Raw genomic sequence first — 67,949 nt, 5'->3', positions numbered from 1 at the left:
TTGTAAGGTTTGTGGCCTGGTAGACGGTAGCAAAGGCTCCCTGACCCAGCACAGAGTCCACGCGCACACAATCCTCAGCTGCGGAACAAGAGAGAGGACTTCACATACTCACACACACACACAGAGTAATCGTCCGACACAGTTAAAGGTTATGATCAGTACCCATGTTCACAGTCATCATCGGTGTGATGGTAGGGACATCGAGGGAGCAGACACTCAGGCTGGGGGAAGACGACAGAGGAGTCAGGAGACCAGACAGCAGAGACGCAATCAGGTCCTCGTCCCATGGGTCAGGCACCAGCCCTGTGTGTGTACACAGTGGGGGATTAAAAGGAAAGAAAAAAAAAAAAATGGAACATGAAAGGCTGTTGAAAATCAATTCTAAAACAACAGTGCATCAGGAGCTGAAATAAAGACATCACACACGCACACGCACCTCTCTTCATGGTTTGATGTTTCAAATTTAACTTCTATATTTTTATTGCCTCAATGACTTTTTACGCTCTCCTTTATCTAGAGACCATGTGGAACTGCCTTGTATATGGATGAGTTTGCCTCGTCTGGGTCGTTCTGATGTTAAACTTGTTATCATTTCGACAGAAGGGTGTTGAGGCGTGTGAAGTGCCCTACGTGTGGGAGCTGCCGTGGACGCAGACTGCCGCGTGGGACTCAGGGGGACGTCCACGTCACATCGCTGCTGAGGGGCAGGAGGCGTTGAAACGTCCATCGCCACAGGCGAGCGCCGTGGCGTCATCAGCACGTCCAGGTCGGGTTCATCCGTGCGGGGCGGGCTGTCCGTGTGGAGCCAGCTGAGGCCCAGGGCTGGTCCTGGGCTCATGGGAACATCCTGGACAAGAGTCAATGCTGGCTTCGGACTCGCCAAAAGAGACTTCTGAGTACCGCCTACAACTTCCAAGACTCTTTTCTCTGACATCTGCCTGTTGAAGGATCTCTTGGAGAGAAGGTTTCTGGGATCTGGGAGTGAGTGGTCATCCGATTCCTCCAGTGGGTCGCAGCTGGAGAGAGGGACGTGGTGGGGGTTAAGCAGACGCCCTGGGCTCTGGTACACGGCCCCACTGGGTTTAGAGCTCACCAGCAGTGGTCCAGGAGCTGCTCTGGGTGTCTGAGTGGACCTGCCCAGGACACACAGGTCCAATTCTGTCATACGAGCTGGACTCTCCACCGGAAGCCAGCCAAACCCTGGAGCTGGGTCCAGGCTCATGGGAACATCCACGCAGGACACCTGCTTCTGTGGTCTGTGCCTGTGGAAGGACGTCTCAGGTAGAGGGACATCGACGTCCTCCTGGCCCAAGCACAGCGTCGAGCCGGGAAGCTCCAGCTGGAGCTCTCTGACAGACGGCTGTGGAGCCTGTGCGCTGATCTCTCCCGCTCTGCCCGCGTGGCTGGATCTCTCTGGGCTCTGATAGACGCTCCAGCTGGGCTTGGCACCGGTGCCTCTGTCAGCTTCACCGGGGGCGGGCACAACCATGGGCTCTGGAAAGGACAGAGCTGCCAGTGGCTGTCTGCTGGTGTTGCAGCCGGTCTGGTTGTGTTGGCTGAGGGAGAGGGCGTGGCCATGCTGTAGAAGACACACCCCCTCCCCTACGATTGTGCCCTGCCCCCTCATAGTGCTCTCAGCACCCTCAGACAGCTTCTCCTCAGACGGACTCTGCTCCAGGATAGGGCTGGAACAGCACAGACAGACAAACAACCAACCAATCAGAGGACAGCATGATGTCATCATGACAAGAGTCAGTAGCTGGGTTTCCATCCAAACTTTTCGCAAATGTTATACACATTGTTTGGCAGAACAAAATGCGAATTAAGTTGTTTCCATCCACTAAGATAGACGACATAGCTACCGATATAGATATTTAACTCATCTGGAATATCTTAAAGATATCTCATCCCAGTCTCGACCCGTCTTGTCCTAGTGTAAAAATCTTTTTTTGCAATATTGGTACGTTTTTCCAAGTTTTGGACTTTTTCCATTCTTTTTTTTTGCGTGCAATTCCAAATTAGCAAAAGCTTGGTGGATGAAAAACCCCCTAGTCTTCAACCCCCTCCAGTGTTCCTCAGGTCCAGAACTGGCCATGTTCTGCTCACCTGCCGCTGGTCTGAACCACATAACTAAGGTCATGACCTTCATATGCTACTAAGCCATAGGACTAAAAGCTATATACTACGAAGTCCTAAAGCTCTGTGTTTGGCGTACGTTTGTGTGCAGGCCTCCGTTGGGCGGGGGACGGCCGTACCTGAGCTTGGTGGGCTGACGCATGTATGGGTTTTCCTCCACACCACTGAACCCTCTGGGACCATTTTCTACCACACCCACACACACACACACACACACACACGGCTTTAATATTAAGGGTAAAGTGTTTTGAATATCAACATGAAATGACGAAGCCCAGATGGAGATCATGCAGTGTTTACAGAGCTCATCCACAGTGTAGTCAAACCAAACACACACAAACCTCCTCTTTAACGTTTGCCCTGCAGTGTGTGTTTGTGTATGTGTACGTACCCAGGCTGGTGTACTGGAGTGGAGTGGACACCAGGTGTGTGTCTAGGGTGATGTCTCGAGTGATGCTGGAGCCATAGTGTGGACCCCACACGGCACTATCCTCACCCAGGGACTCGACATCAGTGCTCAGGGCCTGGAGAGCGCGTGCACAGACACACAGACACACAGACACACAGACACACAGACACACAGACACACACACAGGTGAGACAAGCCCAAAACAGACCTCACACATACAGTCCAGCCCAAGGCCAACGCAGACCATACACACAGGGCAGCCACGCCCACCTACACACATCTGCCATCATTTGTGTGTGTGTTCCTCCTTTATATACCTTGGACATAGGGACCTCCATCAAAGGGCGTGCTGCCATTGCCTTGGCCTTCACCACCTCCGCCCTGCGGGACAGAACAGAGCCCATGAGTCCGGTGGGACACCTGCGTCTTCCTCTTTGAATGTGAGCTGTTTAACTGCATTATAACCGTAAGGAATGCACGTCTCTACCCTCTGCTCTCCTCGCCATCATCCTGGTAGATCCTGAAAGGAGCCGACGAAGGAGGTTTGACGGGTGGTGCTGAACCTACACACACACACACACAACATTAAAGTGAGAGTTGTGGTGAATTGAACAAATGTCAGTAAGACAGTGTGCATCTGCAGACCAGTATTACATGTGTGCCACACTCCTGTGGGTGATGTCTCCCCCTAGTGGACAACTGCATGTGTCATGGTTGTATTTGTAATGGGAAGGCGTTTGTTTGCAGTGTCCGGTAGGGGGCAGCACCCTTACCAGGGGCTCTGTAGCTCTTCTCAAGGCTGTGGTCATGTGCCTGGCTCGTGGTGTTGAAGAATGTGTCCTGGAGTAGAGTAGGGGCCTGGAACATGTCCATGATCACGTCTAGACAAGGACGAGAGGGACAGCCTGTTACACCCCACCCACACACCTACTGACCCCATATTAGTTAGACACTCGGTTCAAATTAGCAATCCAGGGTTATGCCGACTGATCAATCAGTTTTATTTCACCTTCACAATTTAGAAAGAATCCAATACCAACATTTAATATTATTAACTATCCCCAGAAGCCCCTGCAGTGAGGTGCGCTTACCCAAAGCCTCACGCGTGTTGACGGTGGGGGAGGGGACCACACGGGAAGGTGTGGCTGCCATCAGACCCAGAGATGTGTTAGGAGTGATATGAGAGTGGTTCAGGGCTCCGTGAGACACTGAGAGAGAGAGAGAGAGAGAGAGAGAGAGAGAGAGAGAGAGAGAGAGAGAGAGAGAGAGAGAGAGAGAGAGAGAGAGAGAGAGAGAGAGAGATGAGACCCTGGTTTCCCACAGGCAAACGGAGGTGTGCTGTGAGAGGTTCTTGTCTTACTGTCTGTGATTGAGTCTGCCTCTGCTGACGTGTCTCTGAAACAGAAGAGTGTGTCAAACTGAGGGACAGAGACGTCCTCACCGGGTAAAGGATGAGCGTGAGCAGGACTCACTGTGCTGGTGTGTCCCCCTGCTGGACACTCGCTGCTGTCGGGGCGCGGGCGAGAGGGACAGACTGGGGCAGCACGTGTGTGCTGACACTCAGACACGCCGCTCGCCAATTGGAGGGCGTCGCGGCAGCTGCGGGGTGTGTGTGTAACGCCGTGCGTGTGTCTGCCAGAAGACACCCCACCTCCCTCAGCGGGTTAGACATGCTTCTCCTCACAGAGAGAAGGGGGCGCTCTCCTGCTGGGGCCTGACTTTGCTCAGAGCCGCCCACTGGGGCTGGAGATGCAGGCCTCTGGGAGAGAGAGACAGAGCCAGGACCAGACGCGGGGGCGGGGCCAGACACAGGGGCGGGGCATGGCCCAGGTCTTTCTGAAGGACTCCCTGTATTTCTAGGTTTCACTGGTTCCTGAACATTGCATGAAACTGAAACAAACAGCTGCTGAAAAGCAAAAAACACATAATTAAAATTGCGTGTGTAAACACAAATGGCCTGTGTGTGTGTGTGTGTGTGTGTTTGTGTTCTACCTGGTCTGATTCACTCAGTTTGTTGTTAAGCTCTTCTAGCTGTTTCTTCATTCTCCTTATCTCCTCTTTCTCCTCTTCATACCTCCTCAATGATTCCTCTGAGCATGTGCAAGCACACACACACACACACACACACACACGGTTCTCACTCTAGAAATGCTAGCATCACTTGTCCAAACAAAACCTCACTGGTACCATTAACATCATCGCATCAAACACAAATGTGCTGTCCGCCACCATTACAAAGCCACAGTGAGCTCAGTAAATGGCACACAACAGTTACCCAGAGAGGGGAATGCATCGGGTTAAAGGAACCGCCTAGAAACGCCCTCACACTCCTGACTCCTGGCAGATGGGGAGGGGACAGACCAGGGTTCCTTTATTCAATATGGAGGAAGAAACAACAACAACAACAAAAAAAAAAAAAAAAAAAAAAAAAAACTTCAATGAGGCCAGAGGGGACATCAGAGTGGACACGTTGGCCCAACTCCCTCCCACTAGTATTAGGGGAGGGACGATGGTCTCACTAGTACGTGCAGAGTTATAAGCAGGCGTGCAGCGGGAGGCACTGCGGCTAAGACCAACACACACCTGATCGTGTGCTCCACCCCAACGTGGGATATTAGCAATGCACGACAGACAGGGACCTGAACCTCTTAGTCACAGTGGGGTGTGTGTGTGTACACCCTGCTGCCACAGCTCCTCCAGGGGTGGGAGAGAGAGAGAGAGAGAGAGAGAGAGAGAGAGAGAGAGAGAGAGAGAGAGAGAGAGAGAGAGAGAGAGAGAGAGAGAGAGAGAGAGAGAGAGAGAGAGAGAGAGAGAGAGAGAGAGAGAGAGAGAGAGAGATTGGATCTGGGATTAAATCAGCACGGAATCACGTCACTCTCACCCTGATGTCGGTGCTCCTCCTCATGTCTGCGCCGGCCGTGGTAGCGGCGTGCTCTCAACTCCTCAAAGCTCAGTTCAAATCCTTCACCCTGTAGCTCCTTCACACAGTACATGGACACACACTCCACCTCGCTGGTGCTGGCTTTCGGGTTGTTCTCCGAGCGAGAGATTCTGGGGACCACACACACACACACACACACACACACACACACACACACACACACACACACACCACCTCCTCACTCACTGAAGAATGGGAAACATCTCCCGCTCCATCTGCGGCAGGACGGAGGACCTGGTGTACAGCATGTGACAGGGTGACTGAGCGATACGTCCATCAGTATGAGTATGTCTGCTCTCAGGGTCATCAGCACTCTGACCTAGCCCAGCTCCAGGGGCACCGTCAGAAGGCACTGAGCCATTAGTGCCATTACAGATACCCATTCTAATACTAATTAACACAGATACCCACTCTAATGAACCGAGCACTGCTTCAGATCTTTAATGTAACTTTAAATCTCTTTATTCCGCCAGACGTAGGAGGGCTGAAAACTGCCTGTCCTCTGACTGACTCACTCAGGCGTGCATGTTGGTTTTGATTTCCAAACTCACGTTTGTTGTAGCAGTGTGTGTACAGGTCGCGTTTTCTTACATGCGAACGGTTCCGTCGGCCGGAACGTTTTCAGGCTCCTGCAAAACAGCATTTTCAACAATGTAAAGGAAAAAGCGTGATAAGACAGGGAGAACCCCGGATGAGGTCGGCATAGCCGGTGGATGGCGTACCTTACACTGAGGCAGGACCAGGTCCCTCTGCGGGGGGTTCTGGTTGACCAGCAGGGAATTCTGAAGAGGACTCCGCACGTGGTCTGTTTGACAGAGCGAAAACACACTGCATTCATCAGAAGGCTCAGGTTCGATTTAAAAGCAAAGTGTTCTGTACCATGTTCCTACCAGACGCCATCGTCTGACTTTTTGCGGTTCTGCTCTGGAACAGTCTGCAACCACAAACAAACAGACAGCAGTTCAGGACCCCACAGTCCACAACAGCCGGGCGTGCGCACACACACAGTGGTACAAACTGCCGTGAAAACCATGTCAGACAGCAGCCCCAGACAGGAGAGCCAGAGGTCTGACCCGCAGTGGTGCTGCACGATGTCCAGGGGCTCTGCCTGGTACTCCACGGCCCTCTCGTACACCTGCAGGGCCTGAGACAACTGCCCCTTCTGCTCCAAGTGCTGAGCCCAGGACACGTAGAGCGCAGCACAGCGGGCGCCCACGCCCTCCGCATGCACCGAGCTGTACACATGGGCCGCGTCCGGGTGGAAACTGGCCTGAAACAACAAGTCCAGGATTTAGCGAGGCAAACGGACTTACGATGAACCTGCGTGCCCATGCGCAGAACAGGTTTTATTGAATCCTTAAGCACCGGGCAGTCAGAGCGACAGAAAGAGCCTTAACGTATGCATCCATCACATTTCAAGGGGGAATTTTTAACCTACAATGTCACCATACTTTTGTAATTAGTCAGGTAAATTTAATCAGGCGTGTGTCCTCACTTACGCATTTAATGCAGTGGTTCACGTATCTGAGGTCGTTGTGGTAGCGTTTATCCTGCAGAAACCTCTGTACCAGGCGGTCCAACACAACAGAAATACCCCTCTTCTCTTCTGATGGCAGTCTGCACTCCAGGAACCGCACAAACCTACCAGAACACACACACAAAACCGCCCAGATCCCACACACTTTATGATCAAACTCTGCCTTCAGTGTCGGTACGTTCCAAACGGACAGCGCAGTGTTACGCTGGGTTAGCGCTAACTCGGAAACGCTACAGGCGTTAACTCACTGATCCCACGGGTCGAGGGGGTCATCCCCAGCGTAGTCCTTCACACTCGCTTCGAAGGTCCTAACAACAACAACAACAACAACAACAACAATAATAATAATAATAACAAACAACACGTTAAACACCTCAAATCTAATGTTGGATATGGTTAGATAACGCTAGCTAGCTAGCCAGCCAGTGGCTAAACTTTTATCAGAGACAGTCAAGCAGTTCGTTAAGGTTAGCTAACGCTATCTGGGCTCCGTTAATGTCCGCCGCTCGTAGCTAACGTTACCGGTCACCTCGCTAACGTTGCTTAGCTCGGCTAGCGTCCAGTCTACCACTGAGCTAACACCCCGTGTAGCAAGCTAACATGAGGCGAAAGCCAAATAATTAACATTTGTCGACCGTTTTATTTAACCACGTTTTTAATTTAACTACATTATTGATTTAATTACATTACTTACTGCAGATAAAAGTTAATATCCATGACACACGACCTTCTGACGGGATGCTAGGCTAGGCTAGGCTAGGCTAGGCTAAGCTACACACGTCTTCAGCCCGCGACACCAACGACGCAAACATTTTCAAAATCAAATCGCGCGCTCCAATCGGTCGACACTGCGACCCCGCCCACACCCACTACGTCAGTCCGGTCACATGACCCTCCTCGCCTCCTCTAGCGGTCCCACGTGGTTGTGAATGGGAGTGTCTGTATTTGAACCATGCATGTCCATGAAGGGGTAAACTTGGTCTGCAGTGATGTTTAAGTAGGTGCTGCGTGCCACCGTAACATGAAGGTTAGGACCCAGAGCACCTCACTAGTAAGAGACACACACTCTGTCCACATGATGTAAAAGAAAGCATAATTCATCGGACCAGTCTCTCTTCTACTGCTCCATGGTCCAGTTTTGATGCGCTCATGCACATCGAAGGACCCTCAGCTCTGTGTGTCCTCATTCCAGGAAGTGATATTTCAGTCACTTCCTGCTGTTGTGGAGATGGTCTGTGCCAGTACTCTAGTCTTCATTTGGTCTGTCAGTCACTCACATCCTCGCACTGGCCTGGTTTTTCTGCTTCAGGCACATCACTGAGATGTTCAACGTTTTGCACTTTTCACCTGTCTGTGGTCCTAATGTTCTGACTGATCAGCATGCACACAATCACCACAAACCACACAACGCCGGAAATGATCGGCAGTAATTGTCACTTGACATTAAATCTTGTGCAAATTTTTACATCTCAGGCAGGCATGGCCCAGCTGTGGGCCTAATTTTAAATTAAATAAACTACTATATTGAGGGAATAAATATATTTGGAACAAGCCTAATCTCACAAAAAACATCTTACCATACCTCAGTTCATTTTCACAAATAACATTTTATGTATAAATCCTGTTTGAAATTATTCCAAACCACTCGGTTTTACAGTATAAAACAATTTATTTGCAAGAATGCAAAAACATTTATGCACCAATAGTTTATTTAAAACTCATGACATCCTTTGGAGTGGGGGGAAAAACAAAAAACAACAAAAACAAAAACAAACAAAAAACACAGGGTGATGGGATCCAGGACTAATCTGGTGTCTACAACATCCAGTCAAAATCAACTACAGCTTTTTGTAACCCATAACAAAACCAGTTTATTTGTAGTATCCCCTCAAACCTGCAAAGCCTGCGTTGTGTGCGTGAGCTCACAAAGCTACTGCTGACGTGCTCCACAGGTCGGAGCACGTCACACACGCAGGGACACCAGAGAATACCAAAGGTGTCTTTCCTACGAACCATCCGAGCGCCTGGTTACAGACCTTACGGCAGCAGCCTTGGGCGCAGCGTTCAGGCACCCCACGCCAACGCCCTCAGACTTTAGACCGGTCATGTTCCACTCCGTCCTCAGGATCCGCCACGCAGTTCTCATTTTGGCTCCTGTACCAGGTGTTCATTGCTCGTTGGCGTCGGAGCCAAAATGGTGGCTAGAAGCTGACTTGGTTTCCAAACGCCTGCAGGGTCCATCATTAGAGTGGAAATATTGAGTTTCCTCTATAGCAGCTGGACCACGTGCTCCGGCCCACTAAACTCGATGGACAGACAGACGAGAAGGGAGTGTGAGCAGGTCTGGTGGGGCTTTCGGGGTTCCTGTGTGGATTCATTCACAGCTCTTCTCCGATCTGACTCACGTGTAACGAACAAGGAAAGTGCACTACGAATGATGAGTTTAAGATGATCTCACCATGACGAAGCTTCTCTGAAGCTTAGTAAACCGAGGCCTGGCACAACTTGTAAGAAACTTTAGTACTGAGCTGACATAGCCTCTGTGCAGCGCTGTCGCCCCCTAGGGGCAAGGACGGGGTAACAAGCCTAACAGGGTGCCCTCTGAGTCCGCCTGCCCCGCACAAGGTCGGCAGCCACGGCCAGAGAGGCTGGCCGTCTGTAACCAGGTTAGCTCCTCTGGCCATCCCGTGGCTGAACTTTGACCCTTTCAGAGGGCGCCTAATGTAGACCCTGGTAAACAAACAAACAAACAAATGATCATTTTCTAAACAATTAATTTTACAGCCAAAAAAGGCTTTTTTTTTGTTTGTTTTTAAAGAAAAAAACAAAAAGACTGATTCACTGGAGAGGGAAAAAAAAAAATGCTAAAACCTTTTGAAAAAGTACTTTTATCCTTTATGTTCAAAGCTTTACAAAAGAAAAAAAAAATCTCCTAAACTATAATACAACCAGTAACTACACACTCTGAGAGGGCGCCGAGAGGAGACCAAGGCCAGGTTTGTTTAGACTCATTATCTGAGTGTCATTCTCTCTCTCGCACACGCACACGCACACGCACGCACACACACAGTTTGACTGCTCGCAGCATCTCCAGAGCAGTGTTATAAAACAGCTATAATACACTAGGGTACACTGGGCTGTGCGGGCGCCCGTCTGCATAAAGTGGAGTAAAAAAGCCCTGCGTTTATGGTTAGAGTCTCCGTCCAGACGTCACAGAGAGGGTAGTCTCCCGCCTCCACACTGAGGTAGTGAACAGACCCTTCAAACAAACAAAAACAAAACAAAGCAAATACAGAAGGTTCTTAAATGAACCATTTTCCTGGAATGCCTGACCAATCAGGCCAGGTGGTTTACACCTAAGAAACCTGCTAAACATTATTTAAAAAACAGACACAAAAAAAAAACAAAAAACTAGACAACAACAGCTTCAAGACCCTCCGATCCACCTCAAACACACAAAGTGCAAAACACATTTGAATTCTCACGGGTAAGAATAGTGTCGTCAGAAACTCTCGGAGTGGCAGGCTATAGTCTTTGGGGCTTAAGGACACCGGGCACTGGAACATGTCATGAATTGTTAAAAAAAAAATAAATCAAAATCAAAATAAAATCAAAATATTCCAAACCAAACAGACAACAGCGTTGTACGTTACGAGCGGAGCCCAGGCTTCACTGCGGCGATCTTAGGTGGCAGTCTGGGAGTAGCTGTGTTTCCGTGGCCAGTAGGTCTGGGGCGCTGGTGCAGCTCCCACGCCGTCCCACAGGGCCGCGCTAGCGAGCCACGCCTCCCTCACTGACACTTGTCAGGCCCCGTCTCCAAGCCCTTGCCCTGCTAGTCAGGTAATAAAAGGAAAAGAGATTAGACCGACAATTACATCAAACACCACTAAACACACACACACACACACACACACACACACACACACACACACAGATCAATAAAGAGGTTAAGATCAAAATAACTAAAGTAAAAAGACAGAAGGGGATTTGATTCTCTGCTAACTCCCTGCAGTGTGGCATGCACAGAACAGGGACCCCTAGAGGACACAAGCATAAGTGCTTTTTATCTTTGGGTGACAAGCAACCAAACAGGAGGGGAGAACTAGAAGGGAAGGTCACTTGTTAAAAACATTTGAGAGAGACCCCTCCCACCAAATCATGTTTACACTAAAGCCCCCAAAGATCCGACAGACAGCAGCTCGTGCAAGGCAGTCAATTCCTACCAGTGCTCAAATTCCCGAATTTGGGAGAGATGTGAAAACCAGCATTTAAACCCAAATCCTCCAGTGACGGAGTGTCAGTCTCGCTGTCCGATAGCGTCTTGGTTGAGAGGTTACATGTGGCAGGCTGTTATCAGCCCCGCCTCCTTCTGAGAAAGGGAGCTCTCTAACCAAATGGGGAACCCCCCACCCCCCAGCCAACCGATCAGTTGATAAAAATCGAGGTGTGTCAGGAGCTTTTGGAGAACCAATCAGAATGTAGGAGCTGAATTAGTGAGCCGCCTCTCGACTGAGCGAAAGACTGGTGTGAGGAGTGTGGCGACACACCAGGACGCAGGGTGGGAGTGTGCTGCCCTACACACACACACACACACACACACACACACACACAAACAAACAAACAAACAAACAAACACACACACCCCTCACGGCCAGGCGCTGCTTCACCAAATTTGAACGCAATTTAAAGAGGGAATTTGCCGAAACATGAATTTGCAACACAATTTGAGTTTTGGTACACTGGTGCGTATGTTTATTTGAACAGACACACAGCAAGGAATACAAGCCAAACGTAAAGCCAATAAGAAAATAAACCTTACGAAAAGAAAAGGAAAAGCACCTCGGCCCTCTTTTTAGACACGCTATTTTACTAGCATTCGCTTTGCTAACATACAAAAAGCAAATTTGTTTGTTTTGTTTGTTTGGGGGGTTTTTTTTGCTTGAAAACAAAACTTTTGAGACACATTTCTGCCATCACCTACTTGAAACACGAAGACCAAACTGCTATAAACACACATGGTACTTCACAGCCAAATGCAGACAGACAGATTTAGCATAATTCACCCATTTGTTAGTTTCTCAGAGCGGATTCCACCATGGGGACAGGCGGAGTGTTGTTAAAAATATGTACAAACATCTCTCTCCACATGCCACCGATTCAGTGGGAGAGACATCGTAACAGGGCCCAATCCCATAAGACCTAAAAATACACATTTATATATATATATATATATATATATATATATTTTATATATATATATATATATATAAAAAACACAAATAAAGACACAAGCTCTACTTCCACTGTTGCCCAAAAGAATCCTGATAGAACTCTTGGTTGTCGGCTTGGTAACCATAGTTACCAGAATGGTCACCACTCTGCAGTGGTTGTTGTGCAATGGGCTGGGAGCCCCAGTTCTGATTACTGGTCTGGCGGCGTTTGGAATCTGGCTGGCTGTAGCCATCGGCTTTGCGCTTTCCGCCCCGAGCCCCACGTACCCCGCGACCCCTCGACACGGGCGCGCCCCTGGCTCCTCCTCCACGCAGGCCTCGGCTGGCTCCACCTCCACGCTGGGGAAACCCCGCCCTGCCCCGCGGAGCTCCCGCCCCTCGGCCTCGCGTGGACACGCCTCCTCCTCTGGCCCCACCCCGCGTGCCCCTGCCACGGGCCGGGGTCTGGAAGTCCTCGTAGCCGAAGTACGGGTCGTCGTATCCACCCCGGTAGTTATGGTAATCGTAACCATAGTAATCGTAGTAATCTTCATAGCCATAATAGTCAGGAGGGTAGGAGTACCCGCCCCTAGCTCCACCCCTGCCCCGCCCCCTGGTGGGGGGGGGCATGTGAGGCGGGCCGTAGTAGTAATAATCGTCATACCTGTGGGTGAAACAAGGGGGAGGGGCAAAACACTCAGGTAAACGCGCACACACACACACACACACACACACACACACACACACACACACACTCACACACCTACGCAAAAAACGCGCGCGCACACTCACACTCACACTCACACACACACTCACACTCACACACACTCACACACACACTCACACACACACTCACACACACACACTCACACACACACACACACACACTCACACACACACACTCACACACACACACTCACACACACACACCTACGCAAAAAAATGGCAGTTGTTGAGGGCTAGGGTTACAAACATCTAACTGGCCCGGATGGCGGTGTTGCTTACATCTGTGTTTTGGCCGCTTGCCTCTGAGCCTTGCGCTCCTTCCTCTTCTGGTCTGGCGGTTTGGCGAAGACAATCTCAATGTTTTCTCCTTCCAGGTCCTGACCATTCATCTCCTCCAGGGCCTGCACAACAGGGCACAGGCAGCTCAGCTCCGACCTTGCCGCGTCCCGCCCGCGTCCCGCACTCTTACCTTCAGGGCACCGTCGCGCTCGTCGAAGTGGATGAAAGCGTAGTCTTTCAACTTCTTCACTCGCTCCAGGTTCCCGAACTGGCTGAAGGTCTTCTCCAGGGTCTCCTCCGTAACGCTGTTTGCCAAGTTCCTGACAAACAGCACCTTAACCTGGAAACGCAGAGAGAGCCAGCGCTGAAACAGGACACACACGGCTCGCGGCACAGCGCTCAGGATTGATGACAACCACGGAGCGGCAGGAGCCTCGGAACATCCCCGCCAGGAAACAGGAATACTAGCGCCCAAGGGACGGAATTACCCTGCACACTAACGGGACTAACGCGGATACACAACATGACAGGAGGTTTAGAGATCAGTGCCCTTCCATTCCTCCGAGATTAGATTTGGCTCTACACAGACCCAGGACACAGACACGCACAGACCCACCCGCCCACCCCACGGGGTGATGCTGACCTTGGCCATGACCTCGGGGTCGGGGTCCTCGATAGGGTCGGCCCACTCCACCGTCACCACGTTGCCCCACACCTTCACCTTGCCGCTCATGAGTCGTCGCCGGGCCTGGGCTGCCGTTTTGTGGTCCTCGTACTCCAGGAAGCAGAAGCCTCGGTTCTTCTTCTTATCATCCGGCTGGTGGTACAGTATGACATCATTGAGGCCCTCTGAAGACAAGACAAAAATACACATTCACACAAGAGAGGGAGGGAGGGAGGGAGAGAGAGAGAGGGAGGGAGAGAGAGATACACATGGAAGTATGTTAAAATCACATTGTCAAGGGTGACTGCCCACAGACATGTCTGGACGTTTCCCACAAGCATAAGACACGTCACTACTTTACCTTGATATGCACGCACGCGCGCGCACGCACACACACACACACACACACACACACACACACACACACACACACACACACAGGCAGACTGACAGATGGCAGGCAGACAGACAGCACACTGTCTGTAATATGAGCTGAGCTGAAAGGGTGAACTTATGACCTTTTACCTCAGTCTTTGACTTCTTACAGGACTCTTAAAGAATCCTTATCAAGACCACATCAGACAACTACAGCTCTGCCACGGAAACAAACAAACAGCAGTGCTACACATGCAAATCAACAACTACAGCTCTGCCACACACCTGCTCTACATGAAGACTCAGAAACAAAAGACACAAATAGCCCACAAACTACACCACAAAACAAAGAGGCAGTACAACCGTCTGTCACGCCATGTGTTGACCTCTGACCGTGTGCTCACCTGGGACTTGTGTGTTGACCTGTGACCCATGTGATCACCCAGAACTCATGTGTTGACCTGAGACCAGTGTGCTGACCTGTGACTTTGCAGAACTCCTCTACGATCTGCTCCTTCGTCTTGCTCTTGGGAATGGAGCCCACAAACAGTCTGCTGTTGGCCACGGAGATGCAGACGCCGAGTGGTTTGCCGGGTCGGATCTCATGATTGTTACACTGAAGGGAAATAAAACAAACAATCAGGGCAATTACAGGCACGACAGCAGGACTGTAATGAGAGATCACACACACACACACACACACACACACACACACACACACACACACACACACACACACACACACACACACACACACACACACACACACACACACACACACACACACACCACGTGCGCCCGAGTCTCTCACTAGCTTGACGGCCTCTTGTGCGGACTCTTTAGTGCAGAAGGTGACGAAGGCGTAACCCCGGTTCAGTCCGCTCAGCGGGTCCATCATCAGCCTCAGGTCCCAGATCGGCCCGGCCTTCTCAAACAGTGGCACCAGCTCATCCTCAAACAGGTCCCGCGGGATCTTTCCTACGAAGATCTACACAGACACACACACACACACACACACACACAGAAAACCCTGTATTTCAGGCTGAAAATTCTAGACTTTCAGTTCTAAAATGTGTTAGTAAAGCAGACCTCCTGGATAAATATTCACAACAACAACAACAACAACAACAACAACAACAGTACTCTGGACTAAGGAGCTGCCGCACTGGGTCCAGCAGGTCTTTTCAGTTCACAAAGGGAAAACAAGTTTGGTAAGAACACGCTGGGAACATCACCAGGGTCAAGTGAGGTGAGAAATGTGAGTGCTCACGGAGTCTTAACGGTGCACTCTAACTAAGGCCTTCCAGTCAGATCTTAGCGGTGAACTGTCAGCGTAACAAACGTTACTCCAGTGCACATGAGACATCATCATTCGGAAAGCCTTCAAAACACTTAACGATTTCAGCGCCGACTCGACAGGAATCGGCGCACACACTCAGATCACTTAAAGAATCACAAGGTAAATGCACGTGTCATTTTTACCTCCAAAACGTAGCAAACAATGTTTATGAATGTGATGATTCTTGTTTTCTATAAGTGCAGATGACATGAGATGTTTTGTGGTCCTCAAATGAACCAGGTTTTGTTCCCCAAAGCAGGTCCCCCACATGGAGGCAGCCATGTTTAAAGATTTAGTACAGACACTCTCAACCATCCAAGCCACTAGGTGGCAATATAATGGAAGTTTCATAATATAACTCATAATATATGACTTTACTTGCTTTCAATCACATGAGAAATACACCCCCATATACACACGTGTGTAACACATATGAGAAACTGAGGTGAAAGAAACTCCCTCTACTTGTCTTCAAATTAACTCCGCCTCTTCAATTAGCACCTGAATCATCTCCAGTCTCTATATGACCTTTGATCAATCACTAATTCTTAACTCCGATCGATCACTAATTCTTAATTCTGATCGATCACTAATTGTTACTTATTTATATATGTGTTTTCCGTGTGTGTTCCCTCTGATGGGGTTCCAGGTTATTCCAGGTTATCCTTAGACTCAGACCTAGTGTGCAAAGCCCTACTGTAAATGTGTGTGTGTGAGGGGGACTGCTACCTCTGTGCCGACTGTGGGCTGGGGCCCTGTGTGGACGCATTCTGGGGGAGGACCACCGTACTTCCTCTGGCCTGTGGTCACATCCAGCGTGTAGCTAGTTCTCCCCAGCAGGGCCTGCATACAATAGCACAGTCAGGACAAGATAGCAAGCATCATGTCTAACACACACACACACACACACACACACACACGCATGCACGCACGCACACGCGCGCACACACACTCCAGCCCACACAACTCGAAAGGCACAGCAAGCAGTAACACGCAGGTCTCAGTTAACAGCTGCGATGTGAGTTAATGACATGTCCAGAGTTGTTTGCGCAGCCGCAACAGCACATGGCACAGAGCTAACAGGAAGTACTGAAACACAGAGCCAACAGGCAGTACTGAAACACAGAGCCAACAGGCAGTACTGAAACACAGAGCCAACAGGCAGTATTGAAACACAGAGCCAACAGGCAGTATTGAAACACAGAGCCAACAGGCAGTACTGACACACAGAGCCAACAGGCAGTACTGACACACAGAGCCAACAGGCAGTACTGAAACAGAGCTAACATGAAGCACTGAAACACAGAGCCAACAGGCAGTACTGAAACAGAGCTAACAAGCACATGAAACACAGAGCCAACAGGCAGTACTGAAGCACAGAGCCAACAGGCAGTACTGAAACAGAGCTAACAGGCACATGAAACACAGAGCCAACAGGCAGTATTGAAGCACAGAGTCAACAGGCAGTACTGAAGCACAGAGCCAACAGGCAGTACTGAAGCACAGAGCCAACAGGCAGTACTGAAGCACAGAGCCAACAGGCAGTACTGAAACACAGAGCCAACAGGCAGTATTGAAGCACAGAACCAACAGGCAGTACTGAAGCACAGAGCCAACAGGCAGTACTGAAACACAGAGCCAACAGGCAGTACTGGAACAGAGCTAACAGGCACATGAAACACAGAGCTAACAGGCAGTACTGCAGCACAGAGCTAACAGGCAATACTGCAGAACAGAGCTAACAGGCAAAACTGCAGCACAGAGCTATAGGCAGTACTGCAGCACAAAGCTAACAGGCAGTATTGCAGCACAGAGGCAACAGGCAGTATTGCAGCACAGAGGCAACAGGCAGTATTGCAGCACAGCGCTAACAGGCAGCATTGCAGCACAGAGCTAACAGGCAGCATTGCAGCACAGAGCTAACAGGCAGCATTGCAGCACAGAGCTAACAGGCAGCATTGCAGCACAGAGCTAACAGGCAGCATTGCAGCACAGAGCTAACAGGCAGCATTGCAGCACAGAGCTAACAGGCAGTACTGAAACAGAGGCAACAGGCAGTACTGAAACAGACGCAACAGGCAGTACTGAAACAGAGGCAACAGGCAGTACTGAAACAGAGGCAACAGGCAGTACTGAAACACAGAGCTACCAGGCAGTACTGAAACACAGGGCCATGCCAAACATATTTAAATGGGAAAATATGCCTTCAGTAGTAGTCACTTGGGAACTATTTTAATGTAAAAGAAGGACACACAAGTGAGTGTGTCACTATGTTACAATGGATCACTACGTCACTATGTTAGTCCGTTCCAGTGGGTCACCACGTTACTCCATTACAATGGGTCACTCCATTTACTAAGCATGCAGAGAGATACCTGCAGCTACACACATACTTTTATTTTTGCTTCATCTGGTCCTTTGCTGGAATCTGAAACTTTGGTCCCCTGCTTCTCTCTCTGCCTGTAGGTCTTCATCACTCCACAGAGAAAGGCACTTTTGTTCTGACAGAGAGACGCAGATGGACAAACCGAGAGAGAGAGAGAAAGCACGGCATTAGTCTCGCCGTGGTTTTACGCACTTGTGCTTTAACGTTTGCCATTGCACGCGAGGCACTTACTTGCACATGGGATAGATCACTGTCTTTAAACTGCTGGAGGACGTGTAACGCACCTTCCTCATTGAACTCCTTCAAAGCTTCCAGTGCCCGTTCATCGAGGTCACTGTGTGTTACAAGGCCTGGAGAAAGATGACAACAACAAACTTCAGCTCCTCCAATGAGTGGCACATGCTACCTGGTTACATATCTTTCGCCCAATCAGATGTGATCAGTGGACAGCAGTGTAACTGCAGTTACTCAGAGAGAGAGTTCATGTCATCATCATTTGGATGAAGGATTTTAAAACAGACGTGCAGACCTAATCACAGTCAAAAACGTTTTCAAACACTGGGATGTTGAGCTGAAACGATGGAGTGGTTCCATCGTGAAGCATGCCCGTGCGCTCTGTCTGATCTGAGCCCTGGCCGATTTCAGCTGCTGCTGGTTAGGTCTGGGTCTGGTGCACGTCGAGCCCGCGTCCCCTCACGCCTGCCCTGGTTAGCGGGTCGGTCCCAGTAGGGTTTAGGGACATGTTACCTATCTCCGCCCTGGACAGCTGTTCTCATTGTCCCTAACGAACGCCCAGCTGGCTCCCACCCCACCCCTGTGCCCGCATGGTCCTCCCCAGGGAGTGCATCAAGACGCGTACCTCCCCCCGGACCCACCCACCCGACCAGCACAGCAACAAAGCGCTAATCCCCAGGCCAGCTCAGACTCAGTGCACGAGCAGAGGCCCCACTCAGGCCATCAGCACCAGCCGCACTCGGGATCATTTCAGTCTGCAGCACCAGTACTCAGGACCGGTTTGTTGGGTAACCACACAAAGTTGCTGCAGTCCTCTAAAAGTCACAGGTTAGGAAGAAAGATAGCAAATACACTCTTTAACATGCACTGAACGTTAGGAACAAACTCCAGGAGTGGAAACGAGAGCAGAACAGTCCACAACGGGACTCGAGGGGTGGTTCTGTTCTGTTTCTTGGCTTACCTGCTATGTAAATTTCATCTAGCTTTTCAGCAACTTTCTGTGGTAAACCAGCCTGTTTTAAAGTCTGGAGGTGCTCGGAGTGGGTGACTGCAGCGGACGTGTCCATTGGTTCTTCCATACCATTCCCATTTACATGTTCTGTTGCCATGGCGTCAGAAATCTGTTCAAATGCAACGGAGCCAAATTACTTTCGGAGGCACATTGGACAGTAAAGATGGTCACAGTGTTTCAGCAGTGGCGCCTGCGAGGGTGGGGCCTGCATGCAAATGAAGAACGGTAAAGGCAGCGTGCAGGCCGACCTGAGACCGTGTCGATACGTTTAATGCACGCAGCATAGCTGCTTACTACACAAACTGCTGTGTGCGTTTATCAAGGAACCTGAAAACTGAAAACTGAGGCAGAACCTGAAAACTAAGGCAAAGATTTTACTGTAAACATCTGCATCTGCTTTGGAGCTGCAACCTTGGGCCACTGGGCAAAAGGAGGGGCACCACCATCAGACTACACCAAGACTGCACCAAGACTACACCGTGACTACACTGAGTCTACACCGTGACTACACTGAGTCTACACAGACTACACAGACCACACCAAGACTACACTGAGTCTACACCGAGACTACACAGACTACACCAAGATTACACCAAGTCTACACAGTCAGACTACACTGAGACTTCACTATCAGAATACAGACTACACCATCAGAATAGTCAGACTACACCAAGTCTACACCATCAAACTACAGACTACACTGAGACTACATCGTCAGAATACAGTCAGACTACACTGAGACTATACCATCAGAATACAGTCAGACTACAGAGACTATACTGTCAGACTGCACCAAGACTACACCAAGTCTACACAGACTACACCGAGACTACACAGACTACACCAAGATTACATCAAGTCTATACTGTCAGACTACACTGAGACTTCACTGCCAGACTGCACCAAGTCTACACCGTCAGACTCCAGCGACTTCACTGTCAGACTACACTACATTACACTGTCAGACACGCCACATCCAGTTATCATGGATGTAAACATACATGGACACGTATCCCTACACACCTAAGGACAGTTTACAATTTTGTCTGCTTAAGAATGTGAAAACATTAACAGTATTAGTGCTACGGATGCAACTAAACACAAGGGAGAAACACCGTGCATATTCCCCTCGGTCAGCTATGCTACCTAACCGGACACGACAGAGAGACACGGACATGCACGTGTCAGTGGAACGAGAACTGGGCTCCGAAACGGGCGTCAAACTGGGAGCGCGCGCTATTTCGTCCCATTCTGCACGTTTTCCGCGTGCTTCTCCCATGTTATTCTTCAGCATTTTTGGTGGAGGCGAAGGATGAATAAATGACACGCAGGACGCTCTTATCTGCTTATTTCTTAAGAAACAGATCTGGCAAAGAGTGTGTTTTTTCAAGTGTGCCTTAAAGACAGCCCAACAGACAGTCAGCTAAATGACGATCATCTCCGGTCACCGGCCATAAGAAGACACCGTGGACACGTTTAGCACGCGAGCTACACGTTACAACCCAAGCGCGCGTTCCGCCCCCTTACCGGACACCTGCCAAACGATCGCTGACACGAGCCGCACTGACGGCTCTGTCACCTCCAGCACACCAGCAACCCGCCTACAGCTGACACAGTGGGCACAGGGGTGACCCGCCCCGAGCCCGGCGGTGCGGGAGCTCGGGTCCTGCACGCACGCCAGCTAACCTAGCCACGCGCGATCTGCGAGCCCCGCACGGCTGCATTAAAAACGTGCGCACGACAACTTCGGCTGCATTTGCAAAATAACCGCGAGTACCGCGCGCGGTGCGCCGCCACGCGCTCAGCGTGCAGCCACGCGGCAGCACGAGCTCCCGACCGGGAGTCCATTTGCAAAAAGCCGGGTGCACCGTGCGATCCACTTTCCACATTGTTTGAAAACACCGCCGGAATGGAAAAACTACTTGATGTAACACAGCAAATAAACGACACACAGCGCGTGCATTTACCTTGTGATGACGCAGTAAGGTGCGCGAGTACGCTTATCTAAATTTGGGGGGGTAATGTTTAAAAAAGGAGAAGAGTCCACGACTCCCCGGCGGAGCTCCGGTCGCTTCTTTCACATCAAATCACGTAAAATGGCGGCTGGGTTCACGTTGGCTCTCCGCGTGTATGGGGTTTCTGAGAGGAGCGCTCACGGGCTGTACGTCCAGGGCGGAGACAGAGGCGGCACCTACTATAATAATAATAGTAATAATAATAATAATAATAATAATAATACTGCTATTACCCTCCAGTACCGTCCAAGGTGTAGAAAAAGGCACCTACTATAATAATAATAATAATAATAATAATAATAATAATAATAATAATAATAATAATAATGCTACTACTACTACTAATAATATATTATTGCTATTAATACTAAAACTACTACTACTACTAATAATAATATATTACTGCTATTAATACTAAAACTACTACTAATAATAGTGATACCACTACTACTACTAATGCTACTACAACTACTACTAATAGTAATAATAACTATTACTACTACTATTACTACTACTAACACCAGGCTAATTCGTTGTTTTAAAGGCTAAGCACCACCTAATGGACCTCCCTGAAGATTTCACATTATCATAGCTACTGCAAAAACGTATATGTGAATTCAAATGAAAATAACATTTTGATTTCTTTTAAAATGACGAATTCAAGTAAATTGACGGAAAAACCGAAGTCGCTCTGGAGATTCCAGAAAGTTGCGGAATGACGTCACTAGTGGACAACCGTGAACGACGCCGCGATCAGACACAGTATGACTAGTTAACTAGTATGATTAGTTTTAGTCTAGTATAGTTTGAGCCTCCAAGCTTAACAAGTCTGTCAGTTAGCTGCTAACCTAGCTAGTTAGCAAGGCTAGCTAATGTTAGATACTGTCAGCTATAATGGGTGAAGTAACTGCACTTACCCTGTTTACTTCCATACACACAGAGACTCTTAAAGCCTCTTTAGTTTCTTTACATGCCCATATTGTTAGAAAAGCAGCAGCTCTGAGGTCATGTCGTCATCTGAGCCTGGTTTTCCACATCCTATAGTTGTGGTAATCTTCAGGTGTGAAACGAGCACTACATATAACAGAGTAAAGTTGTCAAATGTTGTCTTTTTTTGTGTAGATATTTTAGGGTCTATAGGTTATTGGTGCATGGAGGTCTCACTGTACATTGAATTATTGCAGCCAAAGACAACACACCTTTTTGTTATTTTTAACCACCTACAGTTCAACTTCTTGAGTTGTTGTCCACCATCAACTTCACACTGATGATATTTAACAGAGTCTGAAAACAGTAGAACAATTTTTAAGCCTTATTCCTTGATTTTGTAAACCGAGATAGAAATTCAGCTTTCATTGTATTTATGTTTGACACTTTCATATTAGCTGGTGCTTAGTCTTTCAGTGGTCATGAAAGCCAAGCTTTTTAAATAAGCAATATGAACTGCATTTTGTTTGCATGAATGATCATTTTTGTTCCTATTGCATCATTAATAATACCATTAATATCCCACAGTAAATTAACCATACCAACGGCAGCAGTGCCAATGTGGTTTAAGACGCTACATAATTTACTCTGGTGTTTATTAGAACTTTTTTTCCCTTTTTTGTTATTCTGTAGAATGTGTATCTAATTACATTTAATAGACTCAGGTTAAGAGTTTGGGTTTGTGTGTGTGTGTGTGTGTGTGTGTGTGTGTGTGTGTGTGTGTGTGTGTGTGTGTGTGTGTGAGAGAGAGAGAGAAGTAGTGGGGGGGGGGGGGGGGGGGGGTAAGACTATTTATTAGTCCTACTAGATTTCAGGTAGGCTCTGCCAAGCCACCAGTGCACCATAATCTAAGCGAGAGTAGTTAAACGATAACATAATACACAGTCAGTCAGAACTGCGTGTTAAACTCTTCTAAATCAGGCACATCGCAGCAAGCAGTAGAAACTCCTCCCCGACCACTGCGAGATTTGGCCGTTTGCTGTGGACCGTCACCTTTTTAACTCCCACAAACAACACAAAAGCACCGACGAGGTATTTAAACCCAAGGTTGCCGCGGTGTTACACGGGTAATGTAGTTTCTTCATCGCTACTAATGACGCAGTGCTTCAGCTGTTAAACTACAAGTCCCTAAACACGCCAAAGCCCATGCGCAGACTGTCGTGTTTGCTGGCCGGTTGGCGATCACTCACGGAAAAACAACAGACATTCACCGCGTCAGAATCGGTAGTCAGAAGTGAATCCGATTTAATCCTCAATTTTCCAAAGTGTAAAAGCACACCAGTCAAGGTGCTGTGTAATTTTAGCGGTCCGGTTTGTCACAGGCTGCGTTTCGGGAGAAAAGGTGACCTGGAAGCTGAAAAAAAAGAACTTGATTGTTCCCGTTTCGACGGTCTCCAGAGCGCAGTAGGCAGGGGCTTCAGCCAGCATCTCTGCCCGCTTCCTTTGTGCCGTTAAAGGATTATAACGCCTATCTTCGCTCCGTATAAATCACCATGGCATGCGGGGCCACTCTTAAACGGACTATGGACTTCGATCCGCTGAGTGCGGCGTCCCCGAAGCGGCGGCGGTGCAGCCCGGTGTCTGCGGCGGCGTCCGCCGCTTCGCCTCGGAAGTACCTGCGCATGGAGCCGTCGCCGTTTGGAGCCGCGACCGCCAGACTCACCACAGGCGAGCAAAGACAGACGCGACACAAATAAGCGCCCTTTTTACGCTTTCACACGTTTATACGTCCTTAAATACTTTGTGTTAAAAGCTTTCTGCCTTTAAATAGCCTGTTAGCTTAGCCTGCTAACGGCAATCGGCTAGCTGGCTAAATCGCACATTAACGAGTCTGTTGGGTATGCTGGTTAAGAGCGAAATAAATGTAAATGATCTGAGTAAAGTTTCAGATGAAGCAGAACCCCGAATATAGTTCGAGTTAGTCCGCTAACGTTGTGTCTGAGGCGTCGAAAGCGTTTCGCTTCAGCTAGCTAACCGCTTCCTCGCAGGCAGGACTGTGAGATTTTTAAAGTCTTCTGGCTAGACTTGAGCAGGTGGTGGTGTGTGGAACAGAAATGACCTCCATAGTGTTGGCGAACCGTATCAAAAAGGCTTCATACAGCCAACATGGCTATGTGACTACCTTCCCCATTTTGTTAAGAGTTTAGAGTTCCTGTGGCGCTGATAATTGGGTTTCTGCTTAGGGTAAGGTGGGTGTCAGGAGACTGACACTACTGTCAGTGTTTTGGTGGTCTGTTGGTTTGCAGGAATGCTTCTTTGTCAGGCACGGGTGGAGTGATTGTGTTGATAACCTGGTGTCAGCGGGGGAGATCCATTTCAAATAGTCTTCCAGAGTGTTGGCTAGAGCGTGATGAACCTCCCCAGCTGCTCCAGATGCCCCACTTTGGATCGTATCTCGGCCCCTCTTGCAGTTGAGACATAACTAGGTATAATCCTAGAAAGCTCCGTAGCTACTGTGGTCTGTGCCTAAGTCAGTACATTGTGAGCTGGACGTTGAGCTTCGTCAGGAGTGGTGCGCTTTGTTTCTCCTGTATCTCCCAAGGTCTCACTTGGGTTTCGCTTAGCTCATCAGTGTTCACACGGGCAGAAATGAAATGGCTGCCACCAGTGAGCTAAATGACTAAATGAAGCACCTGGGGAGGTTGGTGCATGCCGATTGGTCCAGCCATGGTGTGGGAGGAGAAACAACATGGACAGAATTCCAGATTGTCCAGAATTTTTAAACCAGAATGGAGTTTTTCAGTGATTATCTAGCTGAGGTGTGTCTGTCCGCTTGGTGTTGAGGGGCCATACAGAAAGACAAAGCAAACTGGAGAACCATGAAATTGCATGCACACACGTCCCCTGTGACGCATCTGATGAGTGAACACACACACATCTCGTTTTCCTCCTAGTGTAACTGAAGTGAGGGATGTTTTGTCTCTCTTACAGAGCAAATCCTGAACAACATCAAGCAGGAATATAAACGTATGCAGAAGAGGCGGCACTTGGAGAGCAGCTCCCAACCAGCAGAGAGTTGCTGTTACCTCCCTGCCCATCCAGGCACCGCCCCCGCCCACCCTGGCACCGCCCCCGCCCACCCTGGCACCGCCCCGCCTGCACACGCTGCACTCACAGGTAACCTTGGTAACTGCCCACAGGTGGAAGATTAGTACTGTACTCAGTACTGCTACAGACTCACAAGGATAATGCTCACACTAATATGCAGAGCTTACACAAGAAAGTTCTAGATATGCAAATACCTTCCTGTCAAGTTTTACTACCCAGTTTAAAGGGCTGGTTTTTTTTTGTTTTTGTTTTTAATCCAGGATTTATAATCCCGTGTCTTGTTAATTCGACTGCTGTAGTTCAGTTTCTAATGAGTGAACTGTATGTGTATTGTGTGTGGCAAACCAATGAGAGTACAGTTTAAAATACTCTACAGTCCTGTACGTTACTGAAAATGCCCCACTCCCACTCCTAGGTGCATGTGCTGGTGCGTCGTCACCCTCCAGACGAGAACAGCCCCTGTTCACCCTCAGACAGGTGGGCATGATCTGTGAACGTCTCCTGAAGGAGCGTGAGGAGAAGGTTCGCGAGGAGTATGAGGACATCCTTACCACGAAACTGGCAGGTCTGCACTGCTTTTAGTTACTTTTATTTTCTCTTTTGTAACTGGACACTTTGCTTTCTTTGATAAGGGCTAAAATAATGCTGACTGTTCAGAGTTGTACGTGTGTGTGTGTGTTTGTCTCTTTAGAGCAGTATGACGCGTTTGTGAAGTTCACCCATGACCAGTTAATGCGAAGGTTCGGGGAGCAGCCTGCTAGCTGTGAGTCGGCCGTACCGCTTCCCTCGTTGCTGTAGTTGGACTTTATTGTGAAGCCTTTTGTCTTTTTTCTCTCATGCCAGCTTCTGCCTACTATCCATTCTCCTTTCCTTTTGATTTCTTTCGCTTTCTCTACACCACTGCGCACGCGCACACACACACACACACACACACACACACACACACACACAACTTCCTTTCTCTCTCGCTCTCTCTGTCTGTCGGTCTCTCTCTCTCTCACCCCCCCCCATCTGTCTGTGTGTGTGTGTCTCTCTCTCTCTCTCTCTCACACCCCATCTGTCTCTCTTTCTCTCTCTCTCGGCCTCTCACACTCACCCCCTCTCTTTTTCTCACCCCCCCCCCCCCCATATTGCAGATGTGTCGTGAGAGGTTGGGCGTGCTCCATAAGTACGAGTGTTCTGGAACTCCACTGTCACCTCGCTGGTTTCCGCTCTGCTTCACTGGCCTCTCTGCCTGTGGTAACCGTGGTAACCCGGGTGTTGCAGTGAGGGTCTCCCTGGGCTACCAGCAGTGCCACCGTCCTGGCCAGGAACAGAGAGTGTGCGTGTGCAAGCCTTCTGTCTGTGATTTTTTACGCCACCCTCTGAGCAGACGTCTGCTGTCTGAAGCACTTCCTGCCGACGGCGTCAGTACACGCATATTTTGAGAACTCTTCAGATATGCTACTGCTGGCGTTACATTTATTGGGCGTTCTTCCTCCTTGCCTTCATCCCTGATAGTTTAATCTGATGTCTGTTTTTTTTAAACCCACCCCTCTTTTACCGTAAGACATTTGCTCACATTGACCAGTTATACCATGGTTGCAGTGTGTGTGGTGCCTGGGTGCTCACAGGGACATGGACCTGCAGAACCTCTCTTTGTATAGTTGCACCTGGCTCACCTCAGTATTTGCTCCTGTACAAAGCACTCATATATTTGGATTGAAATGCCTTATCTTGTTCCCTTTATTTTTATTGTTTTATTTTTTTAATTTTCCCCCTGAGCCTTCTGGTTTTATTGCTTGTGTACTTGGAATTTTATGTTGAGAAAATATACAAATAAATAGTTTACATGTTCAACATTTGAAGGTTTGCTCTGTTTGTTACTGTAAGATTTTATCTTGAATAAATAAACATTAGTAATTATGGATCTGGGGATTAACCAGAGGAGGGTTGAGTTTTGGTTTCATGTTCCTCAGAAGTTTACTCTGACTTGGAGTATCTGGGGATGTTCTTTCATATTTCTTGGTTTCCAATGTCAGTATGTGTAGCATAGAAATTCAGCAGCCAGGCTTAAGTTCCTTAGGTGGAATGGGGTGTATATGAGCTTAACAACACAATGTCATGTTAGTGGAACAGGTGTTGCCCGGGGTGACTGGTAAGATCTGGCCCTGCTACTGTGGTAAGAGGTCTTACTGGGAAAGTGGAGACTGCATGCATGAAGCTTCCTGCAAAATTAAGAGTCTTTTGAAAAGAAAATGATTGCAACTAAATATTCCCCTCTAGACAGTTTGTATGCATTATATTGGGTTAATCTGTGTCCAGAAACGCGACCTACATTGTTTAGTAACTTGCGACGTTAAAATTTATTAACTTATTGAATTCGGCGGATAAGACGTAATGTAACGTCAATTCAGTGAAATCTTGCTGATGAATAATTTTTCCTATCGTATCTAAATCGCTAAACTATATGAAGTTTGGTTTATTTGTCACATACATAGTCAAACAGTATAACTCAGAGTGAAATGGTTTGTGTGTGTGTGTGTGTGTATATATATATATATATATATATATATGATGAGTGTATGTCTAATATGAAAGCTGTTGAAGAAGAAAAGGCGTTTGAGGCTCTTATTTTGAAACGACCAGGTTATGGCCGAACGCGTGTAGCGGCGGCTATCTTCACAATGTCACGCTGTTGGGCTGTTTTCCTCGTGTTTTCAGCTCTCTTTGATCTCGCGGATTATTAGTGCACATGGCTTGCTTTTTTAGAAGAAGTATTGCGGCGCAGGTAAAGCCCGTTTTGTTACAGTAACCGGCTTGATCTAGTTGGTCCGGTCTAGTGTGTCTGTGCATAGAGCGGAAGTCCTGGTTTCGGGGTGTTAAACTATGTATTAAACTTAACATTCAACTTTTACTCGCGCAGCTGTCAAGGATTTTTGGACAGGATGAAGCCTTTTTCCTTCCACTTGTCTGCGCCGTCCCCGTATCCAAGAGACAGTTAAGTATACGATTCCTCCACAGGGCCAGTGAGCTGCTGTGTGTCTTTACAAAGTTGGTACGGGTGCAGTAATGACACCTTCCTTTCTAATCGTGTTTTCTCCTTCAGTATTTGTCTTGGCCCCCGTGCCTCTAAAACACAACAAAGTGCCCCATAGCTGTTATGTGAACTCTGCCCCTACAGACCAACCCCTGATTTCCGTTTGACGGTCAGCTCCCTGGTGAAGAGCGGCGTGTTGCCACCTGATGGGGACCTGCCGGCTCAGACAGCGTGTCTGGCCCGACAGGTGGGCTTCTGAGCTACCCGAGTCTAGCTAACAAAACCTAGAAAAAGTCCTAGAGCTCTTTTCCAATGCACAATAATTATACAGGGCTTCAGTGTTTTGACTGTTATTTCTGTGTGTGTTGATGGTGTGTCTGGACGGCTAAAGCTGAAAGGGGACGGAGTGGTTGAGGAGGTTATTCCCACCCGAGGAGTGATAAACTTCAGGATAAACAAACTGCTCCTTGCAGAGGTGAAGAGATCTCCTTCTGTCTGCTCCTGCAGACCAACAACAGCCAGACTACTCACTACATTTAGAAAACTTTGGCATTTCTGTTATGTTGTCAAGTTTGTTCAAGTTCAAGTTTGGTTTATTTGTCACATACATAGTTCCAGTTTACAAATGTACATATTTACAGTCACATGGTGGTGGTGGTCCCCACAGTTTATCAGTTTCCCTGATTCAGGGTCCGAATGGCCTGTGGGAAGAAGCTCCTCTTCAGTCTCTCTGTCTTGGTCTTCAGGGAGCGAAAGCGCTTCCCTGACCTCAACAGAGAGAAGAGCCTATTGTTGGGAAGGGTGGGGTCCTTCACAATCCTCCTGGCCTTGGTCTGGCACCGCTTGTAGTAGATGGTCTGCAGGTCAGGAAGTTCCGTATGAGTGATGCACTCTGCTGAATGCACTACCCTTTGGAGTGCTTGTCTGTCCTGCTTGGTGCTGTTCCCAAACCAGACTGTGATGTTCCCCGTGAGGATGCTCTCGATAGTGCTGGTGTAGAAGTTCCGCAGTACCTTGGAGGGCAGTCTGAAGTCTCTTAGGCGTCTGAGATGGTAAAGACGCTGACGAGCCTTCTTTGCCAGGGAGTTGGTGTGGCAGGACCAGGACAGGTCCTGCGAGATGTGAACTCCAAGGTACCTGGAACTATCTACTCTCTCCACCGTGGTTCCACTGATCCTCACAGGTTGGTAGTGCCGCTCCTGCTTCTTGCTGCAATCCACGATCAGCTCTTTTGTCTTACTGACGTTTAGGAGGAGATTATTTTCCTGGCACCAGTTTTCCAGGTGTTTAATCTCCTCCAGGTAGGCCCGCTCATCATTGTCCGAGATCAGGCGCATGACGACAGTATTGTCAGCAAACTTGACAATGACGTTGTTGCTGGAAGTGGCTGTGCAGTCGTAGGTGTACAGTGAGTAGAGCAGGGGGCTTAGGACACAACCCTGAGGAGCTCCAGTGCTGAGGGTGAGGGTGGATGAGGCACAGTTGCCCACCCATACTGATTGTGGTCTGTCTGTTAGGAAGTTGGAGATCCAATCGCACAGGGATGTATGCAGTCCTAGATCCTCTAACTTAGTAGTGAGTAGGGAGGGGATGACAGTGTTAAATGCTGAACTGTAGTTGACAAACAGCATTTTAACATAATTTCCCCTCCCTTCGTCCAGGTGAGTCAGTGTAGTGTGGAGCAGATGTGCAATTGCATCATCAGTGGAGCAGTTGTGGCGGTATGCAAACTGCAGTGGGTCCATGGAGGCTGGCAGTGAAGATGTGATGAAGTCTCTGACTAGCTTTTCAAAGCACTTCATCACGACTGATGTGAGGGCATCAGGGTAGTCATTGCTGTTGTCATGGAGACCAGTGATACTGTTTGTAATAGAGGAGAGTCCATCTGCGATGGTAGGAGTGTAGCATGACTCCTCAGTCTGGAGGTTTTAGTGGAGATGTTCTGTGACTCCTCAGTCTGGAGGTTTTAGTGGAGGTGTTGCGTGACTCCTCAGTCTGGAGGTTTTGGTGGAGATGTAGCATGACTCCTGCCTGCTGGTCTTGCAGAAGCTGCTGACGTCTGTGCACGCGGAGCCCCAGGGCTTTGGCATGCAGAGTGAGATCCTCCAGCGACTGCGCAGAGGGAGAGTCCTGGTGGAGTACAGGTACCATGGCCTGGAGATCACCACGCTTTAAATGCCAGGTCGGGTGTGGTGGTCAGCATCGTTGCTGTTGCATTCATATATTTAATGATGATACATTTAGGAAAACCTTCATATTCTCCAAACTTTCTCAAAGAGCAGAAGGTCTCTGTGTGTTTTTATCTCACAGCTCACCAAATATCGCCAAGAAGTTCCATGCTGGACATCTGCGATCTACCATCATTGGTGAGCCCATCGTAGCCAGGGAGAGGTATAAAGTCGGTGTTCTCTGAGTTGCCAGTAGAGGGAGCCCTTTTCTCATATCTGTGTCTGCTTTAACCAGGAAACTTCATTGCCAACCTGAAGGAGGCCTTGGGTAATGATGTCATCCGGGTAAATTATCTGGGTGACTGGGGGATGCAGTTCGGTAGGTGAACGACCGGTCAGATAAACACTAGCCTTGCACTGTCACTCAATAAATGCTGTTATTGTAATACATAGAGCCCGAGAGTACACAGTCAGATGTGTTATTACTCCTTAAACTGAATAACGCTGATGGAAGTTTCTCAAGTATTGTGAAAGTACCTGCCCACTAGGACACAGGTGAGGGTCAGGGGTCTCACTGTCGTGTGTGTGTGTGTGTGTGTGTGTGTGTGTGTGTGTGTGTGTGTGTGTCTGTGTCTGTGTGTGTGTGTGTGGGGGGGGGATTCAGGCTTGCTGGGAGCTGGCTTTCAGAGGCTGGGCTCACAGGAGAAGCTGAGAGAGAATGCACTTCAGCACCTGTTTGAGGTGTGTTAGCATGCGCACACACACACACACACACACACACACACACACACACACACTGAGCGATGGAGGGGGCACCATCATGGAGTTGGTGGTCATGTGCCACACAGGTGTATGTCCAGGTGAACCGGGAGGCTGAGCAGGATGAGAGCGTCCGATTGGCTGCAGCAGAGTTCTTCCGACGGCTGGAACAGCATGACCAGCAGGCCCTGTTGCTATGGCAACAGTTCAGAGAGATTAGTGTTAAGGAGTACAGGCGTGTTTATGAGGTAAGAACTCCACCTGTAGACACAGAGTGTACATGCACTCTTACACACACTCACTATTACACACTCACTCTTAGTCTCACTATTACACGCACTCACTCTTACTCATGCTTACACACTCACTCCTACATACTCTCACATTACACTCTCACTATTACACACTCTTACTTATACTCTCTCACCCCTACACACACTCACTATTACACACTCTCACTCTTACACACTCACTCTTACATACTCTCACCCCTACACACATTCACTATTATACACTCACTATTGCACTCTCACTCTTACACACTCTTACACTCTCACTATAACACATTCACTATTATACACTATCACTCTTACACACTCACTCCTACACACTCTCACTATTACACACTGTCACGCTTACACATTCTTTCTCTGTTCCTTTCTCTCTCTCTCTCTCTCTCTCTCTCTCTCTCTCTCTCTCTCTCTCTCTCTCTCTCTCTCTCTCTCTCTCTCTCTTTCAGCGTTTGGGGATACACTTTAATCATTACTCTGGAGAATCTTTCCATCAGAGTAAAATTCAGGATGTTCTGACGAGCCTGCAGACACAAGGCCTGCTGAAGACAACAGAGTACGCCCCAATCAGCATGCACACGCATTTTGATTGGTCACTATACAGGAAGCGTTCATAGAGAAATCATTCTGATTGGTTGATTACCAGGAAAGGCACAGGTGTGGTGGATCTGTCTGAAGCAGGTGACATGTCATCTTACTGTACTGTACTGCGCAGTGATGGGACCTCACTCTATATCACCAGGTGTTACACACACACACACACACACACACACACACACACACACACACACACACACACACACACACACACACACACACACACACACACACACACAGTGTACTGCCACGACTGGCAGGAAATTTGTTTATTTGTTTATTTACAATTTTAAGGGATATTGCTGCAGCTGTGGATCGAAAAGAAATGTTCAGCTTTGATGAGATGATTTATGTGGTAAGATGCACTACATACTCTCTCTAATAGAAAGATACACTACACACTCTTTAATAGAAAGATGCACTACACACACTCTTTAATAGAAAGATGCACTACACACACTCTTTAATAGAAAGATACCCAGATTGAGTCCAGTAGATGGACAAAGTGTGTGTGTATGTGTGTTTGTGTGAGCGATGAGTTCAGTAAGGTGTTCCTCCTTTATCAGACAGATAAGAGTCAGTCTGGTCATTTCTGGCAGCTGTTTCTGATCCTGCGCATGTTGGGACATAGCTGGGCTGAGAGGTGGGTGTGAACCCCTCCTACACTCCTTAACCACGTCCACTGCTTAACCCTGCAGTGACTGTGGTGAGCTTTGCAGAGGGATGGTCTATCAAACACACTCATTTCCTCCCCTGCCAGCTCCTGTCAGGTGGTATAATTGGTCTAAATGGTGTTTGCAGACACTAGTGCACACACCCAGTAAACTCAGACCAAACGTCAGTACACCCGTCAGAACACAGGTACCCCTCGCCTGTCAGTACATCTCAAACCAGCTTACTCCACCCTGACTGACATCACACACAACTGCCCCAGAGAGCAGGAAATAGCTGACAACTGTGGTGTGTTAATGTGTGAGTGTGTGTTTGTGTGTTTTAGGTGTGTCCATGTCCCCTTCGGGCTAGTGCAGGGTATGAGCACACGCAGCGGGGACGTGGTATTCCTGGAAGACGTGCTGGACGAAGCTCGCAACAGGATGCTACAGAACATGCACCAGACCAGGAGTACGAACACACACACCCCAGTCCAGGAGTACAGACGCACACGCACGCGCGCACACGCACACACACACACACACACACAAATACACACCCAGTCCTAGAGTACAGATATACACGCACACACCTCATAGTAAGAAAAGTAAGTTTTTGTTTAATTTTGTAAAACCCATAACCCTAAACCTAACCCTCCACTGTAGTGATTTTCTGAACATAGCACATTCTGTGCGCTCTCTCTCTCTCTCTCTCTCTCTCTCTCTCGCTCTCTCTCTCTCTCTCTCTCTCGCTCTCTCTCTCTCTCTCTCTCTCTCTCTCTCTCTCTCTCGCTCTCTCTCTCTCTCTCTCTCTCTCTCTCTCTCTCTCGCTCTCTCTCTCTCTGTCTGCAGCCTCTAAGGAGCTGTCTGACCCTGCCCTCACAGCAGAGCAGATAGGTATCAGTGCTCTGATTGTACAGGTACACCCACTTTGACACATTCTCTTCACATTCGTGCCATCAGGTTCTTCTGTCTGGTTTTGTCTGCCAGCGTTTTATGTCTGCAGGATCTCAGACTCTGAACGGATGAACAAACTGAACATATGTCTGTGAGAACAGCCTAAAACATCATGTCTGTGTGAATAAGGTCTGTGTTAACATGCAGACCTTACAGCTAAATGTAAACGTTGTACTAGGTCATGTGTTTGTGTTTGCTGGCCGATGATGAACGCGATCTTTGCAAACACTTGTCCTGCTTAAACACAGAAGACCCCAGATACAGATGATGTCTCTATGGTTACCAATTCCAACCCTTTTTTCCTTTCAAGTTTGTTCTTTAGAAACCTTCAAAACCTTTGGTCTGAATGAATGCACGGACAACCAGGCTAAAGAACAGTTTCTATCTCCAGGCCATCAGATTACTGAACACTCTATAATCTTGACTCATAAGATTACTGAACACACTACAATCCTGACTCATCAGATTACTGAACACTCTACAATCCTGACTCATCAGATTACTGAACACTCCTTGTATCACCAGTACAGTTCCTATCACCTATTTCATGACTCTTATAGGTTAGTGATACTAATGTCCATGCCCTCATCATCAGCCTTTGACCCTGTGTCAACCTTTGACCCTTTGTTGACTCGGCTGCACATGTGTGTATATTGCATTCTCGTGCTGTAAGACTCACAGTAAACACATAGATGCACATCTGAACACTTTATATTGCTATATTTTTAACTTTTCTACTTGTATCTTGCACTCTACACATAGCACTGAATTTTCTTACTTCTAATGTTTGATTTTCTGCGGTAAATGTACCTCAAGTCTCACTGAGCGTTTCAGTGTGTGATGTCTGACATGCGGTGTGTATAAAAGACTTTGAATTTAGTAATGAGTTTATAGGTTAGCACATTCAGAAGGGCAAGGTCCAGATTTCAGTGCTATGAAATCTCGTTTATATGGTTACTTAAGCAAATTCATAGGTGTATATTTGGATAAAGACGACAGTGTGTTTGAAGACTCCATACTGACCCTATCAGCCTCTGACTGATTACACACAGCCAGGCAGTGTACCATGTCAGTTTTGGGCATCACTGAACACACAGTTTGAAAATGCTTTATATTCTGTATGGTTTGATAGCCTAGCATTCATCTGTGATTGTACCGGACGTGAAGGGACCTGTGTCTGTGTGTTTGTACAGGACTTTAAGGGACCTGTGTGTGTGTGTTTGTACAGGACTTTAAGGGACCTGTGTGTGTGTGTTTGTACAGGACCTTAAGGGACCTGTGTCTGTGTGTCTGTGTGTTTGTACAGGACTTTAAGGGACCACTCATCTCTGATTATAAGTTTAACTGGGACCAGGTGCTCCAGGCTCAGGGGGACACTGGAGTCTTCCTGCAGTACACTCATGCCCGCCTCTGCAGGTCAGCCACACTTTCTACTGTCTGTTCATCCTCACACACACAGCCTGCTAGGCTGAGCCATCACACACAGCCTTGAGTATGAAACAGAACTTCTCTTTGACTAACGTACCATCACCCTGATGGCCAGGGCGAAAGGCTGTGTTGTGCAGCTGTTGATGTTTGAGTGTTTTGCTTGAGTGCAGCTTGTTGAGGACGCAGGCCAGCGTGAGTCACACACACTTCGACCCCTGTCATCTTCAGGACATCAGAAGCCTTTCAACACTGCAGCACCTGTTGAGGTACGTATCTTACTTGCTCAGAGGTACCCCCTGTGGCCACAGGCCAGAATTACATGTGTTAAGATAGTGTAACAGTGTGTTGACTTTACTGGTGACTGACTATGAATGCAAGGGTACAGTTAGCGTTGTCGTCTTTGATCCTCAGTTTATTAGCAGCACTTTCATGACTTATTGGCTCACTAGCATGAATATTACCAGCGGCTCTCGGAGGCCTAACTCGTGCGTGCATCCCCAGGTATGACGAGGTGCTCCTTCAGTCTGCACTCGAGCTGCAGCCACGATACCTGGTCAACTTCCTCATCACTCTGTGGTATGAACCAATCACATCACCCACTGGAAACACATGACCCCCACCTGTCCGTCAGCCACCATCCTGTTTGACATGTACAGAATGTGGATGGTGCGTTTCTATTGTTGGCCCTCCATCAGTCACAGCGAGGGGTGCAAAACCTGACCCTGGGTTCAGTCCCTGATGGTGGAGCAGCTCCGTCAGGTTTAGGTGGGGCTAAAGTGCTCAGAGGTATACAGGCAGGCGACGTATCTACAGAAACGCAGCCCGCATAAATGAGTGTAGCGAATTGGTGGCGATGATGGGAAGATTTAACCAGCTTCATTCCTAGTTGTGTTTCTGCAGTGTGAGGGGTCGGAGTGTGTGTGTGTGTGTGTGTGTGTGTGTGTGTGTGTGTGTGTGTGTGTGTCCATTGCAGTGTGAGGAGTCTGAGTGTGTCTTTCTCTGTCCTGCAGCCACTTGGTGTCTTCAGCCCACAGGGATCTGTCCGTGAAGGGAAGCGCACTGAGTGTGGCTCAGGTAAAGCAGACAGGAGCGCTCGTCCTCTCAGACATGCTGGATTACACACCAGAGCTGACACACACGTCAGCACACTTCAGCTCTTTGGGTTTCTTAGTTTTCTTAGTCTGCGATGATGTTGAAGTCCATATAAAATATGGATGTGGCGTTTTCAGTACTAGAGAATGTGTTTTCAGTCTCGTCTCTAAGTACCCATTTTTTCCTCTGACTGACAGGCCAGGCTCCACCTTTTCTCCTGCACATGCTCAGTGTTGGCCAGTGGGATGAGGCTTCTGGGCATCACGCCAGTGCAGAAAATGTGAAATTGTCCACAGAATAAATCAACATGGAGGTCACGTGAGGTTATACATGTTCAAGCACAGCCCCTGTACACAAGATATGAGTAAACCAGTCAATAAATCAGTACTTAATAATACTACACGTGCCTTTAATTGTGTTCCAGATATTTAACAGTGTAACTGGGCTCATTCAGGTCTGTCTTATACCAGCAATATGTTGACATCATGATCACTTACTCGTACATCAGTAAAAGTCTGTATTCTGCTGATGTCAGTTACCAATAATATATTAGTCAGGATTTTTTTTTTATTTTTTTTTTTACAAACACACATATAAGTCTACAATGACTTATGTTAGGTGTTCTATAGCTCAACCAGTAATGCAGAACTAAAACTAAAAGGTTATGTTAGACATGATTCTGTTTTGGTTTTTTGTTTAATTGTAATACAAAGCTTTCAGATGAGTCATGTTTAAAGGTGCATATAAACATATTTTATATGATCTTTATTGCATCATATAAAATTGCACGAGTTCATCTGTAGAATATTTGAAGTCCTACAACTGTAACCAAGGTTTCATTCAGACAAGTATGTGAAGCTGGTCTGTCCTCCTCCATGTCCAACACTCCTCACTTCAATTATAACCAGTCGCACGCTCTCACTCACACACACACAGCCACTGTTATAACCAGTTGCGTGCTCTTGTGCTCAGTTACTGTTATAACTAGTCACAGTTATAACCAGTCGCATGCTCAGTCAGTTATAACCAGTCGCATGCTCAGTTATAACCAGTTGCACACTCAGTCACTGTTATAACCAGTCGCACGCTCTCACACACTCAGTTATAACCAGTCACACGCTCACACAGTCAGTTATAACTAGTTGCACACTCGCACACACCCAGTCACTGTTATAATCAGTCACAAGCTGCCACAGTCACGTTATAACCATGAACACCTGCCGACATACACCACCTTTAATACCAGTCATGGGCTGAAACACGCGTCACTGGTATAACAAGTCATGTGGTGCCACACACACACGGCACTGTTATAAACAGTTGCGTACTGACAGTCACCTTGTGTAACTACAGCACACCTGTGATATGTTGAAACCTGTGCATGTGACCAGCTGGAGCATTTAGTTTCACCTCACCCTCTGACTGGCATCTTATAGCCGCTGAGTGATTTGATTGATTGGTGTTCCATCACTAAAAGCATCCCATTACAAAAAACATAATAAAAAATGTAAATATTAATGAGTAAACCGTATAGTTTGTGGTAGAATGCATACATGATACTGTTCCAGTAAAGATTCCTTCTTCCATAAATACGTTTACCCAAGTAAATACACACTGGTTCAGCCCAGTAGGGTCACGATCTTCTACAGTTCTGAGTTTGGCACTGATGAGGGCGGGTTGCTTGGAAGATGGTGAATGTGAAAACACAGCTGTTAACTCTCCAGCTAGGGACAACATGATCCTGTTCTGAATTAGACATAACGACTCTTCTTTTCCTTATCGACAAATTAAACAAAAAATAAATTTAAAAAAAGTCACTGCACTAGGGAGAAGACAGCTGACTTCTCGCATGAGCGGTTTTCCCGGTTCTGGCTGTTTCGGGCACACACTCACGTCAGCGCACAGACAGGCTCCAATAGGGCCTTTCAGGAAGTTCAGTAAGAAAGCCAAAGTCTTGCATTCTGTTGGTAAAGAGGAAACAGCAGAGCATGCACGGGAGGGGCTCCCCTCTCCCCTCTCCCCAACCACGGCCCTGCTCCTCTCTCAGACGGTCCGTCACATGGGGATTATCTTCTCCCGGGTGGGCTTACTGGCATCAGGTCTTGCCAGCACGCTGGTGTCCTGCTTGGGCAAACCGTACAGGTAAATGGAGATGCAGACGAGCAGGGCTCCAGTGCCAAAAGTCACAGCTGCAAGAGAATGACAGTCATATAGTAACAGTCACACAATCATACAGTAACAGTCATACAGTAACAGTCATACAAGCATATAGTAAGAGTCGCACAATAACAGTCAAAGTAGCATAGTGGGGAGGGGTCGTGTGATGTAACTGGTGTAAACATGGCTGATTCACTCACTGATCTGGAGACCAAACAGCAGGACTGAGGCAACGGTAGACAGCACGATGGCTGCAGCGGCTGAGAAGCTCTTCATAATGTTATCAGTGTATTTCACCACCACTGAGGTGTACAGGCCTCCCACGCTCGCCAGAACTACAACAAAACACAAGCCAACATCCTCATACCTTCATCAGTGCCTGCTGTCTGGAAATGGACACAAGGTTGGATCTCCATAAAACACATTTTAAATACAAAATCTATATTTTTAAAATTCAAGACTACCTAATGGGACACTGTCCTCCACACACAGACACAGGTTGTAAGAGGTACAAGTACTCACAGACCACGAGGCACACCCAGGGGGTGTATCCATAGAAGAAGCCCTGAGCCATCACATGTGGCCCATCTGTCAGGTAGACGCCGATCCCTGTCACCAGGATGCCAGACAGGTACATCTGAATGTTTCGCACCCACAGCGATGTGTCTGAGCTCTTCAGCACCTTCTCAAAGTATACACCTGTCCCACAGGTAATGCAGCACGTTACGCAGGTTTGAACCCCACTGTTTAGAAGATTTCAGTAAAACCCAAACTACAATGGTTACAAAATGATAAAAGCTTTTCATAAAAATATTCCAACCTGCAAACCCGGAACAGAGGACGGCTATGGCAACAGCAAAAAACCCTATAAATGGGCTCTGCACCACCTGAGAAGACATTTAAAGCTACAGCGAGCATTCTCACACCCAGCATTTGAAGCTACAGTGAGCATCCTCACACCCAGTGTCATACTCCTCTTAAACACTTTAATTTGTCTTGTTCTCACACTGGATCATATATACTGTGAAGAGTCCTACAGAAACAGTGCCATCTCTGACTTATGAACATATTTCAGAATGGCCTCTCAGTCTCTATAACTAATGCTCATTCTTTGTTTATACATCACATTCCATAAGATTTCATTTCCCTGTGTGTAAAGGTATATTCCTGTTATCAGGAAGAGGTTGGATTGTTAACTTAGTGTTGTTTGTGGAACTTGCCAAGAGAAACGTGAGATTCTTCGGTTTGCTCTCAAACATTCACAGAAGCGTCTGAATCAACATCCTTCAGAACTGTAAATACATTGACTGTTCTGCGACATTTCAGCCCTTCATATCCACAATACTAATACATCACAGTTATTACTATTATTGTACTTCTAATAATATCCATGAAACTGAAATAACAAACATTATATTCACAGAGAACAAGTGAGCAGCAGAAACCTACACTATAGCTGGGTTTAATCTAGGTCTAATCCTAAAACTATAACTCTATAACTGGGTTTAATCTAGGCCGCCTAATCCTATAACTATAACACTATAACTGGGTTTAATCTATGTCTCTTAATCATAAAACACAAAATATCTGAAGCCTCCGATGAATCTCAAAAGCAGTAGCGTCCTGAACTTTACAGGTGATAGGTGATCAGGTGCAGTCTCACCTGAACTTTAGTGAGTTCTGCAGGCTTCCACTGCACAAGCGTGACGCCGACACACAGCATGAAGACAGAGAACCACTGCAGCTGGCTGAGAGAGCGATGCAACATGAGCACTGTGCACAGGGCCGTGCACGGAATCTTCAGCTGGTACGTCACCTAGCAGCGTTACAGTAACAGCACATGTTACAGGCCCAGCACAGGATGACAGCACCAGTACTGTTACAGGAACACTACACTGTCACGGTAAAGCTACAGCGTTACAGGAATGGCACAGTTTAACAGCATTAATGGAACACAGTGGTCATGGTAACGTGACAACATAACAGGGCTAGCACAGCTTAACAGTAACACTACAGCGTTGCAGGATATATACTGTTACAGGACCAGGACAGTGTCACGGTAACACTACAACATTACAGGACCAGTACAGTGTCACGGTAGTACTACAACTTTATAGGATCAGTTCAGTGGTGCAGTAAGGCATTTCTGTGGCTGGTACCTGATACACCGCTGCATCCAGGTTGCTCAGGGCGATGAAGGCCATGTTGTTCTGGATGGCGTACACTATGGACGGCACGCTCAACTTCAGCAGTTCTCTGGGACTCCTGACCACGTGGTCTACTAGTGCACTCTTCCAGCGGCTGAAACCTCCCGACTCTCTGGGTACGGGCATGAAGAAGACGCTTAATTAATCAGGCAGAAAGAGAAACAGTTTCTCGCCAAAACAGGCAACACCAAGGATAAAGGTCAGGCAACGAGGGGTAAAATTTAAAATGGACGCTGTAGACGAGCGGGTCTCTACGTCCACGGATTTCAAACAAAGAGTAATTACAGTATTGTGAGCACAGCATGTTCCCGCAGGGAACTGTGACGTGTGTTTACTTCGTGTTGTTACTCGCCAGTGTGGCACTGTGTCAACACATGCCTGCTGGGCATGTACCTGTCAGCCAATGAGACGACCATTAATCAGTTCTACACCCACCTACCGATGACAGGTGGAGACCGGTGTGTGTGTGGGTGTGTCCCCCTCACCTGGCCAGCATTCCCAAACTGAGGGCCAGTTTTATGACTTCAGCCATGCACACCGCGGTCGTGGAGAAGTACATGTCCGACGACACCGTCCTGGTGTACCGCAGGGTCACGGTGTAGGTCGCCGCCACCAGCGTCATCACCGTCAGGCAGTACACCTTGAACACCACGCTCGCGGGCTCTGCGCGAGAACACGCGCCGTCCGTTAACCAGGTTAAAACGTCTCGCGCCGGAGCGGCCAACGTTTCGGGTTACGTGTAATACACGAACGACCAACGGTTCATTCAAAACAAACGTGTCACATATAGCTGGCTAGATTACTTAGCTATCCAGTTACTTACGTTTCCCATTCATAGCAGCGCAGACGATCTCCGATTGCCAGTTAGTTAGTTAGTTAGTTAGGTGTTAGTTAAGGATTAGTTAGTTAGTTGTGTGTTAGTTAAGGATTAGTTAGTTAGTTATGTGTTAGTTAAGGATAATCGTCGATTTGATTATATATATATAAACATAACTACTAATTTTTAAGCTGGTTAAATAACTACTGGGTTAATGTTTAAACTGATTAAATAACTACTCATGTTTAAGATGGCTAAATAACTACTCATGTTTAGGATGGTTAAATAACTACTGATGTTTAAGATGGTTAAATACTGATGTTAGTTACCACCGAGATTACACGAACACAACGTAACGTTCAGATAATGTTAACTCATTACGAGCCTTCTTGTAACATCATAGCGTTAACGAGAATTTCTAATCATTTTACTTACCATTAGCCATTGCTGAATATTTTATGTAAATTGTGGTTTTTAGTTTGGTAATTAGCTATGTAATTTTAATAAAGCAACTGTCAACATGATCAGTTTGTTAGCTGGCTACGATAGCCATTTTAAAAATGATGAGAAGATGATGCAGTGAAGTCACGGTAGACGGCACGCGGCAACAGGACACTTTCAAAATAAAAGTCTGCACCTCGCCACCTAAGATATTCATACCTGGTTCACTACTCCTGACTAGACCGTCTTAGTACCCTTAATTTGATCAGTGCATATTGTTCAAACATCGGCTTTGTTCATTTCAAAATGTAATGAGCATGCTTTATGTCTAATAAATGCTAGCGAGATTTGCGCGAGTTATTGAAAGGCCTTAACGACTAACACAACCTTAAGAATTTATTTTGAGCACTATTGTACCACTAGTCCCCATTCCAGCGCGACTTTCTAGATTCTGATACCACCTACCAATTAGTTAAAAATAAACACAAACCTCCTCCAGTCTTCCTTAAATTCACATTTAACCTCTACTATTAAAAATGTGTTATCATTTATTTATCATTCTCATAGCAAACAGGAGTTGTTTAGACTTTTTGTGGTCATTTTTTAAACAGTCCCAGCTGATCTTGCCTGTTTCAGGCATGATATTGAACAATACACACTAAGAAAATATCAGAAATCCTTATATTCTGTAATTCAAGTGAGATACACAATTCACACAATAAAGTATACAATAATGTATTAAGTCACAAGTCAGCTTTGAGTTCAGATCTCTCAGTTTAATGTAGATTTCATTTGTGAAACAGAACGGAACAGTTTGTCACACTAGTTAATGAAGACAGAGCCTGTTGTGTCCTCACTAAACGTGCCTGCCGTGTGTCTGCAGAGTGTGTTTCAGCAGGTGGGTTGCAAAGGTTTACACGCTCAAACACATTTACATACTCAAACATTTACTCACTCAAACATTTACGCACTCAAATACATTTACATACTCAAATACATTCAAGGAAAAATAAAAGCAGATATAATTATATCTGAGACTTTTGGCGGTCTTTAAGGTGATCAGCTTGATAAAAACCCCACCCCCAGTCAGAGCAGGAACAAGGTTTCTCTCCTGTACGTGTCCACATGTGCTTCGTCAGATGTCTGCTGCAGCAGAAGCTTGGAGCGGAAGTATGACTTCAGCCCACTGTGTGCATGTGAATTTTCAGTTCTTCTGCGGATTTAAAACTTTTTCCACAGTTGGAGCTTTGATGCGGCTTTTCCCCAGTATGAATTTTCAGTGTTCCTGGCCATATAAAACTCTCCCTGTGCAGACCTCACTGGTGTGGTTCCCAGTGTCATTACACTGGGAACAATAATGACTCTTCCATGTCTTTATCTCCAGGGCTGCACGGTTTCAAAGTGTCTGTGTTATCAAACTCTTCACTATTCGTCTCTAAATCTCCTTTAAGAACCATGACAAGCTATCAGTTGAAAAATAACAAGAAATTGCATATTATTATTAAAGAGGATCATATCTTTTTTCCTCTGTGTTATCAAAATAGAAAATTTTACATTACATTACCTTTCCACGTTTACAGCATTTAGCAGACGCTCTCATCTAGAGCGACTTCACAGTAGGTCAGAGTTCACGATGCCATTGAACAAGAATACCGCTGAAATACAGGGATCAGTGCTGATGCCTAGAAGTGTAATACACCCACAGCAAAGGCAAAGAAAAGTAGAAGAAAGGCCAACTGCTTCTTTCCGGAGGCTGACTTCTCAATGCAGTCCAATCTTTGTCTCAAACATGTCTCCCTTTGGCTTTGAACCTGACACAAGGAATTTAATTCATTCTTTAAGTGGTAAACCAACACAAAAGCAGGTTAGCAGAAGGCAGTAGTGCAGCTGTTCTCAGTGAGACTCACCGTCCTATGAAATTCAAAGTTCTCTTCATTCAAAGAGATTTCACTCTGCAACTTTCTTGCTTCCTTTTGAATACCTTCACATCTTGTACAAAAATGTATATCGATTATGACTGTTTCATTGTTGTTTTAATATATATACAAATATATTTACATTTACGGCATTTAGCAGACACCCTTATCCAGAGCGACTTACAAAAATGTTGTCATTTCCTCATAGAATATATCCTAGGTAGGTTAGAGTCCATGATACCAATGATCTAGGATACTTTAGAAACATATTGATGCAGTTTACTGCTATACAAATATACTTGCCTTGCCTAGAGGTATCAGATATGGACCCCAAAACCCAGGGAATTGGGTCTGTGTCACCGCCAACATATTTTTGGTCTTTTGGCTAATGATTAAGTTAATTTAAAAACCATATTACTAATTTTAATAGTGATTATATATTACACAACATAAACAATTAATGTGTGCATACATATAAAGGAATAATGGTTTAGCTGAATTTTTACATTCTTATTGTTGTTCTAAAATGGCTTTGTTTTGTCTGTGTTCAGTCATGCACTTTCCATGTGCCTGCTTCAGATCTATGTGTTCTATCTGCAGAATGAACTGGCCTCTCTGACCTGCAGTTGTATTTAATGTCATAACTGAAGATTTTGGATTAGTTGAAATCACGACAACATCCCTGCCTGCACCACCACCCCTTCTCCTCTCTCTCTCTCTCTCTCTCTCTCTCTCTCTCTCTCTCTCTCTCTCTCACACACACACACACACACACACACACACACACACACACACACACACACACACACACACACACACACACACGCACATACCTCAGGCCAACAAATACCTTCCCTCTGTTGCTAATCACCTAGAGCTTCTCTGACTACAGATGTCTCTGGTCTCTCGATTAGGGGGCTGCTCTCCGAGCTTGTAGAGAGAACAGACTGGGCAGAGTGGGTGACTGGTGCACATAGATAGAACAACCATCTATAGAACCTCATACTAACTGAACAGGACTGCAGATCTGTGCAGGGAGGAACGTGACCTCCCCTGTAACACTGAGATGTGTGCAGGGAGGAAAGTGAGCCTTCCCTGCAACAAAACCCCCACCATCAGAGAGGGACGGGTAGAACAGTGTAAACACCTCAGTCAGGGCTACAGCACAGCAAAGGTCAGAAGCCAGAACATAAAACAACTGATATATTTGGTCAAGGACCGTCCAGCGTACCATAAACTCACCATAAACTCATAAGCCTGAGCTCTAGGCAATTCATTGTCAGTTTTGTCAATGTATTATTGTTAGAGATCTTTAATTAGCATACAAAACTGTTAGCTCATGTTAAATGTGGACCAAATAATAGGCAATTACAGCAACAGTGATTATACACAAAAGCATGAATCCATGACTTGTAGACATCCAAGCCGCTTCACTTTCCATCAGTCATGATGACACACATTTTGTTAAACAGTAACTGTGAGCACCTACTAAAACAGGTGATTTAAACAAGCTCTTGTAGAAGCGGTTTCAGAATAAAAGTCTTACCAGGTCCCTACTAAGAAGTATATTTTTTTCCAATAAACCAAGATAACAAATTAAATAAATTAAAACAGACAAGAGTTTCTGCTGTGTGGCAATTATTCAGTTGTAGAACCTACAGACCCTATCGGTACCTAGAACAACCTACAGAACCTGTCAGTACCTAGACTTCTGCTATGTCATCTTCTGGAAAGCCCTACACACAAAGGTACCCAGTGCTCTGACTGAGCCAGCTTCAGGTATCAAATCCAGTAGATCAGGAACAGCTGGGTCATTTCATTGTCCATTGGTCCCGTGCTCCATGTCGGAGGCCTGAGAACCAGCCCCGTGACAGAAAGGGAAAGCCTCCATTACTCACACATCCTGCTCTGACCTGATTCAACCCGTCGACGCTTAAGACCTGAATCTCTCCTCCATCATCAGTTGTTACCAGTAAAGTGAGTGTAATGTGCATGCATTAGAACTGGATTAATGTGCATGGATTTAGAACAGAAATTATAGCAATAGAATATAATCTTCACATCTCAAAGTTCAGGTCAAGTTCAGGTCATCTGTATTTTCTTTGACAGTGTTTTGTTGCTTTCCCTCGGCGGGCCTTATGCTTCGGCTGGCCTGGTTGCTATGGTAAAGACCTGCAATACAAAGTCTGTGATTGGTTGTACAGCAGTCTGGATGACTGCTCACTGGCATTGTCCACTATACAATCTGGTGGCACCAATATCAGGAAAATGAGAAATGTAAAATAATTGTCTTTACCTTAATAAGGCCGTGTTGGCAGTCATCAATCCTAATCTCATACATGGTATTGGGCTGCAGATTTGATATCTCCAGCATTTCTTTGCCTTTTGCCCACATCACCCTTTGCTCCTTTGACTGGTGTCTAACTGTTACTTCCCTGAATGAAACTGTCAGCAGTATCATTTCTGCACATGTTGACTGTCTCACGGTTATGGTGCGTTCACTGACACTAACCACCTCTGGCTCAAAAGGGTTTTGGCAATTACACTACACAAGCGACTATTTTCATATAACCTCACAGAGGCACCTGCACGATAAGGGTAGTGGACGTAGCTGACGATGGGTAAAGGTTTGACATTGGACTTCGAGACGTATCTGAGGATGCCGGTTGCAAGGGATGCAATGGGTGAAATCAAAAATAAGAAACAAATGCCTGCCATGGCTGGAATTTCTGAAATGGTGAAAATGTCACAATCATTCTTAGCTTTGTTACAAAACCATTTAAGAGACTGTCGTATAGCTCAGGATTTCAGGAGATTTATACCAAGGCAGACTTTGGTCTTTGCCTGAAATCCATGGATCGCTGGGTAAACTTTCCATTTTTGTGAACTTCTCAGAGCCCAGACATAGACTGAGGGACCTTAGATAGTGACAATCTTCTCCAAAAGAGGTGAAAACAAAGGCCAGAACTGACGTGTACTTAGGATCCAACAGCACTTTGTTCAAGTCCTCAGGAGCCACAACCTGAAGTTGTGAGATCTGGTTTGACTGAATTTCAGTTATGTAATATATGATTACATTTATTTCTGTCTCCTTTTCTCTTAGCCAGTTGTCCACTTTATTGCATGCAAAGGATGATTCTTCATGAACTTTTAACAGGTTTTCTAACTTTTCTTCTTCTTCCTGTCCTCTTCTGATGGCTGGGAGGACACCTCTGAGGTTTTTCTTCAGCACCAGTGTATATTTCAGGAAGTCCTTTCTAAATGTTTCTATTATTTTAGTAATATCTGTGGCTCCAATAGCCTTGCTGTCTTCATGCAGCTCGTCGACCTCATCTGTGTTGAATGCAGCTGCGTCATTAACTGCTGAATTTGGATACAGTTGAATTCACTGATTTCGCAAATCAGCTCTGGAGCTGAAGAGAGAAACTGCGTTAGAGGGATCAGCCACACTTTCTTGGGTACCACTTCCTCTTTACCATCTCCCAGGAGTTTGGGGAATTTTTAAAAAACTTTAATAGCTTTTTCAAACATGACAGGGTTCTCTTCTAATTCAAAATCACCATGGAAACTGCAGGTAAAATTCTTCACTTTGTCCTTCTCTTCATCTGTCATTCTAACCTTTCCGTCAGTAGTGATCAAACTGATCTTTCTGAGCACCACATGTATGTTTCCCTGAACATTTAGTTTGTCTTTCTCATCTGACACCTTCTCGCTGAACACCATTAGTGCTTCTGCACCATAATCCACTTGTGCAATAACGTGGGTGGCACACAACTCTTTGACATCCTTGGGGGTCACGTTTCCCAAACCATTCAAGGCAAGATGCTCAGATTTAGTGATGACACTGTACTGGAGAGCTGCTCTACACTCACTTGTACAGGAGGACATGTCGTTCAGGTAGCAGGCTGATCCTTTCACCTCTACTAACCCAGCTAGATAACTGACACTCAGAGAGGCGTTTATTTTTAAGACTTGTGCTTTTTCTTGCAGTGAGTCAGATAAAGTTATGCAGGAAAATGTTTCTGGACTTGCTGTCACAACTTTTTTTGTCAATGATGTCCTTGCTCCACAAGTAGTCCCCTAAAGAGACAGAAGTCTGTTTGTTGATGTGATTAAGGCATTTTGGTCAGAGGCGGAAATCATTCACCTACCTGGAATGAAAGAATCATTGGAATGAAAGATGTATGAAAGATCATACAACATCCCCAGATAAAGATGTCTTCTGATCGCTGCAATGGTCACTGACTTCTGTTCACTATTCATGTCAGAACTTATCAGGAACCCAAAACAAACAAGAAAAAGGAGAAACCATTCAGTTCCGAAACAAGCAATTCTACACAATAATGAGTTTCCCTTCAGCTATTTCATGCCATCTACTTTACAGTATGTTCAAGCCAAAATATATTATATAAACAAGCAGGCAACTGTAGGGGAGGAAGACAGCTTTTCACAGCCAGGACCAGCACTGCACTGGGTGGAACATCTACCTGCTTGTGTCCCAAATGCAGCAGAGGGGGACGGTACTGGAGGTCCTAGGACAAGAAGCAGAAAAGGAGCACGAAGGGTTCTGTGCAGTCAGCAGCTGGTGGAAACAACCTCCAGAATATTCCTTAACCTTTCCGAGCAGCTAATAATATTTTGAAATTATGCTCTTTCAAGGACATTCTGCTTTTCATAACCTTTACAGGTAAACAGAAAATGGGGTTTAAGCAAAACTGTAGCCATCCCCTTGTCGAAGTCTCCCCTTCACATTATCATCATGTGTTTCCTTTGCTTGTTTTTATTGATGTTCACTTCCATCTGCTTTGTTTTCATCTTCTTGGCTCTGACCCTTATCACCTCAGTCCCCGTTCTGTGTCTGTCCACCGCTGCATTGTTTCCTTCATCGGTAGCATCCGCGTATAAATCCTGCGTTTCTCTGCCTTGTGGCATGTCACCTACGTTTGGGTTTTGTGTTTCGTTTCTTTTAAAGCTTCTGCTTGGGTCTCAGTGATTCTATTTATTCTGACACTCCACAAAAACCAAGCAGAGCTTTGAGAATATAAGCACTGGTGTCCTTCCTGTGGACTGGAACTCAGGGGAGTGGGACACAGAAACCTGATCCAGATACAGTGCAGATGTTTCACTTCCACGGTTATAACACTGAAATGTAACGAACTGAACAATTGCTTTACATGCCAACAGTCATGCTGTATTCAGAAGTGTTTTTACATACTGGATAACCTACAGTATGTGTGTGACTGGATAAAATGGATGTCACTGTATGAAATAATTTGTCACTGCATTGTAAAATAAATATTAATAAAAATGAAAAAGGGACATGATCTTGGCTCTTTTGGTTCCGAGAATTATGCACTACACCTCTGGCTGTAGGTCTGCATGCTGATGTCATCCAACTGTGGAGGACCACACGGTTCACGGTGCCATTTGAGAAATGAGCATCAATCATAAATCATTCATAAATCGATCATAAATCAGTCATAAATCAATCATAAATCCGTTAGCGTTGATTCATCGTGTCTTTCCCTTCTTTAGTCGAAGGAATTAGCTAAGACGCGAGGAAACGAGGAGAAACAATGAAAGATCCACCTACTGCGTCTCTTGAGAAGTTGCAGGGAAATCACATGACTTTACTGTAAATAATCACAGCACAGGACCCCGTAAAATCAAAATGACATTGAAAATGTTACGACTGGACGTTGCAGCGGCTGATTAACATTCTTAGTGGATGTTACGTGTTACAGGATAAGAATAAGTTACAGGTTCCGTTAAAACGGACAGACACTGCCTGCAGCTCACGTGAGCGACATCGCGACGTTTGCGTTCTTCGTTACGGATGAAGAGGACACAATATCGAAGGTGAAAGATTTATGTAATCGCCTGTAGGCTAAAAAAACATTCCTGATCATTGTCGCAAATTTATTTTCCTAATCCAAATTTGTTTTCTTAATTCACGTTTGCTTTCCTAATCCACGGTGGTGAAAATTTCACCACAAATGATTAAACAAAGTTCCTCACAACTTCTACACTACAATAACACGCCTTCTCATATATGAGTGTTAACATTAACATCCAGCTCATTAACATTAATGCTCCTAGGACAAGAAGCAGAAAAGGAGCACGAAGGGTTCTGTGCCAGTCAGCAGCTGGTGGAAACAACTTCCAGAATATTCCTTAACCTTACCGAGCAGCTAATAATATTTTGAAATTATGCTCTTTCAAGGACATTCTGCTTTTCATAACCTTTACAGGTAAACAGAAAATGGGGTTTAAGCAAAACTGTAGCCATCCCCTTGTCGAAGTCTCCCCTTCACATTATCATCATGTGTTTCCTTTGCTTGTTTTTATTGATGTTCACTTCCATCTGCTTTGTTTTCATCTTCTTGGCTCTGACCCTTATCACCTCAGTCCCCGTTCTGAGTCTGTCCACCTCTGCATTGTTTCCTTCATCGGTAGCATCCGCGTATAAATCCTGCGTTTCTCTGCCTTGTGGCATGTCACCTACGTTTGGGTTTTGTGTTTCGTTTCTTTTAAAGCTTCTGCTTGGGTCTCAGTGATTCTATTTATTCTGACACTCCACAAAAACCAAGCAGAGCTTTGAGAATATAAGCACTGGTGTCCTTCCTGTGGACTGGAACTCAGGGGAGTGGGACACAGAAACCTGATCCAGATACAGTGCAGATGTTTCACTTCCACGGTTATAACACTGAAATGTAACGAACTGAACAATTGCTTTACATGCCAACAGTCATGCTGTATTCAGAAGTGTTTTTACATACTGGATAACCTACAGTATGTGTGTGACTGGATAAAATGGATGTCACTGTATGAAATAATGTGTGTCGCTGGATAAAATGGATGTCACTGTATGAAATAATTTGTCACTGCATTGTAAAATAAATATTAATAAAAATGAAAAAGGGACATGATCTTGGCTCTTTTGGTTCCGAGAATTATGCACTACACCTCTGGCTGTAGGTCTGCATGCTGATGTCATCCAACTGTGGAGGACCACACGGTTCACGGTGCCATTTGAGAAATGAGCATCAATCATAAATCATTCATAAATCGATCATAAATCAGTCATAAATCAATCATAAATCCGTTAGCGTTGATTCATCGTGTCTTTCCCTTCTTTAGTCGAAGGAATTAGCTAAGACGCGAGGAAACGAGGAGAAACAATGAAAGATCCACCTACTGCGTCTCTTGAGAAGTTGCAGGGAAATCACATGACTTTACTGTAAATAATCACAGCACAGGACCCCGTAAAATCAAAATGACATTGAAAATGTTACGACTGGACGTTGCAGCGGCTGATTAACATTCTTAGTGGATGTTACGTGTTACAGGATAAGAATAAGTTACAGGATAAGAATTATCCTGTAACACTCCCGGTTCCGTTAAAACGGACAGACACTGCCTGCAGCCCACGTGAGCGACATCGCGACGTTTGCGTTCTTCGTTACGGATGAAGAGGACACAATATCGAAGGTGAAAGATTTATGTAATCGCCTGTAGGCTAAAAAAACATTCCTGATCATTGTCGCAAATTTATTTTCCTAATCCAAATTTGTTTTCTTAATTCACGTTTGCTTTCCTAATCCACGGTGGTGAAAATTTCACCACAAATGATTAAACAAAGTTCCTCACAACTTCTACACTACAATAACACGCCTTCTCAGATATGAGTGTTAACATTAACATCCAGCTCATTAACATTAATATCCAGCTCATTAACATTAACACTCATCTCATTAACATTAACATTCAGCTCATTACAGTCTGTGGGAAGTTGTACAGCATCCTGGGAGTACAGCCTCTCTCTCTGAGCCAGTGGCAGACACACATGTACATTTCACTCGACACTTTTATCCAAAGCAACTTCCAATTCTGACTGAACACATCTTGAGTAATTGAGGGTTAAAGGTCTTGTTCAGGGGCCCAACAGTGGTAACCTGACAGTGGTGGGACTTGAACTGACAACCTTCTGATTACTAGTCCAGTACCTTACCACTACCACCACAGTGTAAATTCCAGTGTAAACCCAGCAGGAGCTCCAGGGTCACAGGCCAGCGTGTAGACCCCAGAACTCAAACCAAACACGTTGAAGTCACACAGAACTGGTACCAACTCCCAGTCTGAGTTAGATGTGCATGAATGCACAAATATTTAAACATGTCTGTTCTGTCATGCTTACAGTTGAGCTGTACCACTATATCTGGCAGCACTGTCTGTGTTAAGTCTGTGTACAGTAAGTGTGTAGATTCAATAAACATAGCGATACATTCACAGTCATACAGATTCAGCAAGCAGAGTGATCCCTTCCTATTGCAAGATACACTGATAAATGGGTCAATAGGTGTGTAAATAAACTATAAACAAAACAATGTGTGTGTGAATATAAGAAAGACATTATAAATGTTTACGTGAGAGAGAGAGAGAGAGAGAGAGAGAGAGAGAGAGAGAGAGAGAGAGAGAGAGTGTTTAAGCTGACTGGCATATATCATTACGAGCTGGCTACAGCACCTCACAGGTAAACTGACACCCCCCCCCCCCCCGTTACTATGGTGACGCAGGTGAAGGACCGCTGGTGAGAGGACACATTCACCTGTCTACCGCTTTACCTTCAGTTACAGTGGACAGGCTGGTTCTGTGAATGTAGAGTGCTGTTTGTTTGACTAGGGTTAGGCTTAGGGGTTAGGGGTGGTTTGTGGATGTCTCTCCCATGATTGGTGTCCCAAGGGAGCATGAGTGGTAGTGAAATATTGATGCTGTAGAAGGTTCTCTCTCTCTATCTCTCTCTCTCTCAGACAGCACACTTCATACCACACGCGGGGGTCTCTACACCCGCCTCAGAGCAAGAACCACGGACGCCTCTACTGGTGAGTTCCATCTCTCTCTCTCTCTCTCTCTCTCTCTCTCTCTCTCTCTCTCTCTCTCTCTGCGTTGCTTTTTCTCTCCTCCTATTTTTCTCACTTGTTGTGTGTTCCTAGTTAGTCACCTTTTAGCATCTGAATTGTTGTGGAATTTTTGGCCAGGGCCATATCCGAGTGTGACAGGCTGGTTGCCTTATTAGCTTTCCTAAACTTCACCTTTCCCGTGTGTTTCAGTCGGAGTATATTCCATGGCCATGCCACTGTAGACACAGTGCGTTGAAGATTAACACCTTGTTTTAAAACATATAACATAGCACATAAGTTCTTAAGTACACATACTCAGGGTGTATCTTATAAGTGGTGGGGTGGGTCAGAGAGAGTTTTGTTACAAAGGGCTGCATGCTTTGTGATGACATCACTATGAAAGATAGAGCTCTCTCTCCAGAGCTCCTCCACCCCCAGAACCCCCCTCAGAGCTCCCTACCCCACCCTCCAGAGCTCCTCCACCCTCCAGAACCCCCTCAGAGCCACTATGCCCCCTCACCTTCTTCAGTGTGAAACCAGAGAACTGTGGTCTTTTAAGCCGGGTAAAGTCAAGCAGTGCTCACCCGGGTCCGTCAGCACTAACAGCCTCAACACACAGCTCCAGAATCAGTATTGTAATTTGTATTATTTCAGTAGCTAGAATTTATGTTATGCATTCTGGTCTTAAATCAATAATCAATCAAAACAAATGATCACTGATCCTACTCCTATGTCGAGTAGCTGAAACTCTAGTACTTATTGTAGGGTATTGTTGACTAACAAACTGTAGTATTTGTTGTTTTTTTCACTTATCATTTTCTGTTATGGATCTTATATGTGTTTCACAATTCTATGCATCAGGATTGATCAGTATTGATCACATTGATCCCTGTATTTCTAGTTCAGTGGTATCGTGGACTCTAACCTACTCTACTGTACTAGGAGTATTCTATGAGGAAATGACAAAACACTTTTGTAAGTCCCTCTGGATAAGAGCGTCTGCTAAATGTTGTAAATTTTAAATAAATGTACACACACCTGCTTAGGTAATACAACACACAAAAGTATATTTAGCATCAACAATAAACAGGATTTTTTCTTTTAATATTTTAAGAGTAGTTTATTCTCCAAGTTTTACTTTGGTTGTATGGAGCATACATTACACATGCGTAGGACGTTCACTTATTCCATAACTGAAGAGAACTGCCAGTTATTGTTTGAAGAAACACACCTTTAAGCTCTGAATAAAAATATTTTAAAAATGTGGTTACTTATCATATTTATGAATAATTCAGTGACAATGCTTGTAAAGACAAGTCGGCGAGTTAGTAATTTTGAGCATAGTTGATGAGAAAGATGAGAAACCCCACCAGTACACAGAACAAAGATGGAAAAGTGAGAATCTCAGACTCATGCAGTCCCCAGAAACTGACCCCATGACCTTGACCTTGACCTTGGTGTTTCCAGCACCGTGTGCTCTATCTTCCTTACCAGGTGACCTACCGCAAGTTTAGTCTGATTTAGTGCCAAGGCCTCTCCAGCCCTTGTCCTTCACCTGTCCTCTCCCTCACCTGTCCCCTCCTTCACCTGTCCCCTCCCTCACCTGTCCCCTCCTTCACCTGTCCCTTCCCTCACCTGTCACCTCCCTCACCTGTCCCCTCCCTCACCTGCCATCTCCCTCACCTGTCCCCTCCTTCACCTGTCCCCTCCCTCACCTGTCATCTCCCTCACCTGTCCCCTCCCTCACCTGTCATCTCCCTCACCTGTCCCCTCCCTCACCTGTCCTCTCCCTCACCTGTCCCCTCCCTCACCTGTCCTCTCCCCCACTTGTCACCTCCCTCACCTGTCACCTCCCTCACCTGTCCTCTCCCTCACCTGTCACCTCCCTCACCTGTCCTCTCCCCCACCTGTCCCCTCCCTCACCTGTCACCTCCCTCACCTGTCCTCTCCCTCACCTGTCCCCTCCCTCACCTGTCACCTCCTTCACCTGTCCTCTCCCTCACCTGTCCCATCCCTCACCTGTCACCTCCCTCACCTGTCCTCTGCCTCACCTGTCACCTCCCTCACCTGTCCTCTCCCTCACCTGTCACCTCCCTCACCTGTCCTCTCCCTCACCTGTCACCTCCCTCACCTGTCCTCTGCCTCACCTGTCACCTCCTTCACCTGTCCTCATGGTCTATTACTCTGTCTCTGGAGGCACAGCTAGGGACCAGAGACACTCCTCCTCAGCCACTGCTACTCATGTGCAGGGTATGATGGGTGGGTATAAGGTTGGAGCAGGTGATGGTTGGTAAGGGCAGGTTATGGCTGTTATGGGGTGGGTAAGACACTTCCAGTGTTTGTGCTCTCTGTGCTCCTCAGAGCTGCTGCTGGTCTCTCCAGCAGGGGGCAGCAGCAAGGCTGACTCAGACGGCACCCCGGTGTACCTGCAGCTGTGGTTCATGGTGGTGATGGCTGCCGTAGCTCTGTTCCTGCTGGCCATCTTCCTGGGCGTGGTCCTTCACAAGGCCCTGAGCCGGCACCCTTCCACCCGTGAGAGACCACCCCTTGTGCCACTCCCCCTGCAACGCCGGAGCCCCAAGGTCACGTATCCACCCAGCAACTCCTACCTGGTCAGTGACGGCTCCCTCACACACACACACACACACACACACACACACACGCACACACACACACACACTCACACACGCACACTCAAACACACACACTCACACACACACACACACACACACACACACACACTCACACACACACACACACACACACACACACACACACTCATTTAGTTTACATCAGTAATAACTGTGCTCAGGGTTTTGTTGCTGTTGTTATTGTTGTATTTATTAGTGAAATAAATACCCTCTCAAGCTTTAGAAAATATTTTTTACTTTTAATTTACCTAACTGAGAATGAACATCACATCATGAGACATTCATCAGTTTTATTAAAACCACAACAAATAAAACATCATGCACTACTTTCTGAATTTTCTGAATCACCAACATATCATCTGTAATTTATGTAAGTCACTGATTTAACACAGATAACACTGCTTTTGCCTTTAGCTGTTTTGGATTCAAAAGGGGTTTTAATTTATATTATAGGAGTTCAATTCCAGTGCTACAGCTATAGGAGGGCAAACAAGAGAATTGACATGATCTCACAATAACTTTTGCTTATAGTTCATTAGTAAAACGTTTAGGCTGTCTTGTGCACTGGTAGACACCCGCCCTCTGGTGGAGAAAAGATGTACTGCGATTTCCCCACTTGTGCATTAATTTACTTTAGGAGTTTATCTTACAGTTTGATACAGTGCCAGACACAACCAGCTCACCCAGTAGCGTCACACTGAAAGGCTTCACTATGCACGTGGAGGTGAGACACACCTACCTGAATTTCATACAGAACTTTTTAATAGAAATCTCCCCAAACTTCCCATATTCTGCTAGCATGTCAGATGTTTGTGACGTGTTTGTCTCTCAGGAAGTGACCAACACCAAAATTCTGGAAGGCCGCAGTTTATCTGCGGGTGAGGTGGGGATAGTTACTGTGTCAACAGGCCACATGACTGCACATGGCCCCTCCCAGAGTCACCTGAGGAGGAGTGTGAGCCAGCTGATAGACAGGAAGGAGGGGGAGGGAGAGGATGTGGTGTGGGATCCATATTTTCAAGCTCACGACAGTGGCATGGTGAGCCCCAAACACACATCCAATAAGGGCTTAGGAAAATAAACTTGTTTGACTCTAATTTCTCCTTACGTCTTCTGTTTGTCTAATACTTTTCCTTTTTCTCACCTCTTCGTCTCCTTCAGTTTGACGAGGAGTTTGTGGACACCATTAAGGGCTTTAGCACCGTGAGAAAAGAGCACACCATGTTCACCGACACCAATTTGTGACCTTCTGTAACAGTGCTCTCTGACCTCTAACCTCCAAACAGCCAGAGCCCTTTCAGAGGCGCATGCAGGAAGAGGTTTGCAGGGACAAAAAAAAAAGAAAAAATGGAGAAAACCTACAAAGAGAGAAAAAAGAAAAAAATGCTTGTGGGCATTGAGAACTGAATCTATGAGAGCTGAATCAATGAGAACTGAATCTATTAGAATTGAATCTGTGAACTAAATCTATGAGAGCTGAATCAATGAGAACTGAATCTGTCAGAACTGAATCTATGAGAGCTGAATCTGTGAGAACTGAATCTGTCAGAATTGAATCTGTTAGAGTTGAATCTATGAGAACTGAATCTGCCAGAACTGAATCTGTGAGCTGAATCTATGAGAACTAAATCGGTCAGAACTGAATCTATGAGAGCTGAATCCGTCAGAACTGAATCTGTGCTGTGGAGTGTGGTGTCGCTGATCCCTCTCCCTCATGGGAGAGTGAACACAGGAGCCTCCACTCGGAAGTCATTACTCCTCCAACAGGAGCAGGGAGACGAAGCCAAGGGCAGGAATGACAAAGACTTGCAGAAGTCATGACTTGTCTTGTGATGTCATCCTGTTATGTCATTTTTGCTGAACGCCACTGGGTGTGTCTGGCAGGACTACCTAACTTGAAGGTGGTGTGTCTGACCTTTATAAGGTGTCGTAAGCACATTGTGAAGGGCAAATGCACCCTTTTCATTCTGAACAGAATTTACAGCTACAGTGCAGTTAACAGACCCATGTGTTTTCAGCGTTCATGTTTAAATTATGTGTTCTGTTCAGCCGTGTCCAATTTCTGGAAAGAACATTAGCGGTTTGTCATACTGTAATCATCGTCATCGTGGTTTTATACTCTAGATGGGATGTTTTATATTTAATGAGATGTTGGAACACTGAACAGACTGGCCATGTCTCCACATCTAGCTACTTATATTTTGGACATGTGACCCACTACCCAAGCCTAACACAGCAACATTTGGAGGAAAATGTACCAGACCTAGATGCATGTGAAAATGCATATGAAAATCACACAGCCTCATAATATTTATAATATGCACATCTGGAAACATGGAGAAAGAAAAAAAATATGTGAACTAGTCAGCATTCACAATATTATTGCTAATAATAAATTACACAAATATGTTGCATGAAGATCGTCCTGTAATAAATCCACTACTGGCTGTCAAAGTCAGGTTAGGCAAGGTAGCTAATAGCGGTGGATGTGGGGCAAGTTAGCTACTAACGCTGGATGTGAAATTTGAATTGAGTAATTTTAGTAAAATGCCAATAAATTCTAAAATATTGGATCTGGATGCATTATGGTAGTGAGAACTTGCTTAATGCCCCTAAAAATAGTCTTAATTACTTTACTGAAAATATCTTCCTGGTAATCTCAAAAGTGAAATATTGATTTGTTCACCACAGGATTAATGAAATACACCAAAAAACTAAACATCTTAATATTAAGGCAGCTAGCTAGTCATCCAAGTTAATGTTAGAGCAGTTTAAACTCATTTAAACAATTTTAAAACCAACGGTTACAGATACTACCCATTTAGCTGCTGAAAGGCTGGTAAAAACCCCTTACAAATCAGTAATGCAGACTGGCCTACCCCTTCACTAGATACTTTATTATTGCATCAGCTATCCTGTTTATTGGATGGTTAACCCAACACACAGTTACAATAACACAAACACACAGCACTGTTTCACCAAGATGTCATCATTTATTTGCAGTGTACTGTGATGCGTACAGGTATGATGTCATCATCTATTTGAGGTGCACTGTGATGCATACAGGCACTGTAATGTTTGTGCCGCTACAGACCATGAGATGGATACAAAACACTGACTAAATAATTTAACTCTCATAGCATAGAACATGAGATTAAAAAATTTTGAGAATGTTGCATTAAAAATAAGGAGTTTTTCTATGTACAAAATGTCAGGCATTTACAAAGACGGCCTTTCACTGTTGCTCATTTTCCCATATAAATATAAACTTCTAGTTATTAGCAGAAGGACCCTGAATTGGCACTCAGTGCGGATAGGTTTATTTGTTGTTTAAAACAAAAAACAAACAAAAAACAAACAAAACAAACAAACAAACAGAAAAAAAACACCACAGGCCACTCCAGCCTATTCCTCAAATCACTGCTATAAGGAGAAGAGTTATGAAGCATCGTGGGAAGTGCAGTTCCTCACTTGCTTTTCCACAGAGCAGCTGGACTGTAATGTAGTGTTCTGAAAGACTACACCCTTCCCATTTCACCTCTCACGTGGAGCTGACTTTCATTATGAACTCAAGAAAAAGTGCCTGGTGCAGCTACTGCTTGGTGTCTGACTGGTTACAAAAATCACTACCATAGATGATAAAATCACAAACAGGCAGGCACACAGAGACACCCGTTTAACTAGCCAAACCATAGTTAATGCTAGACAAAACCTGCTAAGTGACCTATTAGTCTAGAGGACCTGTACTGCTAACCACAACTACTACTCCAGAACTAGCCACAGGTACTCTGTCTTAGGAGAAGTACCATCTGGATTTAAACAAAGCAGAATATTTTCTTTATCCTTTGGGGTGCTGGGACGTTGTCAGAGACATCACCACCTGCACTAATAGCACCCCATCATGGGTTCATTTGGGATTGGGATTGACTTAATTATACAATTTCCATCCTTCCAGTTATTGCCATTATAAATGTTAAATTAAAAAATGAGTAGCACCACAGAGATCAAGTGAGCTACTGGAGAAAATCCAGATTCTATCTTTGACACGTTCTGCTTACGAGAGAGAGAGCAAGAGCGTACACCAGCCCAACGCTTACCTTACTAGCATACGACATACTCCACAAACATACTACAGAAGCCTTACTACAGAGATTTCTCCTGTAGAGTCTAAATGAGGCAGGAAGCACTTGGCTTGTAGGAGGGTGCACATTCAATGCTGCATTGCTTAAGAATCCCAAAAAGGATCCATTTTATTGTGAACATGACTGCTACCAGTCTTTTTCCCCACAAACCCACCCTAACTCAGGATGACCAACACAATCACAGAGCCTTCCAGGCAGATCAGACTCACACCTGATCCTGGAACTGTTACTAACCAACTAAACATGAATTAGCTTTTCTAATTAATGCTCACCAATGTGGATTACTATGGAAACAAACACTGTAGTGTCACTGACTGAACATTGCAGCTGTTCTTCAGTGTGTTAGTGTGTGCACCTCTGTAAAATTTTATTTCCAGCATTTTTGTTCTCTGTATTTTTGTCTATAACTATATAACTACAGATAAACGATGTGCAGAGATAAATCAGTTTGACTGCTCCATTCAAGAAACATGCACTTCTCACTGTAGAATCTGGAACAGATGCACCAGTTCAACACCAACATCTGTTGTCACTGTAGAACTAAGTGCAGAGAAAGGGGTCCTGATTTTTGGGGATTCCTTATCAACAGAGAGTGAACTATCCGTCCTGACGCGTTAACTACAGTACCATCTCTCCACTTCTCAGAGAAGTTCACATCATCAAAACATCACTGTTCAAACATGACGTCCTCTCTGCATTTTAGCATTTGGAGGACCCCACCAGGAAAGACAAACTCTCCTTAATATTGCTGTGAAATATCCATTACGTTAGTAATGCTATAGCTATGCTACACTCTGCTATGGGTCGAGCTGAAACAGACTTGTCTACAGGTGATGAATGCATTTTTATATTAGTTCTGCTTGAAGCTTTCTCATTGGGTGTAGCTTGTTCCCTCTTAATCCTGATTGGGCATCGATCAGACCAGCACAACATTACCCAACTCAGGCTACAGTGAAGAAATATAAAAAGGTGAAACCCATGCAGCCTCAATTCAGCCCTTCATCAGTACCTCCAAAAATACTGTCAATGGTTTACAAATGGTGACTACATGCCCACATAACATTAAAAACATCTTACTAGTATATTAAAGGATAACTACATTTGTACACAAAAGGTTAATAAAGAAGAAACTGGTCGTTTGTGAGGAAAGGAAGGATGTGGGAGGGAGACAAACTGCCTGTGTTGGACGAGGCCCAGCTGCATGGGTCTATGTGGGACACAGAACTGCAGAGACGAGAGAAAACAAGAGACCTGTCAATCACAACATCTGAGCCAATTAACCACAGATTCAAGTGTAGAGGGTGGGCATCTGAGGAGCACAAGAAGGTGGAAGCTCATGAAGGAGACACACCCAGGAAAGGTAGAAGAAGAGATAGACAGGCACTCAGATAAGGGGGGCACGGGTGGTGAATATGTAAGTGTGGCCCCCTGGGTAAGTGGTGCCCCCTGAATGGTGGCAAGGGGCGTGCCGTTACCTTTGAGGATGTAATCGGTCAGAAGGCTGGGGACCTTCTCACTGTCCTCCCGCATGGCATGCAATACTGAAGTAAAAAATGACACAAATAAACACAAACAACCACAACTACACACGTTGAAGGAGAAACTACAAAAAAACCCCCCAAAAAAACAACACACGCAACATGTGGTGCAATTTCCACTCACTCTTAGTTAGGATCTGCAGGTCCTCAACTGAGGGAGAACCATTTTTCTTCTCATAGGGAATAACTGTAGTCAAATACTGAGAGAGAGAGAGTGAGAGTGTTTAGGTAATTACAGTTAAGAAGTAAAAATCTTTACTTCTAAAAAGGAAGGGATGACATCATGCAAAAATAAAAAATAAACATCAACAAAATCATGAAGAAACCATAATAAAGAATATAAGCAATGTGTGTTACAAATGATTAGTGACTCTAGTAGTTTGGGTAACTCAGGCGTCAACTGTAGCGTGACTCTGTAGTACGGGCGTAAACTGTAGTATTTTTTTTGGTGTTCTGAAAAATTGCCCTGGTTATTCACTCATTAATAATCAGCACCAAATTTGTATGCATCACATTCCCTATTTAAACCAATCAAAAATCTCATCACTGGGAGCACTGACAATAATTGGTCACAACCGAATGCTTGACACAGCTGTGATTGGCTAGTGAGGCACAACTGTCCTCAGAAATACTGGACTCCATTTATAAAAGTTGGAGAGGGCAGAGGGGTCTGGATACATGCTTACTGTTGGAAGAAAACCTGGGCAACTCAATTTTTAGCGGTTGTGATTTATTTTGCGTTAACCTGCTAGCGCCTTTAGCGCCCCTGGGCGTTTCCTAATGATTTAAAACAAGCTGCTTCACATCAGGTCTAAGCTTTAGTCTGACCTGCTTCAGCTGAGCTGGTTTCGTTTTTGGAAAGTGAAAAAGGTTTTTCTTACGACAGCAGTGACACGTGTCAATGTGAAGCACGTAGCGACGTGGAGGAGGTGAGAAATAACAGACGTTTAAAAGAGAGAGAGATGGCGCTCGGGAGGACAGGAGTGGAGCAGCACCTGTCTGTCCTCTCCAGGGCCTCGGAAAGACTGAATTACAGTGGAGAGACCTTCCATACTGAACTGCTAGAGAGAGAGAGGTAAGTATGCACCACAGGCAGCAGTGCCTCTGAAAAGAAAGGTGTACAAAACACAGAAAGTCTGAGCGAAAGAAAGATGAGCTCTGCATTCAGCAATCTGAAGCAGTACTCTGCTCTGTGTGTGTGCATGCGAGAGGGCATGTGTGTGAGTGAGCGTGCATGTATGATCATGGGAGTGTGACGAGCTCATATGAACACAATACTGCAACCAACATTCATTTTGCACACCAACCCACCAATAAAAAACACAGCAAAGAGCACATATCTTATTCCAGAAGAGAATGAGAGAGAGTGAGTGTGTGCGCGCGTTACAATTACATTCAGCAGCTGGTTCTCTATCTGTATATGTGTGCGCGCGTGTATGCTACACTCACAGTTCCAGGCACATGCGTGCGATCACTCCTCGGTGTTCCTGTGACGGTCCTCCCCTTCCTCCTCCTCTTCGCCATTTCTCGGTGCTCTTTCTGCCGGTTCTGCACCTCGATGAGGACAGAGATGAAGCTGTTCTTTACCTCCTTCTCAAAGTCCAGCTCATCCCGCAGGGCCAGATGCTCAATCAGCTCCTCTGAGAAACGGCGAATCTCCCTCTCCACCTCCTCCAACAACTCCTCCAGCTCACACACCCCCATGCCTCGCAGACCTGGGGGACAAGGGAACAGTGCTCTGAACAATTGTTGTACACACACCACACACCTGCAGGAGAGGGCTCTGAACAATTGTGTACACACACCACACACCTGCAGGAGAGGGCTCTGAACAATTGTGTACACGCACCACACACCTGCAGGAGAGGGCTCTGAACAAATGTGCACGAACGCACACACGGACAGGTTTCTTTCAAAAGAAGTCCAACCTTTACATCCTGACCAGAATTATACAATCTTTTAGAAGTGCACAGATAAACATGCATAACCAATTACTTTAGTATGAACTATAAAACAGCATAAAACAGATAACAGCCTTCTGAATAACACCAGGATCCAGCTCTCTAACCCATACATGCTTAAAGTGCATTTAAATAGCTGTGCATTTAAATAGCGTTTTGTGTGCGTGTTTGTGGATATCCACAAACACGCACACAAAAAGCTATTTAAATGCACAGTATTATGCAATGTATGTGTGTTACATAATAACTGTCTTGCCCTCCATCACAATCACCGTTACTCAGCTGATGTGGCACATTCTGCCAGTTCTGTCCTCTCTCTCTCTCGACAGGTGCACTTCCAGCAGTAAGGAACCAGAGCCCCTGTGCTCTGCCCCATGCCCAAAAGGCCCCACCCCACATCTGACAGGCTCCGTCTCATGTCCATGCTGGACCATGCGGTCCTCCCACACTGACCACCAGGCTGTCAGTGAAGAACACCACCCCAGCTCCAGGAGTAGGCCCCTGTAACCCTCGTCTGGGCAGGGAATCCGACTTTCTGTTCCTCTTCTTCTGCCTGTCTGGATCTTTACCCCAGCCTTGTTCACCTACAAGAAACATAACAGACAGACAAGGGCAGACACGCAGGCAGACAGACGCAGACGTAATACTGACGTTCCTCATAGCTGCTGGTGAAGGTGGCGTGAGAGAGGGTGTGCAGCTCCTTAGAAAGCACAGAGAGGTCAGACTGGGAGGGTCTCTCGTCCTCCTCAGGGTCCGGAGACTCCTGCATGATCTCCTCTATCTCCTCAATCACCTGCCACAAAGACACCCATCAACAACACCCATAACACACAACAACTACATTAACTACATCATTCTGTATCACTGAAACTAATATTTTCTTTTTAAACATTAAAAGCCCTAATGGATTTCCCCTATTGCATGTATATGCAAATACACATCATATCTAGTACATAAAGTTAGAACCTGTGAACACGTTTTATCTGTGTGTGTGTGTGTGTGTGTGTGTGTGTGTGTGTGTGTGTGTGTGTGTGTGTGTGTGTGTGTGTGTGTGTGTGTGCCTGTGTGTTTACTTGGTGTTGAGAGCTCATCTGCACATTACAGCCTTCTGCAGTACAGTGAACAGATGACGTATGGTGGAGTTTAGGATTAATCTACTTCTCACTCGCTTGCTCTTACACATGTTTGTACCTCTGTGCGTGTGTGTGTGTGTGTGTGTGTGTGTATACCTGCTCAGCAGTAAACAATGGCTCCTCGTTGACGCAGGACACAATGATGGAGTGCAGATCCATCTGTTCCCTGAGTTCCTCATCATCAGATACATCCAGACTCACACTGTCCACCTTCTGAACACACACACAGACAAAACAGCATTTACACTGTCTCGTGTATGGAAACGGAGAAAAGTTCCTCACTGTCACTGAATCCTTGTTAACAGTGTGAGATGGATGGGTGTGTTGAGCTCTACTGTGAGAGGTGATGGACAGATGTATGGAGGGATGGAGTTCTTACCTCCTGCAGACAGAGGTTGAGCGTAGGAAGGTGCAGAGAGCGAGTGTGAGACGTCTTCCAGTCCACAGGCATCACGTTTCCATAGTTATCTGTGAGAGTATTCCATATTCTACACACACCCAAAGAGAGACAGGGAGAGGGAGCACACGCATGAACTCTAGAGCCTGTGAATTATGGTGGAACTTCAACCATGTCAAACCATAACCATGGATCACCAGCACACACTCACAATACAGCAGTTTGAATCTGTAGGGATAAAATATTTCTAATCCATTAAAAATTGACTATTCATAAAACACTGCTTATCCGGTTTGTGGCTTTGGGGGGGTTAGGAGGACTGTGACACTTTTCCTCTGTATCCTACTGTGTAATGTATTCCACTCAGTATTTCAGTCCAGCTGTGAAAACAACAGCCAGTGGAGACCAGCCAGAGCCCTGGAAATAAAGGACTAAAGAGCCCCGCTGCAGGCCAAGTCAGTGTGATGTATGAGAAGATCTTTGCCGTGTTGTGTGTTGTGTCCATTTCAACACATCCTCTTCCCCCTTATCAGTCCGCAGAGAGAGCACAGGGCTTCCGGGAGACTCATCACGGCCATCGGCACACCACCTACCACTTCTCTCCTTCCCCACAAACAGCTGGCCTGTTTGATCAGTAAATCTGCTACTAAAGGCGGTGTCTCCTCAAGACCACCCAGCGAACAGCCCTGCCAACACCCCTCATGAGGGGACGCGCTTGAAACAGGAGACTCAGAACTTTGGACATTTAATCCAAATAAGAAATAATCAACAAAACATTTGAAAATTGTGTGTCTGTGGGAGGACACTCTGAAGTCTGTGAAAGCACTTCCCAAGTCTCCTCTCTCATGTGTCTGTGAGGAAGGCCACGTGTGTCGCACACAAAACCTTACCTGACCATCTCTTCCTTTACTCTAAAACACACACAATCTATCCACGACATTTTTCCCACTCTGTTACCATCTTCAATACATCTTCTTATCCATGTTTCCTTCTCTCGACCCTTATTCAAAGTGCCAATATTTGGCCGAATAGCAACCAAAAACACCTCCTGGGAATGACGGGAAAGCTCGACAGGAATGAGAAATAGCCTAAAGCTGCAGAGAAAGGTATAGGTTACAGCTAAAGTTCAAGAATCACATTCAAGCCATCATATTTCTAGGCCAACTTCAGATGACTTCAATGGACTTTCCTTGACTTAGTCACCTGATGAAACAACTGACAACAGCTGCAGTGTCACGAATAAAGTCCGTTAAAGGTTTCAAAAACACCTGACAACCATCAAATAATATAGTTAACTATAGCCAACCGTAAAACTATATAGTTAACCATATAGCCTAGTTAACCATAAAACTATATAATTATCCGTCAAACCGTATAAATAACCATATAGTTAAGACAGCTAATAACTTTATTCTCATGTAACTAGCTGGAACTTTGTTAACTTGCAAGCTAACCTAGCTGCCCGTGATGTATCTAGGTTAGGTTAGCTAGCTTATAATATGTTTATTTTAGCTCACTTAGATGAATAATCATTTACTGACAACGAAATGAATTAGTTACGAGAGCATTAAAATCGCGAAACCTCTCATGAACGACATCTGAGACTGCAAGATGACCGTTTGTGGAGCAAAGCTGTGAGACAGAGTTGGACATGTTTGAGCTAACGCTGGCTGGGCTAACGCTAACGTTGTTTACACAGCACTGATTTTCTGAAGAAAATTACACGACGGACTTCTTACTCGTCGTCCTTCAGAAGATTGTCCTCCGTAATGGGCTTAACCGGGGCGATATTCTCGGTCCTGGTGTCGTGAGTTCGGAAGCACACGGTCAGTCTCTCGTCGAAATCATGCACCAGGTCCTCCAGGGACTCGAAGCGGCACGTCTCTCCGGAGACGCAGTTGTCCGTGTCCGAGAAACCCTCCGGTCCAGCGTCGCCCATGTTCGCGTTGATCCGGTCCAGCCTGGACAGACGAGCGTCCGCGACCGGGCTGAACTCGTTAAAGTCCTGCCAGTCTTCATCAAACTGCGATAACGGAGCCGCCATCGCTCTTCTCGGAGCAGTCTCCTCGTTTACCGACGGATTTACCGTAAGAACAGAAAATAACGCGCAGACACCTCCTGTGAAACAACTCCTCACTTCCACCCCATCCTAAAATTATAAAGGCGTTTTTCCTTGAGAAACTAAACTAGGAACCATGCGGTCGCTACCTGCAGCACCAGTGAAACACATCTACTGCATAGCCATCATAATTATGCTCCTGCACAAAACGACACACTCTTGCACTTATATTGATGAGGAACAACAACAACGCTAATCATAATAACCAAGAACGTGTTGTTTATTTATTTACATTCATCCACCTGTTTCAGTATATTCATTTTTCTTTCAGTGGAGCAACGTAAATTTCCTGTTTTTTAACGATACAAAAGCGAAAGTAAAAACAAAACGAGTCCAAAAAGCACTTGAACGCGCACCGTGTCGTAATTACGACTTCCGAACTAGTATGAGCTTCCGAGGAGCTCCTGAAGGCAGCATAGCTGCTTCAGGATCTTTGAGATGTTGTATTGTATTGTCCGAATAAGCAGTTAGTAGCATAGTCCATAATTATTGCAACTAATCTGCCTAAAATGTATATATTTTAACACGTTTCTAGTTATCTACTGATTTAGACGTCATGGTAGAATATGATTTAAGCGGAGCATACGTATATTTTAGATGTAAGACAGTTTTTGCATAAAAAAACGTTTATTCCATTTATTATAAATAACATGTAATTTTAAAGAAAGTTCATACTGATGTGGTTACAATCTATGTTGTGAGTTCAAAATATGTGTTATCACTGATACCCCCTAAAAAACATTAACACCACCTAACACCACCACACAGCATATCCAAACTCCTAACAGCCTGTAATGTGTATTTTGTGGTAAGGACCCAGATAAGAGAGTCATGTGCAGTTAGATTGGGGTGGAATACCTTTATGACATAAGCACTAGATCATTTAAATTTTAAATCTTTATTTATTTCATTTCATTTTCAGCACCTTGGGAGGCACATGTAACGCTCATAGCCTTTTTCAAAACCCTGAATGCTTTATTGAAAATATGCTTACATAACACATTCTCCTACTCAACGATACAAAACATTACAATCACATTTGAAATAACACAGTTAACGCAAAAAGACCGCCCCTCTCTGTGCGATCACATCACCCAAGATTTCCCACCCTGAAACATCCACCCTCTCTCCTCATCCCCCCTCCCCCCACGTAAGGCCTTATGGGAAGCTAAACAAATCAGAAAAGATAAAACACTTTTAAACGGAAACAAGGACTCGCTAAGACAAAAAGGTCAGCTTCGGCATCTTGGACTACAGTCAGCAGTCCACACTGAAAGGGTCCCAGTTTCTTCTGAAACTGTGTGAAAGGTGT

General features: G+C 45.9%; 7 protein-coding genes and 1 pseudogene across 23 annotated transcripts in view; 3 read left to right on the top strand and 5 right to left on the bottom strand.

Moving 5' to 3' along the window:
- The window catches only part of bub1 (BUB1 mitotic checkpoint serine/threonine kinase), a 12,877-nt gene extending 4,755 nt beyond the window's left edge, over positions 1–8,122 (bottom strand). For 2 of the 5 annotated variants that reach the window (XM_027019021.3, XM_027019019.3), the window contains exons 1-20: positions 7,718–8,122; positions 7,272–7,331; positions 6,986–7,127; positions 6,560–6,756; positions 6,377–6,420; positions 6,209–6,291; positions 6,078–6,115; positions 5,427–5,596; positions 4,538–4,635; positions 4,018–4,451; positions 3,906–3,940; positions 3,637–3,753; positions 3,319–3,426; positions 3,033–3,108; positions 2,863–2,926; positions 2,528–2,660; positions 2,256–2,322; positions 631–1,685; positions 163–303; positions 1–78 (exon numbers count right to left, since the gene is read on the bottom strand). The exon at positions 1–78 is cut by the window's left edge and continues 23 nt beyond it. In XM_027019021.3, the coding sequence (XP_026874822.2) occupies positions 1–78; positions 163–303; positions 631–1,685; positions 2,256–2,322; positions 2,528–2,660; positions 2,863–2,926; positions 3,033–3,108; positions 3,319–3,426; positions 3,637–3,753; positions 3,906–3,940; positions 4,018–4,451; positions 4,538–4,635; positions 5,427–5,596; positions 6,078–6,115; positions 6,209–6,291; positions 6,377–6,420; positions 6,560–6,756; positions 6,986–7,127; positions 7,272–7,331; positions 7,718–7,740 (3,163 nt within the window). In that variant the 5' untranslated portion in view covers positions 7,741–8,122. The remainder of the gene's footprint in view (positions 79–162; positions 304–630; positions 1,686–2,255; positions 2,323–2,527; positions 2,661–2,862; positions 2,927–3,032; positions 3,109–3,318; positions 3,427–3,636; positions 3,754–3,905; positions 3,941–4,017; positions 4,452–4,537; positions 4,636–5,426; positions 5,597–6,077; positions 6,116–6,208; positions 6,292–6,376; positions 6,421–6,559; positions 6,757–6,985; positions 7,128–7,271; positions 7,332–7,717) is intronic. The other 3 variants (XM_081694962.1, XM_027019018.3, XM_027019017.3) reach the window with 3 other exon arrangements.
- A 550-nt stretch (positions 8,123–8,672) lies between these two features.
- syncrip (synaptotagmin binding, cytoplasmic RNA interacting protein) lies at positions 8,673–21,367 on the bottom strand. Of its 6 annotated transcripts, none has more exons than XM_035528996.2 (12): positions 21,216–21,367; positions 19,198–19,357; positions 18,234–18,352; positions 18,010–18,117; positions 16,346–16,459; positions 15,089–15,265; positions 14,758–14,893; positions 13,882–14,087; positions 13,429–13,578; positions 13,239–13,360; positions 12,522–12,897; positions 8,673–10,855 (listed from the first exon to the last, which is right to left on the bottom strand). In XM_035528996.2, exons 2-12 carry the CDS (start codon positions 19,343–19,345, stop codon positions 10,814–10,816), a joined length of 1,698 nt encoding a protein of 565 aa, XP_035384889.1. In that variant the 5' UTR covers positions 19,346–19,357; positions 21,216–21,367; the 3' UTR covers positions 8,673–10,813. The 6 variants fall into 6 exon arrangements, with proteins under 6 accessions (XP_035384889.1, XP_035384890.1, XP_081551159.1 ...); XM_035528997.2 differs by having other exon boundaries at positions 8,673–10,852; XM_081695033.1 differs by lacking the exon at positions 12,522–12,897.
- A 2,040-nt stretch (positions 21,368–23,407) lies between these two features.
- akirin2 (akirin 2) lies at positions 23,408–27,139 on the top strand. The gene is made up of 5 exons (XM_027019026.3): positions 23,408–23,918; positions 25,182–25,367; positions 25,714–25,863; positions 25,990–26,061; positions 26,435–27,139. Exons 1-5 carry the CDS (start codon positions 23,744–23,746, stop codon positions 26,443–26,445), a joined length of 594 nt encoding a protein of 197 aa, XP_026874827.1. The 5' UTR covers positions 23,408–23,743; the 3' UTR covers positions 26,446–27,139.
- Positions 27,140–27,923: 784 nt separating this feature from the next.
- rars2 (arginyl-tRNA synthetase 2, mitochondrial) lies at positions 27,924–36,655 on the top strand. Of its 3 annotated transcripts, XM_027018999.2 has the most exons (20): positions 27,924–28,068; positions 28,204–28,277; positions 28,462–28,564; positions 28,709–28,792; positions 30,364–30,461; positions 30,628–30,683; positions 30,781–30,864; positions 31,150–31,226; positions 31,334–31,492; positions 31,984–32,090; positions 32,181–32,276; positions 32,426–32,486; positions 32,698–32,774; positions 33,129–33,253; positions 33,634–33,701; positions 35,045–35,154; positions 35,337–35,432; positions 35,668–35,742; positions 36,177–36,240; positions 36,456–36,655. In XM_027018999.2, the coding sequence occupies exons 1-20, from the start codon at positions 28,033–28,035 to the stop codon at positions 36,540–36,542; spliced, it is 1,737 nt and encodes a 578-aa protein (XP_026874800.2). In that variant the 5' UTR covers positions 27,924–28,032; the 3' UTR covers positions 36,543–36,655. The 3 variants fall into 3 exon arrangements, with proteins under 3 accessions (XP_026874800.2, XP_035384897.1, XP_026874801.2); XM_035529004.2 differs by lacking the exons at positions 27,924–28,068; positions 28,204–28,277; positions 28,462–28,564; positions 28,709–28,792 and adding an exon at positions 28,800–29,500; XM_027019000.3 differs by lacking the exons at positions 27,924–28,068; positions 28,204–28,277; positions 28,462–28,564; positions 28,709–28,792 and having other exon boundaries at positions 30,427–30,499.
- Positions 36,647–42,023, bottom strand: slc35a1 (solute carrier family 35 member A1). 2 transcript variants are annotated; one of them, XM_027019002.3, is made up of 8 exons: positions 41,875–42,023; positions 41,108–41,285; positions 40,575–40,734; positions 40,079–40,231; positions 39,236–39,302; positions 38,938–39,114; positions 38,616–38,750; positions 36,647–38,447 (listed from the first exon to the last, which is right to left on the bottom strand). In XM_027019002.3, the coding sequence occupies exons 1-8, from the start codon at positions 41,882–41,884 to the stop codon at positions 38,314–38,316; spliced, it is 1,014 nt and encodes a 337-aa protein (XP_026874803.2). In that variant the 5' UTR covers positions 41,885–42,023; the 3' UTR covers positions 36,647–38,313. The 2 variants fall into 2 exon arrangements, with proteins under 2 accessions (XP_026874803.2, XP_081551447.1); XM_081695321.1 differs by lacking the exon at positions 41,875–42,023 and adding an exon at positions 41,446–41,852.
- Positions 42,024–44,914: 2,891 nt separating this feature from the next.
- On the bottom strand, positions 44,915–48,728 carry LOC113582935 (cytolytic toxin-alpha-like; annotated as a pseudogene). Its single transcript, XR_014115749.1, has 4 exons — positions 48,627–48,728; positions 48,238–48,328; positions 46,093–47,876; positions 44,915–45,968 (listed from the first exon to the last, which is right to left on the bottom strand). The product of XR_014115749.1 is annotated as a cytolytic toxin-alpha-like (transcript).
- A 3,703-nt stretch (positions 48,729–52,431) lies between these two features.
- On the top strand, positions 52,432–58,177 carry LOC113582956 (usherin). Of its 4 annotated transcripts, XM_081694861.1 has the most exons (6): positions 52,432–52,678; positions 53,598–53,671; positions 55,058–55,308; positions 55,985–56,071; positions 56,180–56,386; positions 56,509–58,177. In XM_081694861.1, exons 3-6 carry the CDS (start codon positions 55,138–55,140, stop codon positions 56,590–56,592), a joined length of 549 nt encoding a protein of 182 aa, XP_081550987.1. In that variant the 5' UTR covers positions 52,432–52,678; positions 53,598–53,671; positions 55,058–55,137; the 3' UTR covers positions 56,593–58,177. The 4 variants fall into 4 exon arrangements, with proteins under 4 accessions (XP_081550987.1, XP_081550993.1, XP_081550998.1 ...); XM_081694867.1 differs by lacking the exon at positions 53,598–53,671 and having other exon boundaries at positions 55,079–55,308; XM_081694872.1 differs by lacking the exon at positions 53,598–53,671 and having other exon boundaries at positions 56,000–56,071.
- A 143-nt stretch (positions 58,178–58,320) lies between these two features.
- On the bottom strand, positions 58,321–66,852 carry fez2b (fasciculation and elongation protein zeta 2b). Its single transcript, XM_027019011.3, has 8 exons — positions 66,258–66,852; positions 64,501–64,609; positions 64,218–64,334; positions 63,640–63,781; positions 62,477–62,742; positions 61,152–61,227; positions 60,965–61,030; positions 58,321–60,713 (listed from the first exon to the last, which is right to left on the bottom strand). The coding sequence occupies exons 1-8, from the start codon at positions 66,560–66,562 to the stop codon at positions 60,697–60,699; spliced, it is 1,098 nt and encodes a 365-aa protein (XP_026874812.2). The 5' UTR covers positions 66,563–66,852; the 3' UTR covers positions 58,321–60,696.
- Between the last annotated feature and the right edge of the window lie 1,097 nt (positions 66,853–67,949).

The sequence above is a fragment of the Electrophorus electricus genome, chromosome 2 (assembly GCF_041902795.1).
Source record: "Electrophorus electricus isolate QZ-2024a chromosome 2, ASM4190279v1, whole genome shotgun sequence".
Lineage (NCBI taxonomy): Eukaryota > Metazoa > Chordata > Actinopteri > Gymnotiformes > Gymnotidae > Electrophorus > Electrophorus electricus.
The sequence above is the reverse complement of the archived record's forward strand: the minus strand, read 5'-3'. Positions and strand labels throughout refer to the sequence as shown.

What these genes read in the sequence shown, in the direction of transcription:
- LOC113582956 (XM_081694867.1), top strand. Translation starts at nt 55,138, where the DNA reads ATGGTGGTGATGGCTGCCGTAGCTCTGTTCCTGCTGGCCATCTTCCTG. An exon ending in GCTTCACTATGCACGTGGAG is followed by an intron (nt 56,072 to 56,179) that starts GTGAGACACACC and finishes TTTGTCTCTCAG; the next exon opens with GAAGTGACCAACACCAAAAT. An exon ending in AAGCTCACGACAGTGGCATG is followed by an intron (nt 56,387 to 56,508) that starts GTGAGCCCCAAA and finishes CGTCTCCTTCAG; the next exon opens with TTTGACGAGGAGTTTGTGGA.
- fez2b (XM_027019011.3), bottom strand. Translation starts at nt 66,562, where the DNA reads ATGGCGGCTCCGTTATCGCAGTTTGATGAAGACTGGCAGGACTTTAAC. An exon ending in CACCAGCAGCTATGAGGAAC is followed by an intron (nt 62,743 to 63,639) that starts GTCAGTATTACG and finishes CTTGTCCCCCAG; the next exon opens with GTCTGCGAGGCATGGGGGTG. An exon ending in GCACGCATGTGCCTGGAACT is followed by an intron (nt 61,228 to 62,476) that starts GTGAGTGTAGCA and finishes TCTCTCTCTCAG; the next exon opens with TATTTGACTACAGTTATTCC.
- akirin2 (XM_027019026.3), top strand. Translation starts at nt 23,744, where the DNA reads ATGGCATGCGGGGCCACTCTTAAACGGACTATGGACTTCGATCCGCTG. An exon ending in GACCGCCAGACTCACCACAG is followed by an intron (nt 23,919 to 25,181) that starts GCGAGCAAAGAC and finishes TCTCTCTTACAG; the next exon opens with AGCAAATCCTGAACAACATC. An exon ending in TGCACACGCTGCACTCACAG is followed by an intron (nt 25,368 to 25,713) that starts GTAACCTTGGTA and finishes TCCCACTCCTAG; the next exon opens with GTGCATGTGCTGGTGCGTCG.
- syncrip (XM_035528995.2), bottom strand. Translation starts at nt 19,345, where the DNA reads ATGGCAACAGAACATGTAAATGGGAATGGTATGGAAGAACCAATGGAC. An exon ending in AGATGAAATTTACATAGCAG is followed by an intron (nt 18,353 to 19,197) that starts GTAAGCCAAGAA and finishes ATCTTTCTCCAG; the next exon opens with GCCTTGTAACACACAGTGAC. An exon ending in GTGATCTATCCCATGTGCAA is followed by an intron (nt 18,118 to 18,233) that starts GTAAGTGCCTCG and finishes TCTCTCTGTCAG; the next exon opens with AACAAAAGTGCCTTTCTCTG.
- rars2 (XM_027018999.2), top strand. Translation starts at nt 28,033, where the DNA reads ATGGCTTGCTTTTTTAGAAGAAGTATTGCGGCGCAG. An exon ending in CAGCGTGTCTGGCCCGACAG is followed by an intron (nt 28,565 to 28,708) that starts GTGGGCTTCTGA and finishes GGACGGCTAAAG; the next exon opens with CTGAAAGGGGACGGAGTGGT. An exon ending in TCAGTGCTCTGATTGTACAG is followed by an intron (nt 33,702 to 35,044) that starts GTACACCCACTT and finishes GTGTTTGTACAG; the next exon opens with GACTTTAAGGGACCACTCAT.
- slc35a1 (XM_081695321.1), bottom strand. An exon ending in CCTCTGTTCCGGGTTTGCAG is followed by an intron (nt 39,115 to 39,235) that starts GTTGGAATATTT and finishes CCTGTGGGACAG; the next exon opens with GTGTATACTTTGAGAAGGTG. An exon ending in CTGGGTGTGCCTCGTGGTCT is followed by an intron (nt 38,751 to 38,937) that starts GTGAGTACTTGT and finishes GTTTTGTTGTAG; the next exon opens with TTCTGGCGAGCGTGGGAGGC.